Source organism: Trachemys scripta, chromosome 3 (genome assembly GCF_013100865.1).
Source record: "Trachemys scripta elegans isolate TJP31775 chromosome 3, CAS_Tse_1.0, whole genome shotgun sequence".
Classification (NCBI taxonomy): domain Eukaryota; kingdom Metazoa; phylum Chordata; order Testudines; family Emydidae; genus Trachemys; species Trachemys scripta.
This window is the reverse complement of record NC_048300.1, coordinates 19,499,384-19,567,472: the sequence shown is the minus strand read 5'-3', so window position 1 is coordinate 19,567,472 and position 68,089 is coordinate 19,499,384. Positions and strand designations below refer to the sequence as shown.

Sequence of the window (68,089 nt, the reverse complement as noted above, 5' to 3'; positions counted from 1 at the left end):
TGGTGGCAGATGACAGAACAAGGAGCAATGGTCTCAAGTTGCAGTGGGGGAGGTCCAGGTTGGATATCAGGAAAAACTATTTCACTAGGAGGGTGGTGAAACACTGGAATGCGTTACCTAGGGAGGTGGTGGAGTCTCCTTCCTTGGAGGTTTTTAAGGCCCGGCTTGACAAAGCCCTGGCTGGGATGATTTAGCTGGGAATTGGTCCTGCTTTGAGCAGGGGGTTGGACTAGATGACCTCTTGAGGTCCCTTCCAACTCTGATATTCTATGATTCTATGATTCTATGATTCTATGACACTTGATTAAATCCTATGGCCTCTTCCCACCTCTGCCCACCCCACCCCGAAATCAGAGCAGCTCCAGCTACCAAAGAGAGCAAAAACCAGAGGCCTTCCTGGCCCTTGGGACAGAGGAGTAGGTTGATGATCTACCTGGATGTGAGTTTTGGCCTTCCCCAGGCCCATGCTGTATACTCCCTTCAGGACAGCGCACAGGAACCCACCATGGACTGCTCCACCCTTGTGTTTGTCCCTACTTCAGTCTGCTTCATCTCTGTGCCAACCGTTTCCTCCTTCACCTCCCTGCAGCACTCGGCAGGGTGTGTGTGTGAACGATCAGCATGGTCCCCTTAAAAGCCCAGTCACCACTTACCCAGGACAAGAAGAAATTGACTCTATCCGAGCTCATTCTCTGCTCTGCCACCCGAAGATCAAAACCCCTAACCCACAACCCCTGCAACAGATCCTACAGCCAATTGCAGCCAGCCCGCCTCACCCCTCCTGGTGGTGGGAGGGGTACAGGAGAAAGGACAAAAGAAGGAAGAGATTAAGAAAAAGGAAGGAGGGATAGTGGAAAAGGTAAAACAAAAAGGACAAACCCTAATGTCACCAGTGATATGGGACAAAATCCCAGGAGGGGAATAAAATTCTGCCACCTTAAATTAGTGTTTTCCATGCCTAGAATTCAGCTGGCACCAGGTGGATCAGACGGAACAGGTTCCAAACCTCTCGGAGGTTCTTACCTTCTCAACACGGACCTCTGTTTTCTAGTAAAATCAGTAAAAGGAAAGGAGAAAACTCGAAAGAGGTTCCTCCTCGCGCTCACATACGTGAGCCCTAATACTCTCTCAGTACTCAAAGAGAGACCTCGAGACCGAGACTTGCTGGAGCAAAGCCACAGGGGTCTGTGAGGTTTCCCTGGCCCTGCGCCCCTGTCCTGCCTGGCTCATGTCAGCATCTCTCTGTGAGGTCACCACCACCCCACCACCTTTCACCAATAGGCTGAGGTCCTGCAAAAGGCCTTTGTGATGTCACTGCCACAACCACCCATCCCCTGAAGTACTAATATCCTGCCGCTTGCCAGACACTTTGAAGGTTTGAGCTACTCTCTGCAGATCACCCCACTCAATGAGTGTTCATTCTAGGAAGCAAGACGGCTAGACAGTAAAACATCAGAGGCTGCTCCCAATGCTACACTCAGTTTTTCTGAAATTAGTAGACTTTATGGCCAGAAGAGACCTTTAGAGCATCTAATCTAACCCCCTGCATATCCTAGGCTTCCTGTATAGTACAATAGTTACTTTTTGGGCACACACATTCCAGAAAGGCATCTAGTCTTCATTCAATGACATCAAGAGATGCAGAATCCACCACTTTCCCTTTTAGTGAATGCCAGGGGGCTCCATTTCCCCTTCCACTAGCTCCCCATTTACAGTGAGCCAGAGCAGTACCTGCAGCAGGGAGCGAGAGTTGCTGGTGGCCTCAGAGGCACAGCCCCTGCAGTGTCTCAGGCACCTGGCGCAAGTGCCGGATGATGTGGAGCTGGTGCATCACTTTGGCCGTGACGTCCTCCTGCTGCAAGGGAACGAGAACCTGTCAGAGACTCAAACGCCCCGAGGAATCAGGGGGAATTAAGGGCACCTGGAACAAGCAGCATTTCCACCCAGCACCTGCCCACCACTGAGGGGTGGATTCACCTTCTGACCCCCAGAATGGAGTCTTATTGTCCTTTCTAGTAACCTCCAGTGCCAACCCCCTGATACCAGACACCTCTGTGTTCTTGGGGAACCAAGGTGCAGTATCCAGCCTGACTCATGAAAGACACTCCCCCACCCCCACCTCTGCTTAAACTAAAACCCATCAGAGGAAAAAACTTGCAGAGAGCAGTGAAGGGCGTTGGGTGACACACCTAGACCCCTCCTGACAAGGGTGAAAAGATTAAGACATCTCCATTAGCATACCGAATGGAGAGCAGAGACAACTCCCCTAGCCTCATCTGCATGAAAGATAAGACAGGAAGACATCTCAATTTACATACAGAATGGAGAACAGAGAACCACAGTGAACTCTGGGACCAGAAAAAGCAGAGAAGCGCTGCATCATGGGAATCTCTGCTCCAGATGCTAATGAACCTATGGCTGCACTCACCCGGCTCAGCAATTATCAGAGCAATTCTAGTAATGAATCCTTAATTGATATCCAAATACTGAAGTAGCCTAGTTGCATTGTGAGCTCCCTGGAAGAAAACACCACCCATAGCCAAGAGTGATCAGTTCCTATTGTCTAGTGTAAAGAAAACCCTTGAGTCATCAGTTTACCTATAAACAAATCTGCTGTTCTCCCTTGAACAATTGCAATTTCTCTACAAAAATCCCTACTCACCCTGTAGTCAGGGTTCTGATGCTTAGATCCAAACTATGCATCAGTTCCACTGGAACTCCATCTTCTCCTGGCTGATCGTGCTGGCAGCTCTGCCTGTCTCCTACATTCAGGACCCTCTGCTACCACCATCACCTGGGAACCCCGACCAGTTCAAGCCTGATGGAGTGGGTGAGATCCCCCCTCTTTCTCTCTCTCTGTGTTTTTCTTTCTACCTTAGGTATTAACCTTTAATAATGTATGTTATGTTGGTTTAGCTCTCCTTGTGTAGTTATCACTATTATTCAATAAATAACTTTTATGGTTAACTTGGTTGCTTCTCTCTCTGTTGCTGAACTTTACTCGTTTGTGTTTTTAGCTTCCCCCATTCACTCTACAGCAACGCTTCTTTTACCTAAGCTAAAGATCCCTGCAGCGCCCAAAATACTGTGGGGTTTGCTCATCAAGTAGGTTACTGCCAGTACAATTGTGTTGGGGGAGTGGGGAGAGGGAAGAGCATCTTCGCCAGCAGGCTGGCTAACCTAGTGAGGAGGGCTTTAAACTAGGTTCACCGGGGGAAGGAGACCAAAGCCCTGAGGTAAGTGGGGAAATGGGATCCTGGGAGGAAGCACAAGCAGGAGAGCGCAAGAGGGGAGGACTCCTGTCTCATGCTGAGAAAGAGGGACGATCAATGAGTTATCTTAAGTGCCTATACCCAAATGCAAGAAGCCTGGGAAACAAGCAGGGAGAACTGGAAGTCCTGGCACAGTCAGGGAACTATGATGTGATTGGAATAACAGAGACTTGCTGGGATAACTCACATGACTGGAGTACTGTCATGGATGGATATAAACTGTTCAGGAAGGACAGGCAGGGCAGAAAAGGTGGGGGAGTTGCGTTGTATGTAAGAGAGGAGTATGACTGCTCAGAGCTCCGGTATGAAACTGCGGAAAAACCTGAGAGTCTCTGGATAAAGTTGGGAAGTGTGAGCAACAAGGGTGATGTCGTGGTTGGAGTCTGCTATAGACCACCAGACCAGGGGGATGAGGTGGACGAGGCTTTCTTCTGGCAACTAGCAGAAGTTGCTAGATCGCAGGCCCTGGTTCTCATGGGAGACTTTAATCACCCTGATATCTGCTGGGAGAGCAATACAGCGGTGCACAGGCAATCCAGGAAATTTTTTGGAAAGTGTAGGGGACAATTTCCTGGTGCAAGTGCTGGAGGAACCAACTAGGGGCAAAGCTTTTCTTGACCTGCTACTCACAAACAGGGAAGAACTAGTAGGGGAAGCAAAAGTGGATGGGAACCTGGGAGGCAGTGACCATGAGATGGTCGAGTTCAGGATCCTGACACAAGGAAGAAAGGAGAGCAGCAGAATACGGACCCTGGACTTCAGAAAAGCAGACTTTGACTCCCTCAGGGAACAGATGGGCAGGATCCCCTGGGAGAATAACATGAAGGGCAAAGGGGTCCAGGAGAGCTGGCTGTATTTTAAAGAATCCTTATTGAGGTTGCAGGAACAAACCATCCCGATGTGTAGAAAGAATAGTAAATATGGCAGGCGACCAGCTTGGCTAAACAGTGAAATCCTTTCTGATCTTAAACGCAAAAAAGAAGCTTACAAGAAGTGGAAGATTGGACAAATGACCAAGGAGGAGTATAAAAATATTGCTCAGGTGTGCAGGAGTGAAATCAGGAAGGCCAAATCACACTTGGAGTTGCAGTTAGCAAGAGATGTTAAGAGTAACAAGAAGGGTTTCTTCAGGTATGTTAGCAACAAGAAGAAAATCAAGGAAAGTGTGGGCCCCTTACTGAATGAGGGAGGCAACCTAGTGACAGAGGATGTGGAAAAAGCTAATGTACTCAATGATTTTTTTGCCTCTGTCTTCACGCACAAGGTCAGCTCCCAGATTGCTGCACTGGGCAGTACAGCATGGGGAGAAGGTGACCAACCCTCTGTGGAGAAAGAAGTGGTTCAGGACTATTTAGAAAAACTGGACGTGCACAAGTCCATGGGGCCGGATGCGCTGCATCCGAGGGTGCTAAAAGAGTTGGCGGGTGAGATTGCAGAGCCATTAGCCATTATTTTTGAAAACTCATGGCGATCGGGGGAGGTCCCAGATGACTGGAAAAAGGCTAATGTAGTGCCCATCTTTAAAAAAGGGAAGAAGGAGGATCCAGGGAACTACAGGCCAGTCAGCCTCACCTCAGTCCCTGGAAAAATCATGGAGCAGGTCCTCAAGGAATCAATTATGAAACATTTAGAGGAGAGGAAAGTGATCAGGAACAGTCAGCATGGATTCACGAAGGGGAAGTCGTGCCTGACTAACCTAATTGCCTTCTATGATGAGATAACTGGCTCTGTGGATGAGGGGAAAGCAGTGGATGTGTTATTCCTTGACTTTAGCAAAGATTTTGATACGGTCTCCCACAGTATTCTTGCTGCCAAGTTAAAGAAGTATGGGCTGGATGAATGGACTGTAAGGTGGATAGAAAGCTGGCTAGATTGTCGGGCTCAACGGGTAGTGATCAATGGCTCCATGTCTAGTTGGCAGCCGGTTTCAAGTGGAGTGCCCCAAGGGTCGGTCCTGGGGCCGGTTTTGTTTAATATCTTTATTAATGATCTGGAGGATGGTGTGGACTGCACTCTCAGCAAGTTTGCAGATGACACTAAACTAGGAGGCGTGGTAGATACACTAGAGGGTAGGGATCGGATACAGAGGGACCTAGACAAATTAGAGAATGGGCAGAAAAAAACCTGATGAGGTTCAACAAGGACAAGTGCAGAGTCCTGCACTTAGGACGGAAGAATCCCATGCACTGCTACAGACTAGGGACCGAATGGCTAGGTAGCAGTTCTGCTGAAAAGGACCTAGGGGTCACAGTGGACGAGAAGCTGGATATGAGTCAACAGTGTGCTCTTGTTGCCAAGAAGGCTAACGGCATTTTGGGCTGTATAAGTAGGGGCATTGCCAGCAGATCGAGGAACGTGATCGTTCCCCTTTATTCGACATTGGTGAGGCCTCATCTGGAATGCTGTGTCCAGTTTTGGGCCCCACACTACAAGAAGGATGTGGAAAAATTGGAAAGAGTCCAGCGGAGGGCAACAAAAATGATTAGGGGTCTGGAGCACATGACTTATGAGGAGAGGCTGAGAGAACTGGGATTGTTTAGTCTCCAGAAGAGAAGAATGAGGGGGGATTTGATAGCAGCCTTCAGCTACCTGAAGGGGGGTTCCAAAGAGGATGGAGCTCGGCTGTTCTCAGTGGTGGCAGATGACAGAACAAGGAGCAATGGTCTCAAGTTGCAGTGGGAGAGGTGCAGGTTGGATATCAGGAAAAACTATTTCACTAGGAGGGTGGTGAAACACTGGAATGTGTTACCTAGGGAGGTGGTGGAGTCTCCTTCCTTGGAGGTTTTTACGGCCCGGCTTGACAAAGCCCTGGCTGGGATGATTTAGCTGGGAATTGGTCCTGCTTTGAGCAGGGGGTTGGACTAGATGACCTCTTGAGGTCCCTTCCAACTCTGATATTCTATGATTATATGATTCTATGATAGGGACGTGCTGAATCTGGGAAGCATAAGGGTAACAGATTCAAAGTGCTGCTTGACCCAGTCCATGGAGCCCAGGGGCATATAAGGAGAGGTAGCTTGAAAGTGCTGCTTCATCCAGCCCAGTGAGTCCAGAGACATATAAGGGGTCAGCTTGACAGGGCTGATTGACCCGGTCCGCTCACACTTGCTCTGTTAATGTATGTGTGGGTGTTCATCCGGTTTTGGGGCTGGAGTAACCCAGCCCTAGGGAGCCTAGGTCCTGCAGGAGAGCTCCACTGGGAGGGGACTTGCAGAAGGGAGAAGTAGAGCTTCATATGAAAAGACAAGTGACACAAGCAGTACATTGATAGAATTACAGAATCCCCTTCCCCAGAAGAGTAACCCGAATAAATGAGCATACCCCAAAGAAATGGGCACATCTGGTAACACGCCCTCCTTGTAGGGTGAGCTCCTGCCACCTCCCCCTCAGTGCCATTGACAGCCGATCCGCCTCCAAACCACAGCTCAAGTTCTCAGAACCCTCTCCTCCAGCCCCACACAGGTAGGGCAGGGAGGGGGCTCTTGCAGGGGGGGGCAGGAGGAATTCTGGCAGCAGTGAAGTGGGTTGCGGGGAGGTTGAGATCTTGCCCCAAGTCATCCCAGACACTAATACTAAGCCACAGGATCGCAGCATCTAGTGTCAGTGGGGTTCACGTGGCTCAGACCAGACACCTGGGCTGGGGACGTGCCCCCATAGCACTGGTCGAGTGCGTGGCCCAGGGTGTTCACAGCCCCCTCCTCACCCCTCCCTGAGCCCAGCCTGGCTCCTCACCTGGAACAAAGCAGCAGCGCCCATCGGCCTCACTACTGCCTGAGTCCCAGGTGCTGCTGCTGTCCCATGGGGAGCGGGCCGAGCTGCTGGTGCTGCAACAGGGATCCTCCACCTCCTGCCCTGGGGAGGCTGGAAGGTCCTCAGGGACTAGGCAGGGCGATGCCTCCTGCTGGGAATCAGGGCTGGGCTCTTGGGGCCGGTGCTTCCCACACAACAAGCCCCAGAGCCACCCTGCCCGGCTCCCCTTCTGGGCTGGGTCCTGCCTGCCCAGCCGCATCCTGGGCCAGCTCCATTTCGGACTGGCCGGTGGCTCTCTCACCTCAGCGCCTGCGCCGGGAGCGGGTTTCCTCTGCCAGAAGGCTGGGCACTTCCACCTCCTCGCTTGGCCGGGAGCTCCTTCCCCGCCAGCAGGGATGGAGAGGCCGCTTTGCTCCTGGGGAAGATGGCAGCTGCTTCCCTCAGGCTCTGGGGCCACCTGCAGAGCCTTTTTCCTGAACATCCTCAGGAGCCTGGACAGCCTGGAACCGAGCGGGGAGCAGGCGTGAGTCTGGGGTCAAGGCAGCCTCTCACTAACCAGCCTTTTTAGTCCCTACCCATCCCTGCCCCAGCCAGAGCCTGAATAAAGTGCTCTCAAATGAGCTCAAGACCAACAACAGTTCATGAACTGCGCAGAGACAATTAATACAGAGAAGCAGCAAAATTCGTCAAACAGATGACTGGTTATGACTTATTTACTTCTTCTTAAAAGAGAACAAAAAGGACCTGAGTCTCCTCCCTGTCAATAACCCCCTGCTCAACCAATCAGGGTAGAGACTGAGGGGCGGGAGGCTGAGAGTTCTCACCAGAGAGCCCAAAGGAAGGCCCAGGTCACCGGTAGGGATCACTGTCCGAGGACTATTTCAGCCCCACATTGTTGGGTGGACATCCCACAATGGGAGATGCAGAGCACCCCCCGCAACACGCAACACACACATACACACACACACCTCCTGGTGGTGGGAGGGGAACAGGAGAAAGGACAAAAGAAGTAAGAGATGAAGCGAAAGGAAGGAGGGATGGCGGAAAAGGTAAAACAAAAAGGACAAACCCTAATGTCCCCAGTGATTCTACGGGACAAAATCCCAGGTGGGCTATAAAATTCTGCCACCTTAAACTAGTGTTTTCCATGCCTAGAATTCAGCTGGCACCAGGTGGATCAGACTGAACACGTTACAAACCTCTCCAATGCTCTTACCTTCTCAACAGGGACATCTGTTTTCTAGTAAAATCAGTAAAAAGAAAGGAGAAAACTCGAAAGAGGTTCCTCCTCGCACTCACCTACGTGAACCCTAATACTCTCTCAAAGAGAGACCTCGAGCAGGAGAATTGCTGAAGCTAAGCCACAGGGGTCTCCGAGGTTTTCCTGGCTCTGCGCCCCTATCCTGCCTGGCTCATGTCAGCATCTCTCTGTGAGGTCACCACCTCTCCACCACCTTTGACCAATAGGCTGAGGTCCTGCAAAAGGCCTTTGTGATGTCACTGCCACACCCACCCATCCCCTGAAGTGCTAATGTTCTGCCGCTGACCAGACACTTTGAAGGTTTGAGCTGCTCCCTGTGGATCACCCCACTCAATGCGTGTTCATTCTAGGAAGCAAGACGGCTAGACAGTAAAACATCAGAGGCTGCTCCCAATGCTACACTCAGTTTTTCCGAAATTAGTAGACTTTATGGCCAGAAGAGACCTTTAGAGCCTCTATTCCAACGCCCTGCATGGTCTCGGGCTTCCTGTATATTACAATAGTTACTTTTTGGGTACACACATTCCAGAAAGGCATCTAGTCTTCATTCAATGACATCAAGAGATGGAGAATCCACCACTTTCCCTTTTAGTGAGTGCCAGGGGGCTCCATTTCCCTTCCACTAGCTCCCCATTTACAGTGAGCCAGAGCAGTACCTGCAGCAGGGAGCGGGAGTTGCTGATGGCCTCAGAGGCACAGCCCCTGCAGTGTCTCAGGCACCTGGCGCAAGTGCCGGATGATGCGGAGCTGGTGCATCACTTTGGCCGTGACGTCCTCCTGCTGCAAGGGAACGAGAACCTGCCAGAGACTCAAACGCCCCGAGGAATCAGGGGGAATTAAGGGCACCTGGAACCAGCAGTATTTTCACCCAGCACCTGCCTACCTCTGAGGGATGGATTCACCTCCTGAACCCCAGAATGGAGTCTTCTTGTCCTTTCTAGTAACCTCCAGTGCCAACCCCCCTCCTTATAGGGTGAGCTCCTGCTACCTCCCCCTCAGTGCCCTTGACAGCTGTTCCACCTCCAAACCACAGCTCAAGTTCTCAGAACCCTCTTCTCCACCCCCACCCAGGTTGGGCAGGGAGGCGTCTCTAGCGGGGGGGCAGGAGGGATTCTGGCAGCAGTGAAGTGGGTTGCGGGTAGGTTGAGATCTTGCCCCAAGTCATCTCAGACACTAATGCTAAGCCACAGGATGGCAGCATCTAGTGTCAGTGGAGTCCAAGCACTATTTCAACCACACAGTTTTGGATGAACTTCCCACAAGGGGAGGTGAAGAGCACCCCCAGCAACACACACACACACCACTCCTGGTGGTGGGAGGGGAACAGGAGAAAGGACAATCAGGTGTCCTTGGGGTGTTTAGGGGGCAGGAGGGAGGCGGGAGGAGTGAGGACTGGGCACGCAGGCTTCCCCTCCCTCCCCCTGCGCCTCCTGCCCGCGGCAATCAGCTGGCTTGCAGCGTTCGGGAGGCAGGGGAGGGAGGGGGAGCCTGCGCGCCCAGTCTTCCCTCCTCCCTCCTGCCCCCTAAACACCGCTAGCCAGCTGATTGCCCCAGGCAGGAAGGTGGGGAGGAGGGGGAAGGCGCTGATCCGCGGTGCCTGCCGGCGAGCAGGAGGCACTGTGGGGAGGGCATAGGTAGGCTGCCAGCTGTGGAGAAAGCAGGCAGCCAAACAGCATAAGAGTGGAGCATTGCACAACTTTACACCCCCACCTCTGATGTTTTACTGTCTAGCCGGCTTGCTTCCTAGAATGGAGTGGAGCATTGCACAATTTTAAATAAGCACGTTCCCTAATTGATCAGCAACGTAACAACGAAACAACGTTAACCGGGATGACTTAAAGTGAGGAGTTACTATAATTAAAATGATGCCAAATAAATGAATAAAGTACATTTTGTCAGCAACTACTCATGCTTGTTTATTATGATTATTCTGTTGGTTCACTTACTCGCTAATTTGCTAAGCGGAGTGATTCAGTGATCTGACCCACTCAATGTCTGTAACCAACGCTTCTTCTGCTGCCTGTTGCACGCCTATGAATAAACTGCTATGTGGCTAAAGTGCCATGTTATTTATTATGAGGATTATTTATTAGGGTTTTTTGCATTGTTTTTTTCATAACACTCATCAATGATAGATTGCTCAATTGCTGACTATCGGCCAGGTACCATTTGGTGTAATTAAATGACACCCGGTATATATTTTTAAAATATACCTTTGTATTTTACCTTCTCAAGAGACACATTCAAAATGTGCTTTGGAAAGGTTAGGACAGCATGTGCTCAGTTCCAATAGGACCTGGATTGCATTGCTCAGTCACTTCAATGATACATTTGACCTGCTTGCTTTATGGCTTAAGCCTCAAATTTCTCTTTTCATTTTAGTTTTTGTTACACTAAAGTGCAGGGAACAAACAAGAACTGTTTGCTGAGGATTTCTGGAACAGTGTAAGCCATAAGATATTTTTGCAGCAGTACAGACAAAGAATTCAATTTACTAGGCCAATTTTAGCCCTGGTGTAATTTCACTGGAATCAGTGGAATCAATAGAATTACAACAGATTAGTTATACCCCTAGCATTCAAAGTGCAACAATATGCCATACCTTTCAGTACCTCACTGTATACAATACAGTATAGCATACCTTCCAATATCCCACTGTACACAAATATGCCATATATTCTAATCCACCACTGTATACCATACAGCACACCTTCTCATATCCCACTTTGTATACAGTATTTTCAGAGCTTGTAATTTATAAGCCCCTGTGAGGTATCCACGTATTGTAAAGAAATAATACTGAAGTATCCATGTAACATTCAGCCACTGCAGGGATGGGTGCAGTAAAGTGTCACTCAGGATCGCTGCACACCTGTTGTGTACTTTGCAACTGGTGGGAGAGAGCAGCTAACAACACTTTGTCCTTATCCTTTCTTGGCAAGCTCTATGCAGTGAAAACATTGCCATCAATGCTATTTTCTGTATTTCCAATGTGAGCTCTCTTGTTACATAGCAAGACCACCAAAATGCTACTCTGGGAATAGGGCACATATGCTGTAGATCTACAGCAAACCAATCTAATGAGGGGTCACCTCGGAGTGTGCTGCTAAGGGCATAGTGTGAAAGGAGGCCATCAGCTAACCATGCTGTACAGCTCTTCCAGCATTAGATACAATTCACACTCCCAGCAAAAACAGGAGAGGGCTTTGTGGCTCTCTGAGGAGCCTAGGGTCATCAACTGCTTCTGTCTCAAGGCTATGAGAGAGGGTGAATAATGAAAACCAAAAGACACATTGCTGGAAAACACCCACAGCCCTGCTCACTATACAATAGTTCAATTTCCCCTGTTTAAAGCCCACCTGAGGGAAGAATGGAATTGGGGATATGACATTGACCCACCCTGTCTAGACTACGAAATAGGTTGTATTGAAAAACATGATAGTTCAAGCATGTTAGCTAACACATTTTTACACCCTGCCTATTTGCCCAGTTTAGACCTGCCCATTCAGAAGAGGGGAAGGAAACAAGGAAGGGGCACTTGCATGTTACAAAGTTCCAGTTCAAACCACTTGAGCATACAACCAGAGTGCTCAAGGAGATACACCCCAGCCCAGAGAACTCAGCTGGCCTTGAGCTGCTCTTGTCAACCCCAATAGTAGGGACCTTAGCAAGGTGAAGTTCACTTGTCTGCAGACACGATAGCATGAACAGAAAATCCCTGGGAATTGTGGTCCTACCATAATTAATCCCAAGGGATTCATCACGTGAGGGAGGAAATCCAGGATATTTTAATTCTGACCTGGGATTCTGGGTGGGAGGGCAATGTAGTGAGTGGGCAAGCATTCACCCCTGGGCTACCACTACATACACAGACTCTACCCCACTCTTTTCCTACAAGCCAGAGAGGTGCTCGGGGCTTTTCTTTGTTTCAATCTTTTAAGAAAACAGTGAATTCAGTGCAGGCAAGAAGTGCCAGACTGACTGACCTAGAGGCCAAATAGTTTACAGCACTGCAGAGCTTGGAAATTCTCACCTCCCTGCCCTGATGCTGCCTCCCACAGAAATCCCCCATCCCCATGGGTTTATTTCTCCCACAAACACCTTCCCCACCATCACTAGCCCCTGGCCCTTCTGCTCCTGCCACCTCCCCAGATTCCCATCCAGGCCACATGGTTCTCTTTCCTTGCTGCGGCCATCCCCCCGCACCAGACTCCCAGCCCTGGCCTATGCTGCCTCCCTCCCTCTATGAACCCCATGATCATCCAGTGTCCCCAGCGGCCCCCCCTTTCTCCCTGCTCCCTCCCTTCCTCCCTCCCCTGAGCCCACCTATCCCCCATGGGTTTTGCTTCCCCCAAACATCCCCCCCATCGCTAGCCCCTGGCCCTGCTGCTCCCCCTGCCTTCCCAGTGACCATCCAGGCCACATGGCTCTTCTCTTTCCTTGCTGTGGCCACCCCTCACCAGACTCCCAGCCCTGGCCTATGCTGCCTCCATGTCCCCCCTCCATGATCCCCATAATGATCATCCAGTGTCCCCCGGCGCCCCCCCTTTCTGCCCTCCCCTGAGCCCTCCCATTTTGCCCCATCACTGCAAGAAAGAAGCTCCACTTTTGGCTCACCAGGCAGGCAGCGGCAAGCAGAGCAACTCTAGTGAGTGCCTCTCCTTGGCATGTACCTGAGCACAGCTGTAACTAGGTGGGCAGGACAGGACAGGACAGAGCGAGCTCCTCCCCTCCCGCTCTGGAATGTTTCCCCTCCAGGGTGTCTGGGGAGGGGCAGGGTTAAAGCTCAAACTGCTCTTCCTCAGCATGGACTGTCTGGCCATCCCCACAGCCCAGCCCGACCCCCCTGTGGACTCCACCACCCAGTAATGTCTCCCCAGGTTGAATCCCTCTGCACCCAGCACACATGGCTCAAGATCAAATCTGCTGGCCTTCCTGGCCAGGCGTTGGGGACTGTCTCCCATTCTCACAACCTTCCCATCTGCAGACAGGATGAGCTTGGAGTTTGCTGTGTCCAGCATAACACTGGCTGCAGAGAAAGAGAATCAGAGTGTTAGAAACCTGGAACCAGCATGATCCGGAATGGACCTGACTCAGAACAAAGACCTGCGAAGTGCCCACCAGGCCCACTCCACAGGCAGGGATGGGCTAGGGACAGGATTGGGTGGGTGAGGCCACTGGAGCTGGGCAATCTGCGTTTGCCACATCCAGCCTTGTTTGGCTTCCAGAAGCGTTTGCCAAGCAGCCCGGGTAACTGTGTAGTTCCTGTTTGGTGTGTGAAACCACATGGAGAGTAGCTGGTGGGAAAATAGTAAAGACTTTTCATGGGAGATTTTGAAATGGCCCGTGTCCCGCAGGTTCAAAACGGAATGATTCTACACATATTAAAAGATGTCATGACAAATGTTCAGTTTTTAAAAGGTTTCTTTTTCACTTTCTTCCCTTTTTACCACCAAAAAAGCAACAAAAAAAAAAAATAGAAAAAAGAAAAAGCCCAAGCTCACACTTTCTTCTAGTTACAATAAAACCTGGAAATTTTTGAAAACAATTCTTTTTTCATAAAAATGCCTGTGTTTGAAAAGAGGCTGGTTTCTGGGGGAAAACCTCCACCCAGCTCTCATTCTGAAGTTGGCACAGCTGTCAGTGGGTTATTTGGAAGGAATCCGATGATGGTATTTGGTATTCAACCTTCCAAGCTGAGTGGTCTAGGGCATAGGATGCATGTGTTCCGCTGAGACAGGCAGATCGCCAGATCATTACTTCTTATGTTATTATTATTACATGTATTATGGTAGCACTTTGAGGTCCTAACCAAGATTTATAGATTCTGAGGCCATAAGGGGCCACCTTTTATTTAACATGTGTTTTTAAAGCCCACATGGGCCTGGTCTAGACAGTTTTTGTACTGATTTCTCTCCTTTGATTCAGAGGTGCAGTTTTTTACTGAAACAGCTAAATCTATACAACGCCTAGTGTGGATGCAGTTATACTATTATAAAGGTGCCCTGTCTAGCTTATTCCCTTTCCTTTACGAGAATAAGGCCTGGTATCACTACTTTGGTTAAGGGTGTGATTTTTTTACCAATACAGTTACATGGTACAACCCCTAATTTGGACACAGTTATACTGGTATGAAGGTGCCTTATATTGGGACACCTTATCTGGCTTCCAGAACCAAGAAAAACACCTTTATATAGGTACAGGCATAGCCATCTGCACACTAGGAACAGTTATACCACCTTAACTATGTTGGCACAGCTAAAGCGATACAGTTGTCGTGCATAAACAAACACAAAACCTAAACAAAGACAGTGGTGTTTAGACATGTGCTAGTCAGTCTACAGGGGTTCGTTCCCTCTGGGCCTCGGCAGGCTGACAGGCGTAATTAGCAGTATGAGCAGTTAAATGAAAAACTCCTGCCAGGACACAGCTTTGTATGACAGGCTACATGTGATATGGGGGGAGGAGAGGAGGACTTCAACTCACCAAATTTTGGGGTATACATCCCTAAAAAAGAAACAGAAATAAATGTATTATGGTTAATAAGAACTTCTTTTTCCAGGAATGTACATCTAAATGATGGTATGAGGCCTGGTCTACACACAGTGCTTGTGTCAGTAGAACTGTGTCAGGAATGTGATTGTTAACTGATAGAGTTACGCTGCTACAAGTATGGATGCAGTTACACTGGTATAAAGAGGCCTTATACTGGTATAGTTTATTCCTGGTCCCTACCGGAAGAAGGCATACCAGTATAAGCATATTTATACCAGAATATTACACTAGAGGGGGTTGTGCTGCTTACTTGCAGGTTGGTTGGTTTTAATGACTGTTTTCTCCTAAAAGAGTGGTTTGATTTCCTAACCAAAAGCAATTGATCTAGTCATCAGTTTATAAACAGCTTCTAAATGGAACCTTAGTATAAAGCATGAGTGAAAAACTGTTCCAGCCCTGGTGAGAAGGTGTGTTTTACACCTGGTGAGCTGTTTGGAAAGCGATGTCCACGCTGGGGAGATGGCATTTAGTGGAATTAACATTGAGGATTTCCATAGTGTCATCACAACTAATGTTATTTTTAAACAGCAACAGTAAATGCATTTTCAATAAAGGTCCTGTTTGAAGCACAATGTAAAAGCCTATAGAAGGGCTGTTTGGGGGGTCAGCTGGCCTCGTGGTTTGGGCCTCTGCTCCCATCTTTCTGTCAGTTCAGGGAATCCCAGCCCGCTGGATGAGATCCCAGCTGAACTGGCCTCCTTGGCAGGGTGGGTGCAAGGACGTTTTGGGCCCTAGGCGAGACTTCCAACTTGCGCTTCCCCCCTCCCCCCGAGCCCTGTGGCAGCTCTCCGCCTCCCCCCTGCTCTAAGGCGCCCCCCCCATGGCAGCTGTCCCCCCTCCCCCGCGGCAGCTCCCCCCTCTCCGCCCTGAGGCGCCCCCCCCGCTGCAGCTCCCCCCGGCCCGGGGAGCCGTGCGGCAGCTCTCCGCCCCAGCTCACCTCTGCTCCGCCTCCTCCCCGAGCACGCCGTCGCCGCTCCACTTCTCCCACCTCCCAGGCTTGTGGCCCCAATCAGCTGTTTGGTGCCGCAAGCCTGGGAGAGAGAGAAGCAGAGCAGGGCGGTGTGCTCAGGGGAGGAGGCGGAGCAGAGGTGAGCTTGGGTGGGGAGTTCCCCTGCGTGCCGCCCCCCCTATGTGCTGCAAACGGCCTTCCCCGCGCCCCCCTGCCCGAGCTCCCTCCACCTAAATGCTGACGATGACCGGGGCAGCCGAAGATCTGGCCGCCGCCGAAGGACCCGAAATGCCGCCCCCCAAATGCTAGTGCCCTAGGCGACTGCCTAGGTCACCTAATGGGTTGCACCGGCCCTGCTCCTTGGGGCCAGAAGTCGTAACTCTTGGGTGGGGAGGGGACCTGGGCCCTCCCTCTCCACTAGGTCCCAGCCCAGGACCTGAGAGTGCAGCAGCATGAGACAGCCTAGGTTTGGCCAGCCCCTTGCTCAGCTTCTCCTGGGCCCCTTCCTCCCACCCTGCCTCTCAGTTCGGGGTGTGCTTGGAGTTGACAAAGTCTTTGCTTCAAAACTCCAGTGCAGGGCTGATGACTGCACCCTCTTGTACCCCTTTGCCCGTGGTTCTCCCTCCCTCTTGGGGGTGTCTCTGGGAGACTCCCAGCTGGATGTTCTCGGGAGAAGTGCCCTCTGCTGCTGCTGCAGAGCCATGCTCCTCCAGGTAATGGCCTCTCTTTTTGCCTCCTCGCCTGCGGTTGCTGAAGCTCCCATTGTGCTGGGCATCTCCCCAGAAGCATGCTCAGCGGTGCCTGGGCTGCCCGGGCCACTACTGCTGCAGCCCTTCCCCGCTTCAGAGCTTGGGCAGGGTTTGTAAACCCCATCAGAAGGCCACAGCCAGGCAGCTGACACCCCCAGAGGTCAGGAAAGATGAGCTGCTTGGACTGTGGGCGCTTGTCATGGGGGGGTTGAAAGATTGGGCATCTGGTGCCAAGTCCCCGTTCAAACTAGGGTGCAAAGTTCATTCAGCTACCAGGTGAAAACTGCTCAGTTCCTCATTCTGGCCAGACTTCCCAACAGGACTGGAGGCTGCACACAGCAAGGGGTTGATCTCTCCAACGCCGACCCTTACGCAGGGCCGGCGCTTCCACTAGGCGACCCTAGGTGGTTGCCTAGGGCGGCAGGATGTGGGGGGCGGCATTTCACCGCCCTCGGTGGAATTTTGGCGGCGATTCCTCTGGGCGGGAAGAAAAGCATCCTCAGAAACGCCGCTGAGAACCAGGGCCGCCCAGAGGGGTTTCTTCCGCTCCGGGTCTTCGGCGGAAATTTGGTAGTGGGTCCTTCACTTGCTCCGCGACCCGCCGCCGAAGTGCCTCAAAGACCCAGAGCAGAAGGACCCCGCCGCCGAGAACGCAGTTTCAGAGGAGGAGCTGCCGCCGATTACTGAAGAGGAGCGGTGCTGCCTAGGGTGGCAAAAACCCTGGCGCTGCTCCTGCACTTGCACACAGGCTTTGGGTTCAGTATTTAAATTCACTGTAAATACACACTGCTGAGATGCTTTGCAGGAGCGCAGAATGAGCAATCAGTGTATTGTAGGACTGAGTTCCAGGCAAGCCCCTGGAGCAGGTCATTTGCATACACATGTAGTGCACATGCAAATCAGGTAATTATATGTGCAAATGAATCTAACGATCCATTTACATGTACAGTTACCTGGTCTGTATTTGTGGAACAAAGGAAACTGCATATACAAATTAAGAGCATTAGTGCACACCTAACGTATGAAAATCTAGCCTTTAAAGTTTATCCTCACTTTACCTTTCTGCTGTGTCTCTGATTCAGTCTATTTCTCTAGCCCTCTCCTCCCACCTACCTGTTCCTATCTCACCATCCGTCTACCACTGTGTTATGTCTGGAAGAAAATCTCTCCCGAGTGACACTTTTTATACTAATGTGGACCTCATGCCCACAGGATGTCACTGAGGCCAAGAACTTTACAAGATTCAAAGAAGGATTAGACATTTCAATGGCTAACAAGACTATCCCATTATAATAGTTAATACTAACATGGTTTAAAAGGGATATAAAATCTTGGGCATCATGGTGCAAGCCAATCTCTCCTGATTGGAGGTTAGGATGACATCTTCCGGGGGGGGGGGATTAATCCACATCTACCACTGTGGGGTTCTTGCATCTTGTCTCTGGTGCTGGCCGCTGTCAGAGAAAGGACACAGGGCTAGATGGACCTTAGCCCTGATTCAGGCAGGGGAGTCCTATGCTGAATCACACTCTTCACATTTTCTCCATTAGTGGTTTTTACCTTGTATTTTGAACAGACAAACCACCAGGGCAAGGCATATTTATCCCTCATCCAAGGAGGGACTCGCAGGGAAAAGGAACCTGAAACACACAACCCAGGATTCACATTAGTTGGGAATCAAGGATTATATTCCAGATAAGTTTATCCCTGGCAGGGTTCGTGTGAGCCAAGAGGAAATCTGCTATGAAGAGGCATGAGGTGGGATTTTGAGAAGCACCTCAGTGATGCAGGAACACAGATGCCATTGGAAGTCAGAAACCCATTGTTCTGATCTTAAAACATATGAATCCGTGAACCTTTCTGGAGGGAAAGATTGAATAGGGCTTGTCAAAAATATTTTCTCCACTCACTTTTATCTTAGAGATAAATCAGGGATGTTGAACCCAGAGTTCCCAGGTTTTGCTGGATGACTTCCTGGGGGCCAGGGTACTCAATCTTTAACCAATTGACTTCCAGCATCTATGCTGTAGCCGCAGTGACCTTGACCATGCTGGAGTCTGCAATGACCAGGGTTGGCTCTAGGTTTTTTGCCGCCCGAAGCAAAAAAAATTTTGGCTGCCCCCCGTCCCAGCCCTGGGCTCCTTTCCGCACTCCCTTGCCGCCCCAGCCCTGGGCTCTCCCACACACACACCCTGCTGCCCCAGCTCTGGGTTCCCCCTACCCCCCCACCATTGCCACACACACACACACCTCCTGCCGCCCCAGCCCTGGGCGCACCCCACACACACCTGCACCATCCTTCTGCCGCAGACCTGGGTCACTGGTAACTCGCTCCCACGGCAGGTCATTCAGCAGGAATTTTAGATGTGCACAGAACACAGACAGGATTGGCTCCCACATGGTTACAGAACTGCAGTAAAGTGGATCAATTTTCAGCTTGTGTGATTGGAGGATATCTGGATGCATATTATAAGACTGTCCTACATAAATGAGGAAAAGTTGAGGTGCCTTTATTATTCTTTTGTTCCACTCTTTCTTTCTATGGGTAATTTGCCAATTCAATATCACTGTCTTCCTTTTAAACAAACAAAGAAAAGGCAATGGCTGTTGAAAATAGCAATTCCAGTCCTAATAACCACTGAGAAGCATTTCTTGCTCAATTTTATCCTACTTTTTCTACAGCAAGTTACAGTGGATCAGTATATTTGATTTGGGAGAAATGAATTAACAGCTGCCCAAACTGAGCTTGAGCACTCCTAAATTTTGAGGTGTTCAAATCTGGAAAGCAGCTGCTGGGCAAGGGTGGGGGGAGCCTGTGGGTCCGCAGGGGAGCACGGCAGCATGTATCCAGCAGCGTGTCTGGTGCTGCACGAAGCCAGACACGCTGGTCTGAGTGGCACGGTAAGGGGGTTGGGCAGTTGGAGAAGGGGTAGGGGGTTCCAGGGTGGGGGCAGTAAAGGGATAGGGAGCAAGGGGGGTTGGAAGGGGCGGAGGTTCAGGGGGGCAGTCAGGGGCAGGGAGAAAGGGGGGTTAGATGGGTCAGGGGTTTGGGGGGGCAGTTAGGGGACAGGCAACAGTTGGATAGGCATGGGAGTCCCAGGGGTTTGTCAGGGGACAGGTAGGGGGTGGGGTCCTAGAGGGGAAGTTGGGGGGGTCTCAGGAGGGGGGAAGTTGGGTACAAGGACCAGTGGGGCTTAGATAGGAGGTGGGGTCCTGCGGGGCAGTTGGGGCAGTGGTCCCGGGAGGGGGTGGTCAGGGGACAGGGAGCAGGGGAGTTGGATGGGTTGGGGTTTCTGTGGGGGGCAGTCGGAGGGAGTGGATGGGGGCATGATGGGGCTACCCTCCCTCCCCGTGGAGTGTCCTATTTTTTGAATGTTAAAATATGGAATCCCTACTCACAGCGCAGCTCTCCATTCACAGCAGGCTACAGCATGCGGTCTCAGCTTCCTCACTCCCTCCCCCTCTTTCCTGTTGGTAGTGGCCAAGGGAATGCTGGGAAATGTAGTTCTTTCCCTGCTCCAGGGCTGGCTCTATAGGCAGGGAGCTAACAAACAAACTACAGCTCCCAGGGGCCCCTGTTGGTTCTCAATTGCCATGCTGGATCCCTGCTACCCGTGCAAATTGGCTGCCCTAAGCAGGTGCTTGCTTTGCTGGTGCCTAGAGCCGCCCCTGCTTGCACCAGGTGCCTGAGACACTGCGGGGTCTGTGCCTCTGAGGCCACCAGCAACTCCCGCTCCCTGCTGCAGGTACTGCTCTGGCTCACTGTAAATGGGGAACTAGTGGAAGGGGAAATGGAGCTCCCTGGCACTCACTAAAAGTGAAATTGGTGGATTCTCCATCACTTAATTTCATTGATGTCATTTTATGAAGACTAGATGCCTTTCTAGAATGTGTTTGCCCAAAAGTAACTATTGGTCTACATAGGAAGCCTGTGATATGCAGGGGGTTAGATTAGATGCTCTAAAGGTCTCTTTTGGCCATAAAGTCTACTAGTTTGGGAAACAATGAGTGTAGCATTGGGAGCAGACTCTGATGTTTTACTGTCTAGCCGGCTTGCTTCCTAGAATGAACACTCATTGAGTGGGGTGATCCACAGGGACTAGCTCAAACCTCTAAAATGTCTGGCCAGTGGCAGGACATTAGCACTTCAGGGGATGGGTGGTTGTGGCAGTGACATCACAAAGACCTTTTGCAGGACCTCAGGCTATTGGTCAAAGGTGGTTTGGTGGTGGTGACCTCACAGAGAGATGCTGACATGAGCCAGGCAGGACAGGGGCGCAGGGCCAGGGGAACCTGGGAGACCCCTGTGGCTTTGCTTCAGCAAGCCTCCTTCTCAAGGTCTCCGCTCCCACCACCAGGAGGGGTGTGTGTGTGTGTGTGTTGCTGGGGGTGCTCTTCATCTCTCTTTGTGCGAGGTCCATCCAAAAATGTGGGGTTCAAATAGTGCTTGGACCCCACTTACAGTAGATTCTGCCACTGTGGTTGTTGATGCTCCAGTTGGGTGGAGGGTGGGGAAGGCACCTCCTAGGGACTCCAGGATAGTGTGTGGGGGGCTCCTGAAGGAGTTGGGGGCTGAAGGCATCACTGAGAGGGGGGAGTGTGGGGCCCAAGCTGCCCTAGGTCCCGGAGGTGGGAAGGGGGCACATTGCCCCACCTTGCCCCCGTCTTTCCCCTGAGTGGCGTCACCCTGTCCCCTTCTCTCCTTGGTGCAGGGACCCCCAGGGACTCAGAGGACATGGAGGAGGAATAGGTAGACCTGGCCACAGAGGAGGCTGCTCTCAGAAACATCTGAGAGCAGCTCCAGGGCCAAGAAAAGGTACAAAGGTTTCCCAGCTGTGCTGGAACCGAGATTGTCCTGCCCCTTCCCAGCACCCTGACCCCCTGCAGAGGGTCTTGTCTCTGATGATCCACCCAACCCTAATGGGGACCTTTCTCCACCATGATCTGGGACCCCCAAGATGGGGGTATTTTTCACCCACCAGCTGGGGTCTCCACCCCCACAGGCACTGTCCCAGTTCCTGACCCTGCTTGTGTAGGAGTTGTGGGTGATTTGGACAGTGGGCGGGTCCCCACTATACCCCATTCAGGCCTGAGTCCTGCAGTGGCTGTGGGTGGGGCAGGGAGGTCCCTGGCTAACTGACACTCTCTCTCCCTTAACCCCACTCCTGGTGGGTACAGGATGAAGCTCAGGGCCCTCCATCCACCCCGCGTGTCTCGCTGCAGAGCACAGAGGGCAGGACACATTGGAGCCGCACTGCTGCAAGGCGGCTGTGGTGGAGAGGATTGTGGTGAGTAAGACATGGCGCCCAGCTGCTGGAGGGAGCACAGAGACATGGGAGGGGCAGGGGTCTCCCCAGGCCAATGGATGGGGGATGGCTGGTGCTGCAGGAGCAGCCGAGGGTGGGTCCTGTGGCAGAGGTGGTGGAAAGTTTCACTGTCTCCTGGCTGGGCTGTTCTTTTCACTCCAGTAACATTGCAATGGCTTTGGGGAGAGGCTCACTCCCAGGATCAGATACAGGAGGGACAGCAGGGTCCAGGGAACAGGCGCTATTCCTGCCCTGCCACTGTCTGTCTGGGAAACCTTGGCTTTGTCATTCCCTGGCTCGGTGCCTCAGTTTCCCTGCTGTTTCACGGCCATGTTGGTGCCAGTCCCACCCCCACACTGCACAGTCTATTACGGGCTCCTCTCTCTTTCCAGCACCATGACACCTGCCCTTGAGCCAGAGCTAGAGACCCATCTCTTTCGAGTTGCCTTGCATGCCGTCTTCACCCTAGGCACCGAGAATGACACCACCCAAGTCCAGGTAGATCATGCTAAAGTCATCGATTGAAGAGACAGCTGTCATCCTGCCACGAATCCTTGCTAATTGCCTGCAGAGGGATGTAAATGAGAGAGGTGCGATATGTGTTTGGGGGTCTCACCAGTGCTTCCCAGAGACCCCTCTTCCCATCCTCTGACAGTGTAGCCCCACTTTCCCTAACTCTGACCCATGGCCACATTGAACCTCATGGTAGAGTCCCAAGACACCAACAGGCTCCACTACATCTTGGCGGTGAGCCCGATGAGAGAGGTGGGGGAAACTTTACCTTAAGTCTTAGATCCATTTTCCACTCTGTCCTCCTAGCTGGGTCCCCAGTGGCCCGTCCTCAGTCAGGGCAGTCAGTGCAATGCAGTGTCAGGCCCTTCCTAGTGAAGGACAGAGGAAGGAGCTGGGACTTCAAGCCAGAGCTCTGCCTGGTTCTGTTGAGCACTAACCACAAGGCCCCTGGCTGGCTTGGGGAGTGAGAGTCTGAACCCCTCCTGTGAGATCCAGAAGATCGTCCTCAGAGAAGAGTCACAGGCTCCTTCCTAGGGAAACAGAAGGACCCCAGAGAATCAGCCCTTCTCTCCGACGGGCCCGGAGATTCCTGGGGGGATTGTGCTGACACTCAGTCCCTTCACCCAACCAAGTTCTTGAGAGGCAGAGCAGAGAATGAGCTTGGCTTGAGTCAAGTTCTTCTTCTCTTGGTTAAGTGGTGACTGGGCTTTTAAGGGGACCATGCTCCAGGTTCATGTCTTCCTGTCATCCTGGAGCAGCTGGGGAAGCAAGTCTTCATGGAGGGCCCTGCCCATATCCCTGTTCTCCAGGCTCCCTTGGGGGCAGAGGAAATTAAGAGTCTAGCTCTAGCTTCTATCCTCTAGCATCTCCTGCAGAGGGCCTGAGGGAAAAAAGAGAGTCCTGGCCCTCGGGGTACTGGGAGCTGACAGGAAAATGCTGATGGAGTCCCCTCCCCCTCTCCCTTCCATTAGAACTGAGCAGAATTCCCCAGGATGGGTCACCACGTGGCACAGCTGGCTCTGTTGATCAGTGACCAAGCCAAGGACATCAGCCGGCAGGGCAGGGAGGGGGTTTACCGGCTATACCAGCTGCCGCTGCACCAGAAGGGTAAGGAACCCAGCTGGGAAATGGTACCCGATAGAAGAGTGAGACTGGGACCCCAGCCAATTTCTCTCAGACTGACCCCGGCTGGAGGATGAGTCTCTGTCTGTCTCTTTCTCTGTTCTACACCACTCCTCTGCAATTCTGTTGGGCCAGGCACGCAGTGAGTACTCTGCCCACTGTGCAGCCACCAATGGGATTGGAAGGACACAAGCACTGCAACCAGAATGACAAATGTGTGTGTGTCTCTCTTTCCCAGGGTTGAGCATCCATGAGGCCAAAGACCTGTGGTGCTGGGACTGGCACCAGGACAGCAGGCTCCTGGGCTACAGGAACACAGCCAGGGTGGGGGAGGTAAGGACACTCTGCCAGGGCATGAGACAGCTCAGGGAGTGGGGGTGGCTGGGTCCCCTGCAGTGGCTGCCTCCAGGGGCCACTAGATGGAGATACCGTTATAGCCCCAGGAGTTGGAGCTTGGCTCTGGGTAATCTGCTAATGCCTCACATCTTTTTGGTTTTAGGTCTTCGGAAAGTTCTTCTTGGAAGGGCAGAGAAGACTCTTGCTCCGGATGTCAGTGCTGGCCATCCACAACCCCCTGCTGTGAGTCAGCCAGGCTGGGCTGGTCCTGGCCTACTTCCTCCAGAGGGAAGCCCAAGAGCTGATGGTGGACAAGGTAAGCAGCTGCATTAGACTCAGGAGATTGGGGCGGGGCCCAGGCCTCATTCCCATTCTATTGCCATTTGCTGGCCTGGCAGGGAGAAGCCTGGTGGGGAATGAGAGCGAGAGCAGGTGCTACTGGGAAGGGAGATGAATTCACCTCCATGAGCAGGAGGGAACCAGCTTGTGGGAGCAGCTCCAACACAGCTCTTTAGCAAGGCTAATTAATGACAAGCGTTACCTCATTACGGACTTATGTTCTTAGCGCACGGTGCTTTTGCTCTTGGGAAGAGCAGAGGAGTCCCCTAAGTGCCCTCTGCAAGCCTCTCCTGTCCCAGAGGGCCTTACCCAGTTCCCAATGGCCTAGTGTCCGTGTCACCCGAGCCACCACCTAGAGACAATGGGAGGATTCAGTCAGCAGGGGCTGCTGATCTGCCCCATTCACCAGGCCTGCCATCCTGAGGCTTCAGCATTAGTGTCTGGGATGACTTGGGGCAAGATCTCGACCTCCCCGCAACCCACTTCACTGCTGCCAGAATCCCTCCTGCCTGCCCCTGCTAGAGGCCCCTCCCTGCCCAACCTGGGCGGGGGTGGGAGGAAAGGGGAACTTGAGCTGTGGTATGGAGGTGGATCAGCTGTCAAGGTCACTGAGGGGGAGGTGGCAGGAGCTCACCCTTCAAGAAGAGGGTTTGGCACTGGAGGTTACTAGAAAGGACAACAGCCTCCATTCTGGGGGTGAGGAAGTGAATCCATTCCTCAGTGGTGGGCAGGTGCTGTGTGGAAATGCTGCTGGTTCCACGTGCTCTTAATTCCCCCTGATTCCTCGGGGCATTTGAGTCTCTGACAGGTTCTCGTTCCCTTGCAGCAAGAGGACATCACCTCCAAAGTGATGCACCAGCTCCGCATTATCTGGCACTTGCACCAGGTGCCTGAGGCACTGCAAGGGTTGTGCCACTGAGGCCATCAGCAACTCCCACTCCGTCCTGCAGGTACTGCTCTGGCTCACTGTAAATGGGGAGCTAGTGGAAGGGGAAATGGAGCCCCCTGGCACTCACTAAAAGGGAAAATGGTGGATTCTCCATCTGTTGATGTCATTGAATGAAGACTAGATGCCTTTCTGGAATATGTGTTCCCAAAAAGTAACTATTCTACTATACAGGAAGCCCGTGATCATGCAAGGGGTTAGATTAGATGCTCTAAAGGTCTCTTCTTGCCATAAAGTCTACTAGTTTGGGAAACACTGAGTATAGGATTGGGAGCAGCCTCCTATGTTTCACTATCTAGCCGGCTTGCTTCTTAGAATGAACACGCATTGAGTGGGGTGATCCAGAGAAAGTAGCTCAAACCTTCAAAGTGTCTGGCCAGCTGCAGGACATTAGCACTTCAGGGGAGGGGTGTGTGTGGCAATGACATCACAAAGGCCTTTTGCAGGACCTCAGCCTATTGGTCAAAGGTGGGGGGAGGTGGTGACCTCACAGAGAGATGCTGACATCAGCCAGGCAGGATAGGGGCGCAGGGCCAGGGAAACCTCAGAGACCCCTGTGGCTTTGCTTCAGCAAGTCTCCTTCTCGAGGTCTCTCTTTGAGGACTGGGAGAGTATTAGGGTTCATGTACGTGAGTGCGAGAAGAAGCCTCTTTTGAGCTTTCTCCTTTCCTTTTACTGATTTTACTAGAAAACAGATGTTCCTGTTTAGAAGGTAAGAGTCTCCGAGAGGTTTGGAACCTGTTCAGTTTGATCCACCTGGTGCCAGCTGAATTCTAGGCATGGAAAACACTAGTTTAAGGTGGCAGAATTTTATTCCCCACCTGGGATTTTGTCCCATACAATCACTGGGGACATTAGGGTTTGTCCTTTTTGTTTTACCTTTTCCTCCATCCCTCCTTCCTTTCTCTTCATCTCTTCCTTCTTTTGTCCTTTCTCCTGTTCCCCTCCCACCACCAGGAGGGGTGAGGCGGGCTGGCTCCAACTGACTGTAGAATCTGCTGCTGCAGGGGCTGTGGGTTAGGAGTGTTCCTCTTGCGGAGGCAGAGCAGAGAACGAGCTTGGCTGGAGTCAAGTTCTTCTTGTCCTGGTTAAGTGGTGACTGGGTTTTTAAGGGGACCATGCTGACCCTCCACACACACACCCTGTCGGGTGCTGTAGGGAGGTGAAGGAGGAAACGGTTGGCACAGAGATGAGGCAGACTGAAGTAGGGACAAACACAAGAGTGGAGCAGTCCGTGGTGGGTTCCTGTGCACTGCCCTGAAGGGAGTATAGAGCATAGGCATGGAGAAGGCCAAAATTCACATCCAGGTAGATCATCAACCTACTCCTCTGTCCCAAGGGCAAAGAAGGCCTCTGGTTTTTGCTTTCTTCGATAGCTGGAGCTGCTCTGATTTGGGGGTGGGGTGGGCAGAGGTGGGAACAGGCTACAGGATTTAATCAAGTGTCAGGGGGAGACTCCCCCTCTGCGGGAGATTACGTTGACCCTCTGTGGGGAATCCCTTCCTTGCAGATGCTGGACTCTGCCAGGAAGCCCAGCTCCCATCCCTAGCAGCTTGGCTGTTCCCTACCTGCTGTGCACCAGGCCCTCTGCAGAGAGCTGCTCTGGGCAAGGACTGCAGAGCCAGCTGTCATCCTGGCAGGTGTAGCCCCAGGTTCCATAACCCTGACCCATGGACTCCCTCCGCTGGCAGGCTCTGAAGAAGGCCTGCCCAGAGACATGGATGCCATGCTGAAGAGCTTGCTGACAGCAACCCCCAGCACAGACAATCTGCAGCATATCTTGGAGGTGAGCACAATGGTCAGGGGGAGCAGGAATTTTACCTTAGCCCTGGACAGGCCTGGAAATGAGAGACTGGATGATCCACATTTCCATTGTGTCCTGCTATCTGAGAGCCATCTGTGGTCAGAGCAGTGAGTGCAGGAGAGTGTTGGGGCCCTTCCACCTTCAGGGATAGAGGAAAGGCGCTAGTGCTCGACAACAGGGCTCTGTCTGGTTCTGTTGAGCACTAACTCCAAGGCCCCAGGCAGGCTTGTGGAGTGAGAGCATCAGACCCCTGTGAGGTCCAGGAGAAGGTCCTCTGAGAAGAGCACTGGCTCCTTCCTAGGAAGCTGCTGAGATTCTCAAGGAGGGATTCATCCCTTCTCTCCCATGGACACAGAGGATTGTAAGGAGCAGGGCGTTGTCCTTTATCCAACAGAGACCTGTCCTAGCTCTCACCCACAAACCTGGGAGAGAGCTGGGCACTTGACCAGATCCTACCCCTGCACTTGCCCTGGTACACTTTCTTCTCCCCTCCTGCCTTGGCTATTAGGCTATGGCTCTATGAACATGAAACAAACAGGAACTTCTTCTCTATCTCTAAGCCAAACTGGTTTATCAAGTCTGACCCCTCAACATATTTCAGGGGGCGTATTTCCAATACATGTATAGAACTCATTATACCCCACTCAGACCTGGTCACGTGGATTCGGCGGCGTTTCTGCGGGCGATCTGACGGTCCCGTGCCTTCGACGTACCTGCCGCTGAATTGCCACTGAAGACTGCCTGCGCTTGCTGCGCTGGTGCCTGGAGCTGCCCCTGCAGGGCAGGCAGCCCTATGAAGTGGTGCAGCAACTGGCATACTCCCACTGCATGTGCTCTAACCCAACCAATATCCGCCGTCCTCCAGAGCTCTCTGCCCTGGCTCCTAATCAGAAAGGCCCTGACTGGTTCCCCGGTACAAGAGAGGGGACCAGCCCCTTCACCAGAGCCTAACAGGTCCTTCTTTATTTGATAGAGTTACAGGGGAGGGTTGAGGGTTGTTCCTGGGCGGCTAGCGGGGCTGTTTTGGAGCTTTGATTTATTGCCTTCTTTTAATGTTTTATCTAATCCAGAGTATCTGGAGAGACATTTCCCTTCGTGCTTTACATACAATTTTATTGTAAACCCTCAGTTGAAGAGTGTCATGTTCACGGTCATATTCAGGGAAGAGCAGAGGCTGGTGGCTGAGGAAGGTCTCCCAACTTCAGAACTGCCAGGTCTGCTTTTCAAGTGAACGTATCAGTATTTACGACTGTGTTGCCCCCTAGGCACGTGTGATAAATGAAGGTGGGGGTATCTCCCTTTTATGGACACCCAGCCAGCCACTTAGCTATAAAAGGAAGAGAGTGAGCACCTGACCAAAAGAGCCCATGGGAAGGCTAGAACTTTTTAAAATTGGGAAAAAACTTTCCCTTTGTCTGTCTGTGTTTGTTCTCCCGGAAAGCAGGGACAGGGCTGGAACTAGGCTGTAAAAGCTTGTGCCAGGTATGAAAAGCATCAGATCATACCTAGAAACTACTCTTTTGAAACCCCAGATATGTAAGTAGATCAGGAAATGTCTAGGAAGTCGCTATTAGGTTTATCTCTTTTGTTTCTTTATGGCTTGTGACTCCTCTGTGCTAACCCCAGGTGCTTTTGTTTTGCTTGCAACCCTTAAGCTGGACCTCAAGAAGCTATCTTGATGCTTAATCCTTGTAATTGTTTATTTAAAACCTAGCAAAAAGCGTAAGTTCCAGATGTATTTTTCTTTCTTTTTGTTTTTAATAAAATTTACCTTTTTAAGACCAGGATTGGATGTTTGTGTCCCTAAGAGGTTTGTGCGTATGTTGTTTAATTAGCTGGTGGCAACAGCTGATTTCCTTTGTTTTTTTTTTCTCAGCTCTTCCCTGGGGACGGGGGGTGAAAGGGCCTGAGGGTACCCCACAGGAAGGAATTCCCAAGTGTGCCTTTCTGGGCTCTCAGAAGGGGTTTTTTTTTTGCATTTGGGTGGTGGCAGCATCTACCTATCCAAGTTCAGAGAGAAGCTGTAAACCTTGGGAGTTTAATACAAGCCTGGAGTGGCCAGAATTAATTTTTAGAATCCTCGCGGGCCTGCACCTTCTGCACTTGAAGTGCCAGAGTGGGGAATCAGCCTTGACATGGTGGCAGAGCGGTGGGATCGTTTTGAACCAGAAGCACAGACCTCAGGATTTTAAAAGGACACATTTTTTCTCTTGGCAGCCTGCAAAGCCAGGGAAGTTTCTTTTCTTTTCTTTTCTTTTCTGCCTGAGGGGGAACAGGCACAAAAAGGGTTCAGCCTGCAAAGCCAGGGAGTCCAACATGCCTTTTTTTTCCTAGCTTCATGGCAACAAAATAGCCAGGCTAGAGTAGGGCAGCCCTGTGCATGAGGTTGAGGTCGGGCACCAAAACTCTAGAGCAACCAGTCTTCCCAAAGCAGCAAGCCACGGAGAAGACAGACCCAGACCAAGCCCAGACATCCAGCTCCATGATGGAAATTCAGGGAGGGGATGAGGGAATGGAGAATCCCAACTGAGATCCTGGTGCCAGGATGGAGGGATGCAATGAGGGTGGGAGGGGCAATGGCAGAAACCCATCCCAAGGTGGTTCCTTGGGAGGAAGAGGAGCCAAAGGGTCGGCAGAGAGCCCAGGGCTGGGAATACATGAACGGACCCCTCAGATCGCCTCTTGTTTCAGCAAGCAGGGGTCACTGCACAGATCTGCCCTGATGTCACCTCACCTACTGCCATGGATCCATACGATTGGTGCTACACTCTGGCTTTGGAACAGTCTCTCAGGAAGCCCTTTGATGTGCCAGACCCCCTAGAGGTCTCACTCTTCCTGCAGGGTAAGACACACGGCTTCACTGCCTCCTGTGACTGGACCTCTGGGCCTTCAGCACTCCTGCTTCACACCAGGAGCAGTGTTCAGCGAATCCAGCTGCGATAGACTCCTGATGGAGACTTGTGTACACTTCAGGGATTAAGGCACCTCACCAAGCATTTGCAGTGACATTCAGAGCATTGACTAATTAACCAGGGTGACGGCCTGTCCCAAATTGGGCGGGACAGTCCCGAAATGCAGAGTTCAAGTCCCTGTCCTGAATGACTGAATGACTCCAGGACAGCAGCTCCCTCTGGGTCATTTGTTGCTAGGTTTCAATGCCCAGGCAATTGGGTTTGCCATCTTCAGTTCAGCAGGGGGTGCAGCGTGCGGCAGGGGGCTCGGCAGGGGATATGGGAGTGGTGTACAGCAGGGGTCAGGGTGCGGGCTGCGGCAGGGGGCTCAGGGCAGAGGGTTGAGGTTCAGGTGGGGTGCAGCAGGGGGCTCAGGGCAGTGGGTTTGAGTGCAGGAGGGGTGCGGGGTGCGGCAGGGGGTTCAGAGCAGGGGGACGGGGTGCAGTGTGTGGCAGGAGGCTCAGGGTGTGGGGTGCAGGAGCAGTGCGGGGTGCAGCAGGGGGCAGGGGGCCGGGTGCAGGAGGGGTGTGGGGTGTGGCAGGGACTCAGGGCAGGGGGTAGGGGTGCAGGAGGGGTGTGGAGTGCAGGAGGGGTGCAAGGTGTGGCAGGGGGTTCAGGGCAGGGGGTTGGGGTGCAGGAGGGGTGCAGGGTTTGGCAGGGACTCAGGGCAGGGGGTCGGGTGCAGGAGGGGTGCGGGGTGTGGTAGGGACTCAGGGCAGGGGGTCGGGTGCAGGAAGGGTGCGGGGTGCAGGGTGTGGCAGGGAGTTTAGGGCAGGGGATTAGGGTGCAAAAGGGCTTCAGGGGGCGGGCTATGGTCCAGCGCACAGTGGGGGCAGGTCACGCTCCCTGCTGCACTGCACTGCGGCGCTCTGGAAGCATCCGGAACCTGGGGGAGGCGGGGCACAAGGGTCTCTGTGTGTTGTTGTTGCTTCAAGCACCGCCCCCAGCAGCCCCATTGGCCGGGAACTGCGGCCAATGGCAGCTGAAGGGGGCGCTGCCTGAAGCAAGAGCAACACACAGACCCCTGTGTGCCCCCTTCCCCAAGTTCTGGACACTTCCCAGGGTGGCGCGGGGGCAGGGCGGGCAGGCAGGGAGCCTGCCCTTCGCCCGGTGCGCCTCGGGCCGGAGACGCTCTAGGTAAACGTTGGGGGAGGGTGGGGGGCCACGAGGAGCTTGCAGGCTGCAGAAAATACCCAGCCCACGGGCCGCCTGTTTGAGACCCCTGGATTACAGCATGATGGTGCAAAACTCTTTGGTCCCAATGAAGGAAAGTCACTGTATAAACAGGGTGTCTTGCCATGAAACTTTGGGTTTGTCCTGCCAAGACTTCCCTGGGGCATCATGTTGTGACCAACAGAACCTGGCTCCTACCTACCCGTGACCAACCTAGCTGGCCACTAGACTGATCCAGACTCTGGACTGGTAATTATAACATCACCTGGCGGGGGGGGTGCATGTGTGTGTGTGTGGTAATTAAATACATATACTAATTGTTGTGTCTTTAATAAATGTGGCGTATTGCCTTTTCCCCTGAAACAGATCCCGGGTGCTTCTTATAAGCATAACAGGGTGGGGTGCCTTACCCTTAGCAACCCTAATCATAACTCCAACTGGCCTACCTACAGGAACCCTAATGCTAGGTCAGGGAGCCATACCCATAGGAATACTAAAACTAGGGCAGGGAGCCCTAGCCATGGGAACCCTAACCCTAGGTCAGAGAGTCCGAAACACAAGAACCCTAACACTAGGGAGGGGAGCCCTAGCCAGAGAAACCCTAACCCTAGCCTGGAGAGCCCAAACCGTAGGAACCCTAACACTATAGTGGGGACTCCTACTCACAGGAACCCTAATCCTAGTGTGGGAAGCCATATCCATAGGAACCCTAACCCAAACTCCAAATTGCCTATCCATAGGAACCCTAACCCTAGGTCAGGGAGCCATACCCCCAATGGGTATGGCTCCCCACCCTAGTTTTAGGGTTCTTTTCTGTAGGGATCCCCATCCTTGGGTTAGGGTTCCTATGGGTACGGTTCCCCAGTTTAGGGTTAGGGTATCTATGGATAGGTCACTTGGAGTTAGGATTACCGTTCCTATGAGTAAACTACTTGGAGTTAGGGATAGAGTTCCTATGGGTTGAGCTCCCCTCCGTATGTTTAAGGTTGGTAGGGGTTGGGCTCCCCGCCTAGGATTGAAAGGGCTCTCCACCCTATTGAAAGGGCTCTCCACCCCAGGGTTAGGGTTTATATGGGTAGGGCTCCCTGCCCTAGGGTTAGGGTACCTATGGGTAGGCCACTTGGAGTTAGGGTTCGGGTACATATGTGTAAGCCACCCCAGAGTTAGGGGAGCGCTGGTGGCATTTTACAATGCTGAGAATGAGGGTCCTATCTTTAATTTCATGGCCTCCTTCGCCACAAAGAAGATCTTTCTTTACTTTGCAGTGTGGGGTCCCAGAGACAAGCTGAGGCTGGCTCCCCCAGATACAGAGTAACCTGCGGCCAGCACTCCGTACACTAGCATGTATTTAGCCCCATCGGGGGGGCTCTAGGTTTTTTGCCTCCTCAAGCAAAAAAAAATTTTGGCTGCCCCCCGCAGGGCTGACTCCAGGCACCAGCCCACCAAGCTTGTTTGGGGGGTTGGGGGGGCAGTAAAGGGACAGGGAGAAGGGGGGGTTAGATGGGTCAGGGGTTTGGGGGGGCAGTTAGGGGACAGGCAGCAGTTGGATAGTCATGGGAGTCCCAGGGGGTTGTCAGGGGACAGGTAGAGGATGGGGTCCTAGAGGGGAAGTTGGGGGGGGTCTCAGGAGGGGGAAGTTGGGTACGAGGACCAGTGGGGCTTAGATAGGGGGTGGAGTCCTGCGGGGCAGTTGGGGCAGTGGTCCCTGGAGGGGGTGATCAGGGGACAGGGAGCAGGGGGGTTGGATGGGTTGGGGTTTCTGTGGGGGGCAGTCGGAGGGAGCGGATGGGGGCAGGGTGGGGCTACCCTCCCTCCCCGTGGAGTGTCCTATTTTTTGAATGTTAAAATATAGAATCCCTACTCACAGCACAGCTCTCCATTCACAGCAGGCTACAGCATGAAGTCTCAGCTTCCTCACTCCCTCCCCCTCTTTCCTGTTGGTAGTGGCCAAGGGAATGCTGGGAAATGTAGTTCTTTCCCTGCTACAGGGCTGGCTCTATAGGCAGGGAGCTAACCAACGAACTACAGCTCCCAGGGGCCCCTGTTGGTTCTCAGCTCCCATGCTGGATCCCTGCCACCCGTGCAAATGGGCTGCCCCAAGCCCGTGCTTGCTTTGCTGGTGCCTAGAGCCGCCCCTGGCAATGACTTCAGTGCAGCTTCTGCATCAAGTTCTCACCTTTTCCTCCTGTTTCAAACGGTATTTCCCCTATGACTCAGCCATTGCTCTGTGAGGGTGTATAACCACAATCAGTGATTCGGGGTGTGTGTGTGTGTGTGTGTGTAGTGATGCTTTTAGCTTGCTTACAGCTGCCCCAGCTGTTGCTGAAGTGAATTGGGTGCCTGTCTGTTGGGACAGTGGTTGTGTTCTCTGTTGTGATGGGCTACACTACACATTGTTACTGTTCCCACAATGCCAGGCTCCAGCTGTACTTACCTTTGTGTCCTGGGGACCTTCGGCGTCCTGAAATCAGCCCAGAGAGAGAAAGAGAGAGAAAGAGAGAAGTGAAAATTCCTGTAAGAGATTCATACTGAGCCACATTCAATGCAGCATTAAGGCCAGTTCTACCCTACAGATTTCTGCCACATGGCTGTGTCTGTAGGGGGCCGATGGAGTGTGATCTCAGACGGACACAGCTGTGCCAGGAAAAGTGCCTACTAGAGACACAATTATACCAACAACTCTGTGCTTTTACTGTTTTAGCTTGTTTCACTGGTGAGGGTGGGGATTTACAAAGTGCCCAAATGCCTTTTGAAAATGAGACCTAGGTGTCTAAATCCACTAGGCATTGCTATGCTGAGCACAGCAGCACCTAAATACCTTTACAGTCTGGGCCCACGTGACTTGTCCAAGGTCCCCCAAGGAACTGAACGCAGATCTCCCATACTAGCACCCTCCCCCCTGGGCCATCCTTCCTCTGCAGGGCATGCTCTCAGCTCTCTCGAGCTGTTCAGAAATCCCCAGTGAGGGCTGGTATAATCTGCACACCACGCTGCGCCTCCTGGACGGTGCGGGAGCCACAGACTTAACACCACAGCAATTGCTTCACACGACATTCAGATTGCTGAGTTTTGTACCAGGAGGCCAGCAGCACAAAGAGAGCCACAAAACCTCCCAAACAACCTCAGAAAGGTTTTCTAGACACAGAAATGTCACAGCTGTGAAGTTGGATATCCAAAGCCCTTGCTAGGCTAGTCCATTGGCACGTTCCCCTTTCCAGGGCTAACCAGGTCCTCTTGGGTCACCTTAAACTTGGTTCTTGCCTGTCTCATTAAGGGTGGGAGAGACAGATTCCACATTTCTCTGCAGCCTCCAACCCCCTCACACTCTCTATCAGCTTTCCCCTCTCACTTCTGGGAGGCGTGCCACAGCTGGGGGATGGAGGCAAAAGCTACATTAAGTGACTTGGCTACGGTCAGTGAGGATGTCTGTGCCTGAGCTGGGACTTAAAGCAGGGACTCCTAAGCACCAGGCCCGTGCTCTGTCTGCAAGCCCATCCTGCCTGTCCCAAGGGGCAGAGAAAGAAATGTTTCCACGGCAGGTTGATTTAACAAATAAAACTTCTCAGAGGGTTAGAAAAGCAGACCTGGTGGACTCCCAGTGTTTGACTAGGGGTGTGGTTGTAAGCAGGGTCTAATGAGCTCTCTGCTGACAGCTAGCTGGGGAGGGGGAAAGGCTTCAGCACCAGATTGTATTTACATGAACACACCCACTCTGCCTCAGTATCCAGCAGACAAAGCTGTGTTCCCACGGTGATGAACTTTGGCTGGTGTTGGGTTACAAATCATTTTAGTACTAAATGCAGGGATAGTGCAATGTTGCTACCCTTATTGTATGAGTAAAGGGCAGCAGAGCTGTACTTAGCCTGTCCTGACTGAGGGGGTCACCCTCAAATGAACAGAACTCGCTAAGCCAGGGGCTCAAATGCCAGAGCCCAGTGAAGGGAAGTGGGGATGGGGGCAAATGTCCCTGCCAGGAGGTGTGGGTACTACCTGAGAGTCCTAGGCATGGTTTAATCTGATCCCCTCCCCTCTGTTCAAAGCTAGAGTTAATTAAAGTTCTATCAGAAGTCTTTTGTGTTGTTAAGTGATCCTTAGAACTGGAATCACTTGTTGTGGGACAGCATTTCTGCCCAGTCTGATTCAGCGGGGAGGGGATGTTCCCCACTGAGAGCTGAGTAGAACCTCAAGAGACTGACCTGCAGAGGTTACAGTAGAGAAGCAGGTGGCAGCAGCAGGTGAAAGTGTGCAGCAAGCAGCTGGGAGGGCAGCCAGGGGAATGGAGCTGATGGAGTGGCCAGTGGAGCAGCAGGTGGGGTGGCGATGCCAGAGCAAATGTATAGATGGCAGAGCAAGCAAGGTGCCTTCTTCCCTTCCCCCGGATGGGAGGTGAACTCACACAGATGCATCTCTGAACCCTGGGGCCTCACTGACCAAGGAAGGACAACCACTGTGGGTGCGGTGTGGTGAGGGAACAGAGAGGGGCACAGTAAAGGAACTTCTGGTTGTTGAATTCAAGAACCTGAGGCAAAAGACACTGCCCAGCATACTCTGGGGTGGGGCTTTTGCTCATGGTTGAATTCTGCTTGCGGCGTTTCCCCTGATTAATGCTGGGTGACTTCTCTCCTTTCATTAAAAGTTTCTTTGCTACACTCGGACTCTGTGCTTGCTAGAGGGGAAGTATTGCCCCCTCTTGGAGGCACCCAGGGGTGGTGTGTAATTTTCCCAGGTTACTGGGTGGGGATCGAGCCAGTTCTGTGTTGTATAGTTGAAAAGGAACCCCTAGATATTGAACCTGGCCCTGGTTGCTGCTGACTCCACCTGGCAGAAGGGTTACATGGTGTTTTACCCAAAGAGTTATACTAATACAATGGCTTATAAAGAGACCGTGTTGCCAAGTGGATATAGCAGTAGACAGGGAGTCAGGGCAGCTTTGGTTCTAGTCCTGTCACTGGACTTTGGGCAAGTCATGCCCTATCTATGCCTCGGTTTCCCCATCTGTAAAATGGCAGTAATGATACTGACCTCCTCTGTTAAGCACATTGAGATCTATTGTTGATAAGCTGTGATCCTGGGAGCTTGTTCCCTTGGTGACAAATAACTGGGTGTTCCTCTGCACCCCCAGTTCCAGGCATCCATTGTCTTCACCTGTAAAAGGGTACCCTGCTGCTTGTGTTTTCCTGTCTAGAACCTCCCACCCCGTGGGACTAACACTCAATCTAGTAAAAAAAATCTAGTGAAGGTGAAAAAGCCCCAAGGTCCTGGCAGTCTGAGCAAGGACAAAATTCCTTCCCATCCCCTAATCTGGTGATCAGTCTGAGCCTGAGCATGTGAGAAGGACCCACCAACCAGGCATCTAGAGAGAGGATTCTCTGTATCACTTCAAAGCACTGGTCAACCCAATCTAGTGTCCCATCTCCAGCTGTTGCCCATCCCTGATACTTCAAAGGAAAGCAAAAAACAAAATAATCCCAGAATACACCTGGCCAAGTGTGCACTGGAGAAAGCAATTCCTTCCTGATCCCTGCAGGCAAGTGACTGAAAGCCTGAAGCATGAGAGTTGATTATAGTCAATATCTTTAGATAGAGAGAGAGAGAGAGACAATGAATGAGCTCCATCTCCTCACAAGGTCCCAGCTCTGTGGTGTTTCCCTGGAAGGCCTCCCCACCCTGCTTTTACACTGACCTAATGAATCATGCAGGGAGTGTCTTTCACCCACGAATTCCCTCAGCGCTGCCAGCAGACTGCTCCCTCGAGGAAAAGCCCGGGTCCTCCTACCCAGCTTGTGGGAAATGAGCACCGAACACTGTGAAATCGCCTTCTCAGCCCTGCAAGGGACATTAATGTGTTTGTTTATCTCATGATTATGTCCTAAATTCCCAGCCCATACAGCGTCTAAAAGGGCCCTCAGGGTAAAAGAAGCCCCCCCAGCCCCATTGATAATGCCTGGAGCCAGCCTGGCCTCCAGGGAGGGGTTCTCCAGCCCAGAGTTGTGGGGCAATCCCCTCCCTCAGGATGGGTCACACAGCCACAGCAGCAGCAGTCCCAGGGTGATGGGGACAAAGGGGGGTTGGATCCAGAGCGTGAGACAGTCCTACAGTTGGGGGGCTCGGTCTGTAGCCTAGTCTCTGAACCTCTTCCCAGCATGATGGGGCACGATGGGCAGATGGAGCCCGGACATACCTGCTGACAGCATTTCTGACACCCTAGAGGGGAATGAGAGACAGAGCAGAGTCAGTACCCTGGGACCAGCCCGACCCCTCCTGCTCCATCTGGGTCTCTCTGCTCTCCCAGCCCCAGCCCTACCTGCTGGGGAACAGCTCATTCCCAGGCTTCCAAAGGTTTGGGTTCATGGTTAAACTGAACTGGAAGTCTCTTGGCTTTGTAATGACTGGGGTTTGGCTGGGGTTTCCAGCAGGCAAGAATCACAGAATATCAGGGTTGGAAGGGACCTCAGGAGGTCACCTAGTCCAACGCCCTGCTCAAAGCAGGACCAATCCCTAACTAAATCATCCCAGCCAGGGCTTTGTCAAGCCTGACCTTAAAAACATCTAAGGAAGGAGATTTCACCGCCTCCCTAGGTAACCCATTCCAGTGCTTCACCAACCTCCTAGTGAAATAGTGTTTCCTAATATCCAACCTGGACCTCTCCCACTGCAACTTGAGACCATTGCTCCTTGTTCTGTCATCTGCCGCCACTGCGAACAGCTGAGCGCCATTCTCTTTGGAACCCCCCTTCAGATAGTTGAAGGCTGCTATCAAATCCCCCCTCATTCTTCTCTTCTGGAGACTAAACAATCCCAGTTCCCTCAGTCTCTCCTCATAAGTCATGTGCTCCAGACCCCTAATCATTTTTGTTGCCCTCCGCTGGACTCTTTCCAATTTTTCCACATCCTTCTTGTAGTGTGGGGCCCAAAACTGGACACGGTACTCCAGATGAGGCCTCACCAATGATGAATAGTAGGGGAATGACCGCATCCCTTGATCTGCTGGCAATACTCCTATTTATACAGCCCACAATGCCATTAGCCTTCTTGGCAACAAGGGCACACTGTTGATTCATATACAGCTTCTTGTCCACTGTGACCCCTAGGTCCTTTTCTGCAGAACTGCTGCCTAGCCACTCAGTCCCTAGTCTGTAGCAGTGCATGGGATTCTTCCATCCTAAGTGCAGGACTCTGCACTTGTCCTTGTTGAACCTCATCAGATTTCTTTTGGCCTAATCCTCTAATTTGTCTAGGTCCCTCTGTATCCTATCTCTACCTTCCAGCGTATCTACCACTCCTCCCAGTTTAGTGTCATCTGCAAACCTGCTGAGGGTGCAATCCATGCCATCCTCCAGATCATTAATGAAGATATTGAACAAAACTGGCCCCAGGACCGACCCTTGGGGCACTCCGCTTGATACCAGCTGCCTTCTAGACATGGAGCCATTGATCACTACCCATTGAGCCCAATGATCTAGCCAACTTTCTATCCACTTTATAGTCCATGCATCCAACCCATATTTCTTTAATTTGCTGGCAAGAATACTGTGAGAGACAGTGTCAAAAGCTTTGCTAAAGTCAAGGAATAAAACGTCCACTGCTTTCCCCTCATCCACAGAGCCAGTTATTTCATCATAGAAGGCAATTAGGTTAGTCAGGCATGACTTGCCCTTGGTGAATCCATGCTGACTGTTCCTGATCATTTTCCTCTCCTCTAAGTGCTTCAAAATTGATTCCTTGAGGACCTGCTCCATGATTTTTCCAGGGACTGAGGTGAGGCTGACTGGCCTGTAATTCCCCGGATCCTCCTTCTTCCCTTTTTTAAAGATGGGCACTACATTAGCCTTTTTCCAGGCATCCAGGACCTCCCCCGATTGCCATGAGTTTTCAAAGATAATGGCCAATGGTTCTGCAGTCACATCTGCCAACTTCTTTAGCGCCCTCGGATGCAGCGCATCTGGCCCCATTGACTTGTGCTCATCCAGCTTTTCTAAATAGTCCTGAACCACTTCTTTCTCCACAGAGGGCTGGTCACCTCCTCCCCATGCTGTGCTGCCCAGTGCAGTAGTCTGGGAGTTGATCTTGTTTGTGAAGAAAGAGGCAAAAAAAGCATTGAGTACATTAGCTTTTTCCACATCCTCTGTCACTAGGTTGCCTTCTTCATTCAGTAAGGGGCCCACACTTTCCTTGACCTTCTTTTTGGGTGGTGGGTAGCATAGGACGGGGAAGGCTGTGCCTCCCCAAACAGCCTGGCATGGCGCTGCCCATGCTCCACCTCCAGGCTCCCTCCTGCCTGCTTCCAGTTCCCTTCCCACTCTGTCTTCAGTGGCCGAGAGGCTGGGGGAAGCAGGCTGGGGACAGTGCTCACAAGGCCCTGGGGCTGGTGGCGCTCCAGCCACATCACCTGCCCGTCCGCCCTGCGCTCAGGGACTGGAGCTGGGAAGGCGTGGGGGGGTTGGCAGCAGTGGGGGTGGGTGGGTGTGTTCTGGGCTCTGGTGGGGGAGGGGGAGTTGAAGGGGTGGAGCAGGGCCTCAGCCAGAGGGGGAGGGGCCGGGGGCTAGCTTCCCCCAACAGCTCATTCACCCAGAGGGCCTATGAGAGTCAGGTTTCCAAGTCCCAAGTCAGTGAGCACTGGAGGCTCCTTGGTCTCTTTGAAATGCCAGCCTTGGGTTTCAGTCACTGCTGAAATTAGAGCCCAGCAAACCCAGAGGTAGAGCAGCCTAGTGGATGTGGGCACTGAGCTGGGAGTCAGGCTGAGTGAAAAGTGAGCCGGTACGGGCCGGTACAGTGTACTGGTAAGAAGCCGCACCGGCCCTTACACAGCCCATGTTAAAGTGCTTTAACTTCATTGCCCCTTTTGCCAACGGGACAGAGCGGGGAAAGGGCAGCTGCCTCGGGGCCGGTGATTTAAAAGGGCGCAGGGTTTCCGGCTGCTGCCGCCGCTGCTACCATGACAGAGGCCAGAGCCCCAGGCCATTTTAAATCGCTGCGGAGCTCTGGGCTGTGGGGGCCAGGCAGCGCAGATGGGCTGGCTGGGGGAGGCTGACCCCCCCACACCCCGCCCCTTCTACCCGAGGCCAGCCCTCATACCAGTAAGAATGTATTATTACTTTCACCCCTGGAATTAGGACATCTGGGTTCTGACACCCCCTCTGCCACTGACTGGGGACGAGTCCCTGTTTGCCTCAGTTTCCCCTCTCACCCTGCATCTGCCTACTCTCTTCAGAGTGTGAGTCCTTCAGGACCAGGCTGGTCTGTGCAGTGCCTGGTACAATGGGGCTCTCATCCCAACTGAGGCCACCAGATGCCACTCTGATGCAAGTTAATGGAACAACAAACTGAATATCTCCCAGGGGCCGGATCCTCAGCGGAGCTGACACACCAAAACAAACAGCCGGTTTGTGGAGATGCTCAGCATTGACCCAACTGTGTTGTCATGGCTACGGGTTAGCTGCCCTGCTGACCCCGACCCCTTCTCTGGGTGCTCTAAGATAACCTCTACACTGTGAAAAAAGACCCACGGCAGCAAGTCTCGGAGCCTGGGTCCACTCACTCAAGCTCGTGCTGCAGTGTAGATGTTCGGCCCAGGCTCTGAGACCGGGCTAAGGGGGAGGGCTTAGAACCCGGGCTCCAGCCCGAGTGGGAAAGTCTATTTTTAGCCCAGTAGCGCAAGCCTGAGTCAGTGGAGCCAGGCTCGGAGACTCCCTGGTGTAGGTCTGTTTTTGTAGTATAGATGTACCCTGAGTGATCCAGACAGCTGTAAGGCCTCATGCCTTTACTTCCCTGGGTGGGATCATGCCGTTTTCCCAAGCTCAGCCCAGGTTTCGGGTTCCAGCACTCTGTGGCTCAACAGTGCTTACGCAGCAGGTCCAGCTGGGTTTGGTACCCGCAGCTCTGCCCTCGGAAGCTTGGCCAGTGATGGATACAGGCTTATTAACTAAAGTTCTATCTACAATTATCAATAGGAACAAAGCAGAACATAAGGGGAAAAGTTCCAAAGGCAACAAAAGGCCTAGACGTGTCTGTCTTCCCTAACAGCTCAGCCCCCTTGGCAGAGAGCCCAGGCATGGCTGACATGCTCGAGTCCCGCCTCTGGAGTCTGGGGTCACCATGGCGAGTCTTCCTGAACTCCAGCCGGGAGCCTAATGGTCTTCTGTTTTCTGAGGCTGGTTAAAGCCATTGGGGCAGCTCAGCAGGAACCGGAACATCATAGTCGTGGGTGTGTGAGGTGAGAGGGCGTTGTCCAGGCTATTGTCCCGCCCCTGTCTGCACATAGACAGAGCCTCACTGAGTGAACTCGTTACATGCATTCACCAGCCATTGCAATAGCCCAGCCAGCTCCTGACACCAGTAAATCCACCTCCCCGGGAGCTGCCGGGGCTGACCATGTGCAGCCCTGACCCTGGCCTTCTCTGGGAAAAGGGCAGCGTTATCCTTTTCCTGCTCTCTTGCCACAAGGTAGCAAATACCAGTCCAGAGGCCCTCATCCTGTGCCAGTTCCTCCTGTAGGTACATGCCCAAATTCAAGAACTGCTCGTGTGATTCATTCCAAGCTAGGGGGACGAATTTTCCATGGCCCACGATATACCCGCGGGCTTGGGGCTGCCACCCCTTGTGTGGGGGGAGAGGGCAAAACTCTGGCTGATGGTGGACGTTCAGCTGCTGCCTTCACTAGGCTCCCCATGGTTAGTGCTGCCCCATTGCCCCTCATGGCAGGGCCATGCAATCTGCACTCCAGCTATCCCACCCCAGAGCTCACCCAATAGGACGTCACTCACCTGCCCAAGGTGGCGCTGCCAGGCGCCCACCCCTGGGAAAAGGAGCCTGGCCGAGGCGTTGAGCCCTGTGATGTTCCCCTGATGTTATCTGGGTCGGTGATCTGCTAGGTCACTCCAATCTGACTCTGGGAGCCAGCCTTACCCTGCTGGCTCCCAGAGTGAAAACCCCCACTCCCAGGATGTTCACGCGTAGCCTCTAGCATGTAAGCTGCTCCCAGCTACGTGAGTGAGCACTTTTGGCCAGCCACTGCTTGGACTGTGCAACCGAATGACACTAGCTAATATCTCCGGTCCCAGAATCAATCCTAGGAACCTCCGTCTTACAGTGCCCAGTTATGCCCGCTGGACACTGCAAGCTTATATATGTTCATCAATTTAACAAAGAAATTGATATGTACCAGGCTTGTTATCCCAAGGGGAGTCTCTGACACGCTTCAAACCAAACACACTGCTTCAGGTAGAATAAAACAAACAAATGTATTAACTACATAAGATAGAGTTTAAGTGATTATAAGTCAAAGCACATGAAGTCAGATTTGGTCAAATGAAATAAAAGCAAAACGCATTCTAAGCTGATCTTAACACTTTCAGTGCCCTGACAAACTTAGATGCTTTTCACTCCAGGCTGGCTGGTTGCCCTTCAGCCAGGCTCTCCCCTTTGATCAGTGCTTCAGTCGCTTGGTGGTGGTGTCTGTAGATGGAGGTGGAAGAGAGGGAGCATGGGAAACATTTCTCCCTTTTATCATGTTCTTTCTTCCCTCTTGTCTTTGCCCCCGACCCCTTCAGGGTCAGGTGAGCATTACCTCATCGTAGTCCCAAACTGACCAAGGGAATGGGGGTGACTCACTGGAGAGTCCAACAGATCTTTTGTTGCTGCGTAGGCCAGTGTCCTTTGTTCCTGTGAGGCTGGGCTGGGTTTGTCCCATACATGCCCTGATGAGGTGTGAACTGTCCCGTCTGAGCCCCTGGGTGAGCCAATGCACCATCTGCTCGCTGCTTAATGCAGTTAGTTCCTTTCACACCTCTGGACTATTCCAGCTATATTGCTTCATTCCACCTCTGTGACCATGCTGTAACCACGTGGTAAGACACAGCCTGGCCCCCTGGGAATGCAGCCTCCCCAACAGCACTCTCCCTCCCCTCTGCCCACCCAACAAAAGGGATGGTGCCTTCAGATAGATGCCCCCGCAGCACTCCCTGCCCCACCCCTTGGGAGCTGCAGACATCCCACGTAGGTCACCCGCATGGCAGAGCCCAGCACTGCCTCCAGCTCCACAGCCCACCTGGGCCCAGCAAGCTGGGTTCACTCCCCTGCTCTGCCCCAGGCCCCCAGTGTGGCCTTGGGCCAGTCATTCAGTCTCTCTGTTCCCCCAGTGTACAAAGGAGCTAGCAGCACTGCCCAGTGTGGCAGCTGGGGCGAGTGTATTACAGATAGCGGGGGGCTCAGAGAGAGCCATAAGGGCCAGAGCAGGACCCAAGGGAGAACCAGCTGCTCTTTGTATTACAGAAGTGCCAAGAGGCCCTGCTGAGAGCAGGTGCTGCTGAGCCACAAGTATTTACATGTATTTACATGGTGCAAACAAAAAGAAAGTGACAGCCCTGCTTCCAGGCTAACAGATGTTGGGGGGGAGGGAGACAGAGCCAAAGGGAAGAACCTCAGGTCAGAGCCAGGAATGGAACCCAGGTGTCCTGATGCCTAGGCCAGGGCCAATGGAGCAGGCAGCCCCTCTGCACTGCTTCTTCCCACCTTTCAGCTCAAGGAGGGCTGCTGACCACACTGTGTTTTAGTGCAAAGCAATACACCGATGCTGGTCACCAGGGTAACACTAGGGCCTAGGCCTGCAGGCTGGCTGCATGTAAAGCTCTTACTCACGTCCGTGGACAAAAATCTTGCAGTCTCAAGTCCTGATACTGCTCAGGTTACTGTTACCTTATCCCTGTGCTAACCTGTAGTGGGCACCTACCATCAGCTTCTCACTCTCCTCCTCCTCAGTGGATTGAAATCCCAGCAGCTCTTCTCTGTTTCCTCAAATGCTTCAGGTGGCTCTGGATTTGGTCCTGGAAAGGGAAAGGGGGAGCTTTGAGCTTGAGCTGGTGATGAATTAACAGGCAGGAACATTGTCAATGGCCAGCCAGAGGTTTTGTTTAAAACCTCCCCGTTGCCCCAGGGACCCCAGTGAATGCAGGACTACTGGCCAGGGTGGCTGGGCAGGACTGGGCCCCTTGAACTACAGCTACGAGTCAGTATCCAAGATGGACATTAGCCATGTGTCTCAGGTAAAATCTGACACATCATGACAGCGACTCTCCCCACCGAAACAGCCCCGTGACCCAGGGGAAGGCACACAGGTGGGAGCCAGATGTCCATGGGCTCTTCTGCTGATCGGCATAAATGTCATTACCTGGCGCTCCTCTCCTGCCCGTACGGGAAGGCAAAGATCACTCTCCACATCATACAGACAAGGCTGGACAAGGCTACTTCAGCCAGAATGGGGAGCAGCACCCATGTCCTCCAAGTGTGTCTACACCACACTTTGATGTTAGGGATCCTCGTGCCCTGCCTCATGCCAGGTAGCTGTGCAACCCAACTGGCAAAGTGTCACACTCTCAGTCACAGCTGGATCACTGAGAGGATAACAGCCTATTACTGCTGCACATTACTCCTTCATCTCTAGTGGAAAGCTCTGTGGAGACAGGTCTCACTGCCAGGTCCCTGGCACTGCATCCCCAGAATATCGACTCCCTACCTGGTAATCCTGGGCAGCCTCCTTCATGGGGGGCACAGTGTGTACGTGGTGAGTCTGGGACTCCCGGTGCACCAGGCAGATGGGTGTCTGATCCTCCTCACAGAACAACTTCAGAGCCTCCTGGTGTCTCTCACACACTTTGTCCCCCTCTGGCTCATGCGCCGCCTGTGAACTCAACCCTATCATTAACTCCACCAGCTTCCTCAGCTCCTTGTTGGGCCACACATTCCCCTGGGGAAAGGTCTTTCTGCACTGGGGGCAGCAGAAGTTTGACTCCAACGCCCCCCCAGCACTGGCTGATGCAGCCCTGGCAGAAGTTGTGCCTGCAGTCTGTGGTCACCGGCTCTTTGAAATCCTCCAGACAGAGGGAGAAAGTCACTTCATCCTGGGGCTGTGCCCTCGAGGCCAGTTCCCCAGCAGCCATAGCTCCTTCCTGGCAGAGGACAGAGCCTCAGGGTTGAGTTTCAGGTTCCTGATCTCACAAGCCTGTTTGAAGTGCACCAGCTGAGTATGTTCCTGGCACTCGCTTTGGCTTTTGTTTGTATGTAATCCTTCTGCCAGGTGGAGCCAGCAGCAACCGGAGCAGGGTTCAATATCTAGGGGTTCCTTTCCATCAATAACACAGAATCAGCTCAAGCCCTCAACCAGTAACCTGGGAAAATTACACATCACCCCTGGGCGCCTCTGAGAGGCAATACCTCCCCTCTCACAAGCACAGAGTCTGAGTGTACAAAGAAACTTTTAATAAAAGGAGGGAAGTAACTCAGCGTTAATTTGGGAAAACATCACAAACAGGGTTCATAAACATAAACCATGAGCAAAAGACCCATCCCCAAATAAGTGGGGCAGTGTCCTTTTCCTTCCCCCAGGTTCTTAAGTCCAGCAACCCAAAAGTTCCTTTACCATGCCTGACCCTTCTCTGCACCCCACTCACAGTTGCTGTCCTTGGTCAGTGCAGACCCAGAGTTCAGAGGTGCATTTGCAGAGTTCACCTCCCACCCTGGGTGGAGGTAAGGAGACACCTTACTCGCTCCGCTGCTCAGACACTTGCTCGCTGCCTCTCTCTGCCAGCCACCCTGCTCACCGCCTCACCAGCCACTCGTTCGCCTGCTGACTGCCAGTCACCTACTGCTGCCACCTACCTCTCTGCTGTGACCTATGCACATCAGTCTCTTAGTAATTTTCAGCTCTTTGCAGCCTGGTCAGAAACAATGCCCCATCTCAAGTGATTTTTAGCTCTTAGCAGTCTGGGCAAAAACACAATCTCTCCCCCCCAATCCCAGCCCCAGCTGATTTCAGCTCTGATTGAGCATTTAGAATAACAAAAGAGGCTCCTAATGAACCCCGTTTAACTTTCTTTGAACAGTGGGGAGGAACAGGTTAAACCAGTCTGGGGACGCCTAGGAAGAGTCCACACACCTCCCGGCTGGGATACCTGTCTCCCTCCCCTTACTTTCACAGGACTCTGGCATTTGAGCCCCTGGCTTAATGAGGTCCTTTCAGCTGAGGTTGACCCCCTCATTTGGGACAGGTTAAGCACAGTCCTGCTTCCCTGTATTCATACAATAATGCCAGCAACATTGATAACAGCATTTCACTACCCCTGCATTCAGTACTAAAGTGATCTGTAACCCAACACCAGCCAAAGTTGATTATTTTGTATTTTGAGCAACACCTCTCTATCTGCTAGATATCTAAGCAGAGTAGATGTGTTCATGTAAATACAGTTTGCTCCAGAAGTCTCTCTCCCTCCCAGCTAGCTGTCAGGGGAGAATTCATTCAGTTTATTTAGACCCTGCTTACATCTACAGGAGATCCTTGTTAAACTCAGTGAGTCATTCTGCTGGGAAACAGCCTTTGGAAGCACAGAGAATACATCCACTGAATAATTCATGCTCACGCTTCCTCCCTGGGAAGTACCAATGTGCACTTTTCTGTATGGGTCTCTGCAGTTAATGCCACTGCTGCAGAAAGGCAGAGCAGGGACTGTGATGAAAGGTGTGCCCATACAGCCAGGGCACTCATGCTGGTGCACTCAGAGCCGGGCTTTACATGTCAAACTGCTAATCAGGGGCAAACTCTGTGCACGCATTTATCCGGCTCCCATGTGCAAAAGAAAGTTTGAAAACTTGATTCATGTGCATCCCAAAGGCTCAAACACCAGGAGGCGGGGGGGGGGGGGTAGGGGGAAACAGCCAAAATGCATTATTTTTTAAAAAATCCTGATTCTGGGGGGCTGCACTCATTTTTAAACTCTTGTGGTTGGTGATACTGGAGTTAGACACCCAAATCCTGTCCTGGGGTGTTTGCGGGGGAGAGCATGTGGGGCTTGGAGGGGGACACTCAAGCATGTGGAATTGGGGGGGTGCTGAGCAGCCCCTGGAGTGTTTGGGGGGAAGTATGTGGGCTGTGCCCATTCTTGTACCTTATCAGCTACAACTAGAGCTGGCCCTGCACCTCAAAAACCTGGGTTTCAGCAGCCTACCAGGCGAACTGGTGGAGACCCAGGCAGGTTTCTGATGGAGCAGTGCTGGAAGTGTGATAAAGCCATTAGTGGTACTAAAGAATTGATTACTGACGGCTAGTAATAAATGTAATAAGAAGCCTGGACGATTTTTCTTGTTCCTGGCTAAAGCTGCTGGGCCCAAACGCTGGTGTACAAGTCTGCATGTGTATTTTGCTTTCAGTACATGCCTAAAACATTTATTTTCTGTATACCCGATTGAAGATTTGTTGATTATATACTTCAGGTTGGTCTTGGTGAATTAATAACTGTTTAAGAATAACAAAGTGCCCTGATTTGAGAAATATTGCCAGAGACAAAAGTTGACCTGAAAAGAACCTAGTGCTAAAAATGGTAAGCTTATGCTCCCTGGACTCAGTATAAATCAGGGTGTGATCCTGCAGGACAAGGAGGAAAGAGAAAACTGAATTTTGCAAAGGAAAGCCACAGGTTAACCCTAAAATGCCCAAACTCCAATGGTATTGAGCCAAAGGTGTGGCATGACAACCATGATTGTAGATGGACACTTGCAATGAACTTGTCAGTATAAAGTGTTATCCTAATTAAATCCCATCACAGCATTGGCTACACCACAGATCTAACTGGCAAACACTAGTTTATTAGATTTCATCTTGAAACTCCAGTTGGCACCTTAGCAAATTCACAGAACTGACCCTCATTCACAGTTACCTACCATGCTGTCTGTTTCCAAGGCCCCGGGATGACTCTGCCATGCCAGGGCTCTCAAGGAAGGCATCCCATCTCCATGCCAGGAGACTGAAGCCCTGAGAACCCCAGTTTCAGCCAGGGCTTTTGGAATCTCCAGACTCCCTGCTGCATGGCACACATTCTAGAAGTCTCAGCAGAGGCCAAGCATTCATTGGACATGGAGAGTGACTAACTTTTCTCACTCGGGCCTTGCTCACACTGCAGCGTTAACTGGAATGATTCACATTTGAGTGTCACCACCCAAGTTAGCTTACTTTAGGTGTGAGATCGAGACCATCTGTGACGTTATAGGATTAAAATATGACCATGCAGATCATTGTTGCTACCGCTGTTAAATAATTGCAACATATCTTGTACAAAGTATGTTGTGTGAGGTGTCAATGGAAAAGTTATGATTTGCTGCATATGATTATCCTATTTGTATGCATGCATCATTTTTGTATCTGAAGTTAAGAATATTGACTCTGTACCTGTATTTCAAATGTGTTTGCTCCTGTGATAATACCCACAAGGTACTTACATCCAGTCTAGACAGCATATTGTGAAGGGAATGTTTAAGTTCACAGCCTATCCCCACCTAATGGACTTTCCTGTAGAAGTTCTAGTTGGAATATGGGTAATGGCCCCTGGTATGACTCATCAAAGCATGCAAGGGCATGTGACTAGATCATGTGGTACTGAACTCCTTCTTGTGCCTGTACTTTTCCACTAATTGTGCTGGTGGCTTTGCTTGGAACAATGAGTTTCCCTCCACATGACAGAAGCGATAAAAGGCCCTCGAAACATCTTCATTTTGCCTCTTTCCTGCTCTGCTCTTTGGACTATACTAATTATACTAATGGGAGCATTCTAACCAAAGGACTGAGGCCCTTCCAATCTTTTGGAAGCAACCAGAGACTTGACTTAAGCCAGCCGTTTATACCACCGCTGCTTCAAACCTGATACAAGAACCTGGCAAAGTGTGTATGTATTTGATATCTTTACCAGATCTTAACTCTCACCTCTTTCTCTTCTAAACAAACCTTTAGATAGTAGATACTAAAAGATTGGCAACAGTGTGATTATTGGGTAAGATCTGAGTTATATATTGACCAGGGTACGTCCCTGGTTCTTTGGGATCAGAAGAACCCTTTGGTTGATGAAATTGGTTTTAAATAACCACTCATCATTAAATCTAGTGTCTGGGTGTAGAAACAAGGACTGGAATAACTAAGGATGCTGCCTTTCTGAATTCCTGTTAGCCAACGTGGTGAGACAGAAGTTTACTTTTGTTGCTGGTTTGGTATATCTTATGGAAGATTAACCACCAGTTCTGGGGTGTGTCTACCCTATTTCTTAGCAGCTTGTCCTATATTTGCTATTCACAGTTGTGACCCACTCAGGCACAGTGACACCATCCCTGACAGGTGTTTGTCTAACTAGTTCTTAAAAACCTCCAGTGTTGGGCATCCCAGTTCAGGGCGATTGCACCAGTATTCCCCTCTGTGGTCGAGCCAGGGCACCTGCACTCAGCCTTCCGAATCTCCTGGTTGTCACCTCTCGTGGGTGGAGACACACTTCTCTCTCCCCCTTTCTGAGAGGGTATTTCCAGGCTGCACAGCCCCCTGTTTGTATTGTGATATTTTCCAACAAGAGACTCTTCAGAGACTAATAATGGTCTGAGAACCCACAGTGATAAGTCGCCCCACACCTATTTCTAAGCAGGCATATTTTATTCTTAAGGTGAAAGCCATATAGAGAAAACGTATTAAAAAGAATGAAGGAACCCTACACACATGCTGATAAGCTTATGAGAGACCATCAAACCATCAAGCGTCCTTCAAATGCCCACCCAGCAGGTTTCCTATGGTACCAAATTCATCACACCCTTTGCTCTGAACAAGGCTCTCACCTGTGTGCAGCCACTTGTGCCTTGTGAGATTAGAGCTGCTGCTGAATCACCACCCGCACTTGGTGCAGAGGTAGGGCCTTTCACCCATGTGAGTTCACTGGTGTTTAATCAGGTCAGAGTTCACATTGAAGCTCTTCCCGCAGTCCCAGCACCAGTAGGGCTGCTCTCCTGTGTACAGGCGCCGGTGCATGATGAGGTTCGAGCTCTGTCTGAAGCACAAACCTCTTAGGACGCAAAAAAACCAATCCTGTTCTTAAAAAAGGTAAGTTTTATTAAGAACAACAAAAAAAGAAAATACATCTGGAACTTTGGTTATTGCTAGATTTTAAAAGAGCAAATATAATAATTAAGCACCAAGAATGGTTTTATTGAGGTCCAGCTTAATGATTACAAGCACAACAAAAGCATTTGGAGGTTAGCACAGAGGAGTCCTGAAGCCAATAAGTGTGGGGGGGGAATAAATAATTAAACCCAATCGCGTCTTCCTAGACATTCCCTGGTCTACTTACATATCTGGGGGTTTCAAATAAGTAGTCTCTAGGTATGATCTGATGGTTTTTCATACCTGGCTTAAAGCTTCCCACAACATAGTTCAGCCCTGTTCCTGCTCTGCGTCGCCTCTCTCCGGAGAACAGACAGACAGACAAAGGGAAAGTTTTTCCCAATTTTAAAAAGTTCTAGCCTTCCCATTGGCTCTTTTGGCCAGGTGCCCACTCCCTTCCTTTTACCTATGGACTTTTTAACCCTGTACAGATAAAGCAAGTAGAGAACAGCTACTAACAGGGATTTTATAGCTAACTGGCTGGCTGGGTGTCCATAAAAGAGAGCTACCCCCACCCTTCATTTATCACAGTGCCTGATTTTGGGGCAGCGCCCCATGTAGACACAGCCTAAGACACAATGCAATGAGTAAGTGTAACTAAGGCCTTGGCTACACTTGCAAGTTACAGTGCAATAAAGCCGCGTACAGCGCAGTATCTCACTCCCCGTCCACACTGGCAAGGCACATACAGTGCTATATCTCCACCTCCCCGAGAGGAATAAAGAGTATTGAGCTGCCCGCTGCTGCGCTGCAGTGCCAGTGTTGCCGCCCAATGCACTCTGATTGGCTGTCAGAAGTATTCTGCAGTATCCCACAATGTCTGTTCTAGCCACTCTGGTCATCAGTTCGAACTCTACTGCCCTGGCCTCAGGTGACCAACCGTCAGACCCGCCCTTTATATTCCCTGGGAATTTTAAAAATCCACTTTCAGTTTGCTCAGCCAAGCGTGGAGTGCTATCAGTGAATCTTTCCACGTGACCATGCCTCTACGTGCCAAGCGAGCCCCAGTATGGAGCAATGGGGAGTTGCTGGACCTCATCAGTGTTTGGGGGAGGAAGCTGTCCAGTCCCAGCTGTGCTCCAGCCATAGGAATTACAACACCTTCGGGCAGATATCAAGGGCCATGATGGAAAGGGGCCATGACCGGGATGCACTGCAGTGCAGGATTAAAGTGAAGGAGCTGCGGAATGCCTATTGCAAAGCCCACAAGGCAAACGGCTGCTCAGGTGCTCCCCCGTGACCTGACGATTCTACAAAGAGCTGGACGCAATACTTGGGGGTGACCCCACCTCCACTCCGAGCACCACCATGGACACTTCAGAGCAGGGGGAGGAGGAGGAAAGCGGGAGTGAGGGTGCGGGGGAGAGACACCCTTACCCTTTCTGATTCCCAAGCAGTTGTGTTTCTTTTCAATAAATGCATTTTCTTTTCAATAAATGGATTTTTTGGCTTTGAAAATAGTCTTTATTATTGCATAAAGTAAAAGATACCTTAGCCCAGGAAAGAAACAGGCATTGCAAATCAGCTTAGCAAACACAGATTCCTACTAACATTGGAACCACTGCACTTCACTCCCGTGCCGGGCACCAGACATTACTGCTGGTTTTCAGCCTCAAATTGCTCCCTCAAGGCATTCCTAATCCTTGCAGCCCCGTGCTGGGCCCCTCTAATAGCCCTGCTCTCTGGCTGTGCAAATTCAGCCTCCAGGTGTTGAACCTCAACGGTCCATGCCTGACTGAATCTTTCACCCTTCCCTCCACAAATATTATGGAGGGTACAGCACGCGACTATAACCATGGGGATGCTGTTTTCGGCCAAGTCCAGCTTCCATACAGAGATCACCAGCAGCCCTTTAAACAGCCAAAAGCACACTCCGCAGTCATTGGGCACCGGCTCAGCCTGTAGTTATAATATAATAATACATGGAGATATACCTATCTCATAGAACTGGAAGGGACCCTGAAAGGTCATCAAGTCCAGCCCCCTGCCTTCACTAGCAGGACCAAGTACTGATTTTGCCCCAAATCCCTAAGTGGCCTCCTCAAGGATTGAACTTATAACCCTGGGTTTAGCAGGCCAATTCTCAAACCACTGAGCTATTGAACTGTTCCTTGCTGCTCTCAAGGCTCCCTGTGTAGGGTTTCATGAGCCACGGCATTAACAGGTAAGCGGGGTCTCCAAGGATCACAATGCGAATTTCGACTTCCCCTACTGTGATCCTCTGCTCTGGGGAAAAAGTCTTGGCCTGCAGCTTCCTGAACAGGCCAGTGTTTTGAAAGATGCATGCATTATGCACCTTTCCAGGCCAGCCTGCGTTAATGTCAATGAAATGCCCACGGTGATCCACAAGTGCCTGGAGAACCATAGAGAAATACCCCTTCCGATTTACGTACTCGGATGCTAGGTGGGGTGGTGCCAGAATAGGAATATGTGTCCCATCTATCGCCCCTCCACAGTTAGGGAAACCCATTTGTGCAAAGCCATCCACAATGTCCTGCACATTACCCAGAGTCATGGTTCTTCTGAACAGGATGCGATTAATGGCCCTGCAAACTTGCATCAACACAATTCCAACGGTCGACTTTTCCACTCCAAACTGGTTAGCGACCGACCGGTAGCTGTCTGGAGTCGCCAGCTTCCAGATTGCAATAGCAACCCGCTTCTCCACCAGCAGGGCAACTCTCAATCTCGTGTCCTTGCGCCACAGGGTTGGGGCGAGCTCCTCACACAGTCCCATGAAAGTGGTTTTTCTCATCCGAAAGTTCTGCAGCCACTGCTCGTCATCCCAGACTTGCATGACGATGTGATACCACCACTCAGTGCTTGTTTCCCGAGCCCAAAAGTGGTGTTCCACGGTGCTGAGCATGTCCATGAATGCCACAAGCAATTTCATGTTGTACGCGTTACGCGACTCGATATCATCATCGGACTCCTTGATATCTTAAGGAATAGCTCGACTGCCAAACTGTCGAGACTCGTCAGCATTCTCCTTAGCATTTCGGGCTCCATTTCCCGCAGACCGAAACGGAACACAGACTGCGCTGCACAGAAATCGTTGAAAGATGGCGTCAAATGGCGCCAAATGTGGACGGAAACACAGGGCTTGCTGGGATGTGACACGATGCATCACTGGGCATTGGGACAGGACTCAGAATACCCCTGCAACCTCCACCCCCTTCCCACAGCACCAGAATGGGAAGAGGTGCTCTGGGGGATAGCTGTGGGATAGCTGCCCATAACACACCGCTCCCAATGCCACTGCAAGTGCCGCAAATGTGGCCACAACAGTGCGCTGGTGGCTGTCAGTATGGACAGACTGCAGCGCTTTCCCTACTCAGCTGTACGAAGACAGGTTTAACTCACAGCGCTGTATAGCTGCAAGTGTAGCCATACCCTCAGGGTCATGGGCGGTGGGAGGGTAGCAGGAGTAAAAACAGAGATTTACATGGGATAACAAGAGAAGAGACCAGAGAATGATTAAAGAATTAGGAAATATGCCTCATAGTGACAGATTCAAGGAGCTTAAAAATGAGAAGGTTAAGGGATGACTTGATCACAGTTTATAAATAACAAATATTTGATAAAGGGCTCTTCAGGCTAGCAGAGATAGGTTTAATACAATCCAGGGGCTGGAAGTTGAAGCTAGACAAATTCAGACTGGAAATAAGGTGTACATTTTTAATAGTGAGAGTAATTAACCATTGGAACAAGTTACCAAGAGTTGTGGTGGATTCTCCATCCCTGACAATTTTTAAATCAAGATTGGATGGTTTTCTAACAGGTCTGATCTATGAATTATTTTGTGGGAAGTTCTCTGGCCTGTGTTATATGAGATTAGATGAGATGATTATAATTGTCCCTTTAGGCCTTAGGGCTGTCAAGTGATTAAAAATTAATCTTGATTAATCACACAATTAATTGCACTATTCAACAATAATAGAATATCATTTATTTAAATATTTTTGGATGTCTTCTACATTTTCAAATATAACATGGAATACAAAAAGTGTACAGTGTTCACTTTATATTAATTTTGATCATTTTTACAGTGCAAATATTTGTAAACAAAATATCATATTTTTCAAGTCACCTAATACAAGTACTGTAATTCAATCTGTTTCTCATGAAAGTTGAACTTACAAATGTAGAATTATGTACAAAAAAATAACTGCATTCAAAAAAAAAATGTAAAACTTCAGAGCCTACAAGTCCCATTAGTCCTACTTCTTGTTCAGCCAATCACTCAGACAAACAAGTTTGTTTACATTTGCAGGAGATAATGTTGCCTGCTTCTTGCTTATAATGTCACCTGAAAGTGAGAACAGGGGTTCTCATGGCACTGTTGTAGCCGGCATCTCAAGATATTTACGTGCCAGAGGCGCTAAAGATTCGTATGCCCCTTCATGCTTCAAACCACCATTCCAGAGGACATCCATCCATGCTGATGACAGGTTCTGCTCGATAACTATCCAAAGCAGTGCAGATCAACATAGGTTCATTTTCATCATCTGAGTCAGATGCCACCAGCAGAAGGTTGATTTTCTTTTTTGGTGGGTCAGATTGTTTCTGCATCAGAGTGTTGCTCTTTTAAGACTTCTGAAATCATGCTCCACACCTCATCCCTCTCTTAGTGCAGTTATGTAACAGCAAACTCTACATTTGTAAGTTGCACTTTCACAATAAAGCAATCGCACTACAGTACCTGTATTAGGTGAATTGAAAAATACTTTATTATTTTTACAGTGCAAATATCTGTAATAAAATAATAATATATAGTGAGCACTGTACACTTTGTATTCTGTTATAACTGTGTTGTAATTGAAATCAATATATTTGAAAATGTAGAGAAAAAACCTAAAGTATTTAATAAATTTCAGTTGGTATTCTATTGTTTAACAGTGCCATTAAAATGGCGATTAATCAGGATTATTTTTTTGAGTTAATGGCATGAATTAACTGTGATTAATCAACAGCCCTAATTTTAATATTCGCTGCCTGTCTCTAATTGGCCATCCCCGGATATCTGGATGAGCATTTTGTGTGTGTGTGTGTGTGTGTGTGTGTGTAAAAGCGTAAGAGAGGAAGGCGGGATTTGAGTTTCCAACCTAACACGACCAGACCCTAACTCCAAAAGAGACAAATGAGCAAATTGAGGCTCCAACTGCATTTGCTTGCACAGTGATTTGGAATAAGCACACTTCCATTACTTGAAATGGACTCGATTCTGGGCTGACAGGCCCCAGAGTGACTGAGGGAAACACCCCAGAGGTTTCGGAGGCTATGGCTACACTGGCAGAGCTTTTTCCCTGAGAACTTCATCACTGATAAAAAAAGCACTTAAAGAAAACCACTGTTGTGTGTTCACATTGTCTTCCACTGGCAGCATAATGTGTTCACACCTGCGGCACTTGCATCGCCAATGAGAGCAGTGCACTATGGGTACCTATCCCACAGTGCATCTCTCCCCCTTCTGCCGCTAGGTCTTGTGGGAAGGCGGAGGGGATCTCAGCACATCATGGGTCCAGGCTTAATGCCCCATGTTGCACTGTTTTCCGTCCCAGCATTCCATGTGCTTCCTTCTTCAGTTTGCGGCATTTTTCAACATCCCTTGTTTTCTGCTTTCCCTGCCACATCTATCGGCAGGAAAGGATCCCTCACTGCTAGCTCTTACTAGCACATTGCGAGTGGCAGTGGAGTTATTCTTGAAGTTACAAAGGCAACGGCAGTCACAGGTGCCTGACGTGGTGTCTGACATGGAAAGCAGCAACATTAGATTGCTTTTGGCATTCATGGAGGAGTTGAACAAAATGGAACGTCGCTTTTGGGCTCGGGAAACTAGCACAGAGTGGTGGGATTGCATCGTTATGCGAATCTGGGATGATGAGCAGTGGCTGCAGAACTTTTGGATGTGGAAAGCCACCTTCCTGGAATTTTGTGCTGAGTTTGCTCCAGCCCTGTGGCATAAGGACTACCAAATGAGAGCTGCCCCCTCGGTAGAGAAGCACTTGGCAAATTGCAGTGTGGAAGCTGGTGACTCCAGACTGCTACCTGTTGCTCACGAACTAGTTTGGAGTGGGAAAGTCGACCATTGGGGCTGTATTAACGTAAGTGTGCAAAGCCATTAATCACATCCTGCTGCAAAAGACAGACTCTTGGCAACATGCATGAAATTGTGGCTGGCTTTGCAGAACTGGGTTTCCCCTAACTGCGGAGGGGCGATAGATGGCACGCATAGTCCGATTCTGGCACCGGGCCACCTAGCCACTGAGTACATCAATTGGAAGATGTACTTCTCCAGGGTTTTGCAGGTGCTTGTGAATCACCATGGGTGTTTCGCTGACATTAATGCGGGCTGGTCTGGAAAGGTGCATGACGCATGTATCTTTAGGAACACTGTCCTGTACAAAAAGCTGCAAGCAGGGACTTTCTTTCCAGACCAGAAGATCACTGTAGGGGAAGTCAAAATGCCCACAGTGATCATGGGAGACCTGGCATACCCCTTAATACCATGGCTCATGAAGCCGTATACGGGAGCAGTTCAACAACAGGCTGAGTAGATACAGAATGACCATTGAATGTGCGTTTGGATTAAAGGTGCGCTGGTGATGCTTATATAGCAGGTTAGACCGGAATGAGGAAAATATTCCCAGGGTTATAGCTACATGTTGTATGCTGCTTAATATTTATGAAGGGAAGAGGGAACGGTTTTCTCAGGAGTGGACTGCTGAGGCAGAATGCCTGGCTGCTGATTTTGAGCAGCCAGATACAGGGCTGGCTCTAGGTATTTTGCCGCCCCAAGTAAAAAAAATTTTGGCTGCCCCCCGGCCCAGCCCTGGGCTCCTCGCTGCACCCCCCTGCCATCCCAGCCCTGGGCTCTCCCCCACCACCCGCACCCCCCTCCCATCCCAGCCCTGGGCTCTCACCTCCCCCACCCGCACCCCCTTGCTGCCCCAGACCTTGGCTCTCCCACACACACACCCTGCTGCCCAGTTCTGGGTTCCCCCCTACCCCCCACCATTGCCCCACCCACACACACACCTCCTGCTGCCCCAGCCCTGGGATCATCCACTCCACCTGCACCCTCCTTCCGCCGCAGACCTGGGTCACTGGTAACTCGCTCCCACGGCAGGTCATTCAGCAGGAATTTTAGATGTGCACAGAACACAGACAGGATTGGTTCCCACATGGTTACAGAACTGCAATAAAGTGGAACAATTTTCAGCTTGTGTGATTGGAGGATATCTGGATGCATATTATAACACTGTCCTACATAAATGAGGAAAAGTTGAGGTGCCTTTATTATTCTTTTGTTCCACTCTTTCTTTCTATGGGGAATTTGCCAGTGCAATATCATTGTCTTCCTTTTAAACAAACAAACAAACAAAGAAAAGGCAATGGCTGTTGAAAATAGCAATTCCAGTCCTAATAACCACTGAGAAGCATTTCTTGCTCAATTTTATCCTACTTTTTCTACAGCAAGCAGGGCCGGCTCCAGGCACCAGGCACCCAAGCACATGCTTGGGGCGGCACCTGGTAAGGGGCGGTGGGGGGAGCGCGGCGCGGCATTCTGCGGGGGTGGGCGCTCCGGCGGCGCGGCGCTCGGTGGGGGGCGGGCTCCGGCGGGGGGGGCAGCGCGGGGCTCGGCGCTGGGGGGACGTCCGGTGGCGCTTGGCACGGCGGGGGGGCGGGCTCCAGCACACGGCGCTCCACGGGGGGGCGGCGCTCTGGGGGGGGGTTTCGGCGGCGCTCGGCGGGGGACAGCTCCCAGGGACCCCTCTTGGTTCTCAGCTGCCATGCTGGATCCCTGCCGCCCCTGCAAATGGGCTGCCCCAAGCATGTGCTTGCTTTGCTGGTGCCTAGAGCCGCCCCTGGCCAGATACGAGGGTTATTAGAGGGGCACAATGTGGGGCAAAAAGAATCAGGGATGCCTTGAGGCAACACTTTGAAGATGAAAACCAGTAATGTTTGTTGCTATGCTTGGGCCTGCAATGGTTATTTGAATTTGGTATGCTAGGAAGCAGTTGCGATGGTTAAGGCCTAGGATTCAATGTAAAGAACTAATGAAAGTGCCTGTTGATTTGCAGCTGCCACAAGGTATCATACTTTGTGGTGAAACAAATAGAGTGCTTATAATTTAAAAAAACCTTCGCTTTTATTGCCAAATAAACCACCCACCCACCCACAGGGGGAGACTGTACCAGGGGAAGGGGAGAGGGCTGATTTTCATAGCTGAGTATAGGTCCAGCTTTTATTTGAAAAGCTGTCTGGGGGCGTGGAGTTTAGAGGAAAGCACAAAGTGGCAGAAAGGAATGCACATGTGGAGTTTGGGGAGTGCATGGGAAAAAGAGTTCTGAATGTGCTGAAGGGGAGGACAGTCTGGAGTGTAACAAGAGTCTGGAGCATGTCAGTTTTACACTCCAGAACTCTGTGGCATCGCTGTTGTAAGAATCCTTCTCTTGTCTTTCCTGCTAGTCGCTTTCCCTCCACTTCTTGCGTTCTGCCTCTGACAGCTGCAGCACCACCGTTCCTTGGTCCATCTCAGCCGTTTTCTTATCTTGCGCAGATGCTCTGCTGCTGTTGGGGGGTTGGTTCTCAAGGTGAAGTCTGGAGAGGCATAATTAACAATAAATAGGTTGTAGATCTCTGATGATGCTAGCTGTCACCTTCAGCCCCCCAACTAAAACCTCTCCAGTGCATCATCAGAGATCTACAACCTATCCTGAAAGATGATCCTTTACTCTCACAGATCTTGGGAGACAGACCTGTCCTCGCTTACAGACAACCCCCCAACCTAAAGCAAATACTCACCAGCAACCACACATCACTGAACAAAAACACTGACCCAGAAACCTATCCTTGTAACAAAGCCCAATGCCAACTCTGTCCACATATCTATTCAAGTGACATCATCATAGGACCTAATCACATCAGCCATACCATCAGGGGCTCGTTCACCTGCACATCTATCAATGTGATATATGCCATCATGTGCCAGCAATGCCCCTCTGCCATGTCCATTGGCCAAACCGGACAGTCTCTCCGCAAAAGAATTAATGGACACAAATCTGATATCAGGAATCATAATACTCAAAAACCAGTGGGAGAACACTTTAACCTGTCTGGCCATTCAATGACAGCCACCCGCAGGTCTATCTTACAACAGAAAAACTTCAAAAACAGACTCCAACGAGAAACTGCTGAGCTGGAATTGATATGCAAACTAGATACAATCAATTCAGGATTGAATAAGGACTGGGAATGGCTGAGCCATTACAAACATTGAATCTATCTCCCTTTGTAAGTATTCTCAAACTTCTTATCAAACTGTCTGTACTGGGCTAGCTTGATTATCACTTCAAAAAAATTTTTTTCTCTTACTTAATTGGCCTCTCAGAGTTGGTAAGACAACTCCCACCTGTTCATGCTCTCTGTATGTGTGTGTGTATATATATATATATATCCTCAATATATGTTCCACTCTATATGCATCCGAAGAAGTGGGCAGTAGCCCAAGAAAGCTTATGCTCTAATAAATGTGTTAGTCTTTAAGGTGCCACAAGTACTCCTGTTCTTTTTGCGGATACAGACTAACACGGCTGCTACTCTGAAACCAGTAGTTTTAGTCCATATTCAGCATTTTTCCAATAATTGTGTTCTTCATACCCTGGGGTGTAACATAGGGATATTAAGAAACAATTTAAACACAAATATTGACTGGAACTAGGCTTTTCTTTCCCCCTCCTTGGGATACTCTGGCTTTATGTTCCAGTGTTGCTTATACAAGCTACTGATATCAACAGGACAACGAATGCCAGAATGGGGAGTAAAATGGGAAACTGGCAATTGTAGAATAGGATGTTTCCTGGGCCTCAAAATACAAAGGGTTTTTATTTGCTGAAATGCCTGCTAATGTTTTGACCATGGGCCTAAGGTCAACCCATTTCTTAAAAAAAAAAAAAAACCTGTTCACTTTTACCATAAAATAAATATTCTTTCAAGCTGTACTGATGCTGATCACGTGAAAGTTTTCACTTAGTTACATCATGCAGTAATCATGTCCATAACTAATACAATTATCTTTCCAACAAGGCTCTGTGGCATGGCATGTTATTGGGCATGTGTGCATTTCTAGAGGACTTTACAGCACTTTAAATTTGACTGCACTCAACACACCTGTATCATTCTCCGTAGTACTGTAGCAGCTGGAAGTTTTAATCAGGATCAGGCCACGTTGTGCCAGCTGCTGTAGAAACAGAGAGAGACAGATCTTTTTTATGACAGTCAAGAAAGAAGTGTGCTTTTATCATGGGATAACCAATGCATGCTAGCTATCTGGCTGTAAAATCCTTGTGGAGACCAGGCCAAGTAGTTTTACCACAGGATAAGCTGGCCATGGTCAACCACAGGTGCAGTATAATGCTGACCTCACCTAGATCAGTGGTTCTCAACCAGGGATACATGTACCCCTAGGCGTACACAGAGGTCTTCCAGGGAGGTACATCAACTCATCTAGATGTTTGCCTAGTCTTACAACAGGCTATGTAAAAAGCACTAGCAAAGTCAGGACAAACTAAAATGTCATACATACAATGACTTAATACTGCTTTATGTACTGTACACTGAAATGTAAGTACAGTATAAATATTCAAATTGTTTTATTTTATAATATGATAAAAATGAGCAAGTAAGTAATTTTTAAGTAATAATGTACTGTGACACTTTTGTATTTTTAGGTCTGCTTTGGTAAGGAAGCAGTTTTTAAGATGAAACTTGGTACGCAAGACAAATCAGACTCCTGAAAGGGGTACAGTAGTCTGGAAAGGTTGAGAACCACTGGTCTAGGTAATGCACATCAGTTCTCCTGCTATTTAAAACAAAACAAAAACCAACCACTTTTTGCATTGAAGATATAGCAATGGTCCCTGATCCCAAGACTTTACAACCCAAATTTTAAGAAGAAGCGTGCCTTAACAATAAGGAGAAGGAGAAAGGAAAAAACTATAAGACTGTGTGTTTATGCAGGCTAATTAATGCCCAACTTATCATTCATTCTCATAATGTCTTGCTTATTTAATAATGAATTAAATTAGTCACTCTTTCCTGATCCTTAGCCAACCACCTCCAACCATCTCCACCCTTTCTCCGACAGCTGTTTAGTTCCCCATTCCTACAGCTTTTCAAAGTTCTTTAAGGCCTAGTCTATACACAGTTTTTGCATTGATATAGCTATTTCAGTTAGGGGAATGATTTAAAAACAATCAAATTAGTATATAGGCTTTAGTGTGTATGTGGCTATACTGGTATAAAGGTATCATACCAATATACCTTATTCCCCTTCCTGTATAGGAATAGATCTACTGGATTATGGCTCCTTTATACCAGTATAGCTGCATCCACCCCAGGAGGTGTGCCATGAACTACGGTAGTTTACCTACAGCAGTAATATTGATGTGTAGACAAGGCCTAATTATCTACTCTGGAGCAGAGCTAGTCAAAAATTTTCTTTCAGAATTTGATGAGAAATGGCTTTAAGTGAAATTTTTTGTGAAAAATTCAGATTTTTCAGGGAAGTTGTTGGACAAAGGAAGAAGGGGTGGTTCAGATTTGGGGGATTTCCCGCCTTTTCAGTGGCAAGATGAAAAATGAAAGAAGCTCGAGAAAGGGGAAGTTAACGTTTTCACTAAAGACCTCTATGAAAATTGAAAATGGCAAAATAGTTGTTCCTCTTTTAAACCCACAAAGTAAAAGCGAAAAACTTAGCATTAGCTCAACCTTCACACCATTTATTCTGCCGTCCAGATTCTGCAGCGAGCTAAGTGTGCTCTACTCCCAGCAGAGTCACTCAGGGAGGCCACCCTGTCACATTTCCCTGAAGTATCTGCATCCACACAGATTGCTCTGCTGTACCTCCTACACCCTCAACCACACCCAGGAGAGCTCCATGGAGCCCACTGCAGGTGGCCTCTTAGCTTCCTCTCTCACCACTCCCAGCCAGAAGAGCAGCAAACAAAAGTGTTGAGGAGATGGAAACAGGAAGAGCTCCCACGCCTAGAGAAGGTGGCCCCCACCAACAGGCATTCCTACACTAGGTTGCCTAGGCACTCCAACCTGCCATGATTTCAGGAAACCTCAAACTTCCCTTGCAGCCTTTCACCACCACCCAGACAACCCTCATGCTTCTCGTCACTGAACCTCCCACCCAAGCCCCTTCTACTAACCACCCTAAATATCTCTCCACCTCACTTCCTTAGAGCCTCCACCCAATCATTCAGCCTACATTACAGCAACAACCCTCCCATCTCAGCAGCTGCCCCAGAAAACCCATCCCACCCACCCCTCAGCTATCTTCCCTTCTCACCACCTACCTCAGGAAAGGGGCTACATGTGGGAGCATGAGGAGGACTTCTTCCACTCTATTTCTGGGGAAGGCAGGGAGAATAGGCTTTTTTACACACACACACACACACACACACACACACACACACACACACACACAGGGGAAGGAAGTCAGTGAGTTCTGTCTTCCGTGAGAAGTATCACACATTGCTGCCCAGAGGTTAGTGAGTTTCTTGTGAATGTATCGGAGTCTTTGCCCTAATTTCCACATTTCCAGCTGATGTGTGATGTGCCTCTCCATCTATGACTCTACTACGACAGTCTAGTTTCCGAGGGTGGGGCTGCTAGCATGGGTTTGTTTCACTATGATGCAGAATGTGGGTCTGAAGTCATTGGTTCCACTTACCACAGAGGAGCAATACATAGAAGTGACAAGTATATGGCATTAGGGCTATGAGAATAAGTAGAAAATTTCTATATTAGTCAGATTCACTGTAGGAAACAGAGCAGAAATGGTTTTTAAGAGAAAAAGAAATAGATTCCATGGAGAAGTCAATTCAGTGGATGCTATCTTGTTCCCTATCCTGGATTTAGGCCAGCTGTATGCCACATCTTCTTCAGATCAAGAGATCTTCCAAGTGGGGTGTTTAGTCAGAAAGGGGCATTTTTAATCCATTGCATTCCAAATGGGGATTCTACAGCCCTGACACGGACTAAAATTAAAGTTGTTTCAAGGTGCAAAGAATATTTCACACCTGAGATGGACTAAGAGACTGAAGAGGCTGCTGTATGATAAAGCACACATCTTTCAGCATATATCTCAATATAAACAGTGTGAGGAGTGTGATGTGCTTTTGGGACAATGCCCTGCAATTATTGTACCCATTAAAATGTATGATATCTTGGGGAAGATATAACCCTGCTCCCAAATGTTATGTGCAATTTAAAGGAAAATTGCATTCATGCATCTCAGATTAGCACTCACATTTCAAAGAATAAGCACATCTCAATGATGAATCTCTGAAACATTTGAATACACAGAAACATTGATATTTGGTGTCATCTTTTTACATGTATATCTTTAGAAAACTGTACCCAACGCTTGACAATACATTTGACTCAAGACTCAAGTTCACCCATAACCAGCCTTGGTTAGAGTTCCACCTGCACTCATGAACCAGCAATGTTAACTTTAAGTTTGAACTGTAATCTTTTCAACAGAGCTGGGTAACAAGCTTCTTGGAGTTCTCTGGATAGCCATGAAAATGTTGAGGCTGCTGTTCATCAATGCACTTTGAGTTTGAAAACATCCATCTAAAAATCATACGAGAAAGCACCTAGCACAATGGCACCCTAATCTTAGTTGGGGCATCTAGGCACTAATGCAATAGGTCACAATGCAAACCGGTAAGCCTGAATCTCATCTATGGGTCTGTATTCATACCAGACACACTATTGTAATAGTCTTTGAACAAAATACACCTTGTGAGGTATCATCTGAAAACGAGTAACTCACTGGTTCATGATAGCATGGTAAATGTATATAGCAACATATGTAAATCATTAAATCCCCCTCTGATATTCTTAGCACATGTTCAAAACCACATTCTTCTGCCTGGGCAGGGCTATTCCGGCTGAAGAAATGTGTGTTCACCTCAATTTACATATAAGTAGTTGTGATAAATAAAGTGTGTGCAGGGGAGCTCCCTTTTATGGACACCCACACAGACAGTTAGCTATAAAATCCCTCTTGGTAGCTGTTCTCTGCTTGCTTTACCTGTAAAGGGTTAACGAAGTTCCCCAGGTAAAGGAAAAGGAGTGGGCGCCTGATCAAAAGAGCCAATGGGAAGGCTAGAACTTTTTAAAATGTAGAAAGAAACTTTCCCTTTGTCTGTTGTTCTCAGGGCTGGAGGGACAGAACAGCCATGTTATAAGCAGCTTTGAGCCAGGTATGATCATAAATCATCAGATCATGCCTAGAACTACTTACCTGAACTCCAGATGTGTACGATCAGAATGTTTGGCTAGATGCAATCGGGTTTATTTCTGTTTATTTTTTAATGTTTGTGGATCTCCTCTGTGCTAACCCCTGATGCTTTTGTTTGCGTGTAACCTTTAAGCTGAACCCCCAAGAAAGCTATTTTGGGTGCTTAATTTTTGTAATTGTTTCTTTTAAGATCTAGCAAAAAGCCTAAGTTCTAGATGGACTGTTTTCCTTTTTGTTTTTAATAAAATTTACCTTTAAGAACAGGTTTGGATTTTTGGTGTCCTAAGAGGTTTGTGCAGGTTGTTCGATTAGCTGATAGAAAACAAAGGAAATTAGCTGTGGCTTTCTCAGCTCTTCCCAGAGGTGGGAGTGAAAGGGCTTGAGGATGCCCCACAGGGAGGAATTCTCAAGTGCTCCTTCCTGGGTTCAAAGGTTTTTTTTGTTTGTTTGTTTGTTTTTGCATTTGGGCGGTGTCAGCATTTACCAGGCCAAGGTCAGAGAAAAGCTGTAACCTTCAGAGTTTAATACAAGCCTGGAGTGGCAAGTATTAATTTTTAAAATTCTTGTGGGCTCCCACTTCTGCACTCGGAGTGACAGAGTGGGGATTCAGCCTTGACAGTAGTATACAGGGTCCTCAAGACAGCAGGGAGATGAAATGACAGGAGACAAAGCAAATTCACATATCTGCAAACACAGGTGAGAAGAAAGAACATGGAGCCTCCACAGTCAGACTCTATATCACCTTCTTTGCTGTTGCTTTGCTTTGAGGGATACCCTCAGAAAAATCCATTTAAAAGGTTTAACTGAACTATAAAAGAAAGGGGTATAAAACCCAAAGTTCTCTTTCACCTAAGATGACAAAGGAACCAGCCCCTTGACTTCAAGGTGAGATCTTGATCTGAGATTTTGGCCAGCCATGTTGCTGGGAATATGTGGTAAGGATTTTCAAATACTAGATTGGGTTCAAGGTACATTTTAGCTACTAAAAAGCTTATCTTTATTTTTCTCAGCCATTTCTGACTTTAATATCTTATAGTTCTACTCACTAAATAAACTTGTATTGTATTTTGTAAAATATTGTAATTTTAATCTAAACTAATCCAGTATTGTTTAAATTAGGGCTGTCAATTAATCGCAGTTAACTCAAGCAATTAACTAAAAAAAATTAATCGCGATTAATCGCACTGTTAAACAGAATACTAATTGAAATTAAATATTTTTGGAGGTTTTCTACATTTCAAATATATCAATTTCAATTACAACACAGAATACAAAGTGTACAGTGCTCACTTTATATTATTTTTATTACAAATATTTGCACTGTAAAAATGATAAACAAAAGAAATAGTATTTTTCAATTCACCTCATACAAGTACTGTAGTGCTATCTCTTGATCATGAAATTGCAACTTACAAATGTAGGGTTTTTTTGGTTACATTGTTTTGTTTTTGAGTGCAGTTATGTAAAACTTTAGAGCCTACAAGTCCACTCAGTCCTATTTCTTGTTCAGTCAATCGCTAAGAGAAACAAGTTTGTTTACATTTACAGGAGATAATGCTGCCCACTTCTTAATTACATCACTTGAAAGTGAGAACAGGCATTCGCATGGCACTGTTGTAGCTGGTGTCGCAAGATATTTACGTGCCAGATGTGCTAAAGCTTCATATGCCTCTTCATGCTTTGGCCATTGTTCCAGACAACATGCATCCACGCTGATGACACTCGTTTAAAAAAAAAAAATAATAATGTGTTAATTAAATTGGTAACTGAACTCCTTGGGGGGAGACTTGTATGTCTCTTGCTCTGTTTTACCTGCATTCTGCCATATATTTTAATGTTATAGCAGTCACTGATGGTGACCCAGCACATTTTATTCATTTTAAGAACACTGTCACTGCAAATTTGACAAAATGCAAAGAAGGTACCAATGAGATTTCTAAAGATAGCTACAGCACTAGACCCAAGATTTAAGAATCTGAAATGCCTTCCAAAATCTGAGAGGGAAGGGGTGGGGAGCATGCTTTCAGAAGTCTTAAAAGAGCAACACTCAGATGTGGAAACTACAGAACCCAAATCACCAAAAAAGAAAATCAACTTTCTGCTGTTGGCATCTGACTCAGATGATGCATCGGTCTGCACGGCTTTAGATCATTATCGGGCAGAATCCATCATCTGCTTGGACGCGTGTCCTCCGGAATGGTGGCTGAAGCATCAAGGGACATATGACTCTTTAGCGCATCTGGCATGTAAATATCTTGTGACGTGGGCTACAACAGTGCCATGCAAACGCCTGTTCTCACCTTCAGGTGACGCTAAACAAGAAGCAGGCAGTATTATCGTCTGCAAATGTAAACAAACTTGTTTGTCTGAGCAATTAGCTGAACAAGAAGTAGGACTAATGGGACTTGTAGGCTCTAAAGTTTTACATTGTTTTGTTTTTGAATGCAGGGGTATTTTTGTACACAATTCTACAAATGTAGAATTCAACTTTCATGATCAAGAGATTGCACTACAGTACTTGTATTAGGTGAATTGAAAAATACTCATTTTTACAGTGCAAATAATTGTTATCAAAATAAATATAAAGTGAGCACTGTACACTTTGTATTCTGTGTTGTAATTGAAGTCAATATATTTGAAAATGTAGAAAACATCCACAAATATTTAAATAAATGGTATTCTATTAACAGCGCGATTAATTGCGCTTACTTTTTTTATTAATCGCAAAGATTAAAGATTTCCAAGTTTGGTTCAAAACAAGTGTTAGTATATTAGAACCACAGAATTGTGCAATTTTTAAACATCATGCATAAGACAGAACAGGAAACTGTCCAACATGAATATATCTATAGCATACGCTGACCTATTTTATGGATTCCACACAAGAAACAAATATGTTGCATGCTGGGAGTTTCTTGGTTACTTCATGGCATGGAACATTCTAGATGCCATGGACTAGTGGTGGCACTACAAGACAGATGACCTATTGTATTTGGTGATGTATCACTGACGTGCATGCAACAGGCCACAAAAATGCTGCTCTCCCAACTGCTTCCTTTTAGGAGCCAAACTTCTTAGTGACAAATTGACAGTTAACATGTCCTGAGTGGGATGGGGTGGAAGGAAAGGAGGATGAAATTATATGTAACAATCTTGAGCCATTAACACTGAACTTAAATATAAAAAGGCAAGAGTCCTTACAGCAGCTTTAACTTACATTTCACAATCTGCATATAATACCACATCCTTGCAAGAGTCTATTCACTCATTTGCCTGAGAAGAATACATTTGTATCTTAACAGGTGAGTAAAGAATTACTCATTTTTTCCATTATGCTAAAGCAGTGAGTAGATTTTATGCCTTGTCTGGAAAATTTACATGACAATTTTGCCACGCTCTATTAAGATATACATTTAACAGCTTAATCAAATACTACATTCCATCTAGTGCGGTTGACCTACTGTTGGTGTGAGATGTTTAATATTTACATTTCCTGACTGTTGCAGCTTTTAATTCACAGACTTAATATGCTGTGTTCACATAGTCTTTTTTCATTAAAATCTAATAGTCATTACTATATATATGTGCATATACATTATTTATATAGGTGGAAGGTACATCAAGGCACTTGGGTGAGGTTGCAGGAGTTTTTAGAATAAAGGATCAGAGCTGATTATACTTTTTCCATCTAAAGATTCTGGCAGGTTTTCATCAATCTGGGAGGAAGTTGGTGTTTTTTTTTTTTAAGTTTGAGCCAAAACAGCTCAGTCATTTTTGAGGTGAAG

The 68,089-nt window shown here is 49.6% G+C and overlaps 1 long non-coding RNA gene and 1 pseudogene across 1 annotated transcript; one reads left to right on the top strand and one right to left on the bottom strand.

Moving 5' to 3' along the window:
- Positions 1 to 12,896: 12,896 nt before the first annotated feature.
- On the bottom strand, positions 12,897 to 44,960 carry LOC117874234 (annotated as a pseudogene).
- LOC117874291 lies at positions 23,543 to 25,114 on the top strand. Its single transcript, XR_004644934.1, has 3 exons — positions 23,543 to 23,810; positions 23,977 to 24,129; positions 24,979 to 25,114. It is a non-coding gene; the product is annotated as an uncharacterized LOC117874291 (long non-coding RNA).
- Positions 44,961 to 68,089: the final 23,129 nt, after the last annotated feature.